This window comes from Sebastes fasciatus, chromosome 19 (genome assembly GCF_043250625.1).
Source record: "Sebastes fasciatus isolate fSebFas1 chromosome 19, fSebFas1.pri, whole genome shotgun sequence".
Taxonomy (NCBI): domain Eukaryota; kingdom Metazoa; phylum Chordata; class Actinopteri; order Perciformes; family Sebastidae; genus Sebastes; species Sebastes fasciatus.
In genome coordinates, this window is record NC_133813.1 from 23,214,853 (window position 1) to 23,275,800 (window position 60,948).

At 41.5% G+C, this 60,948-nt stretch overlaps 5 protein-coding genes across 9 annotated transcripts in view; 2 read left to right on the top strand and 3 right to left on the bottom strand.

Moving 5' to 3' along the window:
• pax8 (paired box 8) overlaps positions 1–7,750 on the top strand; it is a 15,115-nt gene extending 7,365 nt beyond the window's left edge. For all 4 annotated transcript variants that reach the window (XM_074617856.1, XM_074617857.1, XM_074617858.1 and 1 more), the window contains 6 exons: positions 912–1,087; positions 1,306–1,426; positions 1,658–1,897; positions 3,107–3,208; positions 4,230–4,316; positions 6,835–7,750. In XM_074617856.1, the coding sequence (XP_074473957.1) occupies positions 912–1,087; positions 1,306–1,426; positions 1,658–1,897; positions 3,107–3,208; positions 4,230–4,316; positions 6,835–6,905 (797 nt within the window). In that variant the 3' untranslated portion in view covers positions 6,906–7,750. The remainder of the gene's footprint in view (positions 1–911; positions 1,088–1,305; positions 1,427–1,657; positions 1,898–3,106; positions 3,209–4,229; positions 4,317–6,834) is intronic.
• Positions 7,751–17,654: 9,904 nt separating this feature from the next.
• Positions 17,655–29,466, bottom strand: LOC141757058 (uncharacterized). Its single transcript, XM_074617222.1, has 16 exons — positions 29,284–29,466; positions 28,187–28,872; positions 27,774–27,855; positions 27,245–27,572; positions 26,145–27,122; positions 24,369–24,449; positions 24,138–24,250; positions 23,996–24,054; positions 23,786–23,875; positions 23,657–23,700; positions 23,381–23,553; positions 20,681–20,751; positions 20,445–20,587; positions 20,204–20,348; positions 18,535–18,681; positions 17,655–18,450 (listed from the first exon to the last, which is right to left on the bottom strand). Exons 2-16 carry the CDS (start codon positions 28,685–28,687, stop codon positions 18,169–18,171), a joined length of 3,237 nt encoding a protein of 1,078 aa, XP_074473323.1. The 5' UTR covers positions 28,688–28,872; positions 29,284–29,466; the 3' UTR covers positions 17,655–18,168.
• A 5,128-nt stretch (positions 29,467–34,594) lies between these two features.
• On the top strand, positions 34,595–40,132 carry LOC141757269 (uncharacterized). Its single transcript, XM_074617648.1, has 2 exons — positions 34,595–34,943; positions 36,898–40,132. The coding sequence occupies exons 1-2, from the start codon at positions 34,745–34,747 to the stop codon at positions 38,508–38,510; spliced, it is 1,812 nt and encodes a 603-aa protein (XP_074473749.1). The 5' UTR covers positions 34,595–34,744; the 3' UTR covers positions 38,511–40,132.
• Positions 40,133–40,852: 720 nt separating this feature from the next.
• On the bottom strand, positions 40,853–42,011 carry hcar2 (hydroxycarboxylic acid receptor 2-). The gene has a single exon (XM_074617649.1). The coding sequence runs from the start codon at positions 41,925–41,927 to the stop codon at positions 40,992–40,994; it is 936 nt and encodes a 311-aa protein (XP_074473750.1). The 5' UTR covers positions 41,928–42,011; the 3' UTR covers positions 40,853–40,991.
• Positions 42,012–47,367: 5,356 nt separating this feature from the next.
• sapcd2 (suppressor APC domain containing 2) lies at positions 47,368–60,582 on the bottom strand. 2 transcript variants are annotated; one of them, XM_074618568.1, is made up of 6 exons: positions 59,626–60,582; positions 55,369–55,502; positions 50,615–50,761; positions 49,495–49,596; positions 48,971–49,078; positions 47,368–48,866 (listed from the first exon to the last, which is right to left on the bottom strand). In XM_074618568.1, exons 1-6 carry the CDS (start codon positions 60,383–60,385, stop codon positions 48,738–48,740), a joined length of 1,380 nt encoding a protein of 459 aa, XP_074474669.1. In that variant the 5' UTR covers positions 60,386–60,582; the 3' UTR covers positions 47,368–48,737. The 2 variants fall into 2 exon arrangements, with proteins under 2 accessions (XP_074474669.1, XP_074474668.1); XM_074618567.1 differs by having other exon boundaries at positions 48,971–49,081; positions 59,626–60,581.
• Between the last annotated feature and the right edge of the window lie 366 nt (positions 60,583–60,948).

The following is a 60,948-nucleotide window of genomic DNA, read 5'->3' on the forward strand; positions in this document are numbered from 1 at the left end:
AATTAGAGCAAATGAAGGAGACACCACACCATTGGCATCATTGTGAAAGATGGAAGAGTTAGTTTTCTGCTAGTTTTTGGAGCAACATACTGGAGTAATTTCCAAATACAAACACTTACAATCGGCAACTTTTATAGATTAAAGTTGCTATCGATAACATTGATAACATTCTTCCTCCCCCGTTCCATTGCATTTACTTCACAACAAGTCGTTGCCAGGCAATTACCATCAATTTCAGCCATGTTTCCAAACTAACTGACGACCCACTGATACAACGTGATACAAACGTCGTTTTACTATTGGCTAAGGCTTGTTAGAAGTGGGAACCAAATGAATCCAATGATTAATTCACAATCATAATTTTTTTCAAAGAAAGCCATACTTTTATTTGGCATCTTTCTAAATGCTGTGTGGATGTAAGTCATTCACTCTCAAATATCATGTCTCAAAAAGCTGAAAAACACAAATTACTCTTCAGATTGCTTTATTTAATAACTTATTTGACCTTTCTTTACCTGAAATTCATTAAGAACAAGTTTTTCTGTCACAAGGGAGAACGGGGCAAAGAAAGAGGCACCAAACAAAGAGCGATGAAGTGTTTAATAAAGATTCAGTTAAATCAAATTCAAAATACTTCGTCCGTCCCTTAAAGGGCAATTTGAGGCGTGCTCGTATTGCAAGCATAAAAAAACAACACAATTTATTCACAACCTTTCTTCTATATTGTCCTCTTATGGTTTAATGGTTGAGAGTCATTTTAGCATTTTAACATTTGAATAATGAATAGTTTGAGCACAGATTTCTTTGTACTTTTATATAATTTGCCTGAGGAATTTTAGATCCCACAAATGTGGGAATGAAACAAAATTAGTGCACATGTAAACATCTTTTTCACACCATCTTCTTCTCAGGTGATCAGGAGAGTTGTCGGCACAGCGTGGACTCTCAGGGCAGCGGAGGCGTCCCGAGGAAACAGATGAGAGTGGATCACTTCTCCGCAGCCTCGCAACATCTGGACTGTGGGTTCGATCGTCACCACTATCCCCCGGACTCATTCGGCTCCGCCTCCAGCAGCAAGACGGAGCAGGTAAAAAGAAGTCTCACGTTCAATAAACACAAGTTTATAAGGAATTAATGCCTTAAATGCAACTATACTTTTCTTATTTTCTTTCCGTTTCATTTGGAACCGTTTATTGAAAAATGCAATTCTGCCTTTGTTTTTTTACCTGCACACATGCATATTTGCTGCTTCTCATGCATAAGCACACTTTACATCAATAGCTAATCCCTGTTCATCATCCCCAGACTTTGTACCCGCTGTCCCTCATCAATGGCAGCCTAGACGAGGCCAAGACCAGCCTCTCAACATCCAGCTCCGCCATTGGACGGAATCTGACGGCGCACCAGGGCTACGCCATGGTGACTGGTGAGACTCTTAATGTTAGACGATGACCTTTGACCCGCGCCAAGCACACGCTGACTCTTCCCATCAGCATGTTGCACAACCAGCGTCCTGAAGCCGCTCACTCTTTGTTTTGTTTTTGACATTTCACTCTTAAGTTTGTCTCGTGTTCACCATTCGTTTTCATTTTCTCACCCGCCTGCACGCTGGCTGTCACCATATCCACCACCACCACCACCTCCACCACCACCTCAGAGCCCCTACAGCCCCTGCCGCTCTGTCTAAAACAGGAAATGTCCCCAGAAGTGACCAGCACGAGCCCCTCCCCAAACATGGCGGCGTCCAACATGGCGTTCGTTGAGCTGCAGGCGCTGCAGAAGCCCATTTCTGTCAGCAGCAGCTGCAGCCACTCCAACCATTTCCCCAACGCCTTCAACTCATTCTCCCATCATGCACCGGTGTACGGGCAGTTCAGCAGTCAGTCTATCATCTCAGGTAATGCAGGCATCCATCTCATTCATGTTCACACTCATTTGTGCAGTATAACTTCTCGCAGGGGGCAATTAGTGTATGTTTATTTTCATTATTGATTAAAGATAGGGTTGGTAATCTTAAGAAACTAGCAAGAGTACACTAGATTTTAAGAATTATCCAACCCAAAAACCGAGCACAGTGTTGCCAACTCTTTTCCAATGAAAGTAGCTAGCAGCACTAGCTCCAAAGTCGTTAAATCTGGCAAGTAAATCGCCAGTTGGATGGGTTTTTACAGTCCTGTGACAACCCCAGCAACTGTATTTTCTTTTCATTTGATTTATTGATTTATTGATTTATTGATTTATATACAATATATGAGATATATACAATATATATATAACAAATATTACAAAATGGTTTTTGAAGAAGATTACCAACTCTAGATTTAATCTGCCGTTTATGTGATTCCAATTAATAGTTTGGTCTATAGATTGTCAGAAAATAGTGAAAAACACTGAACGGTTTGTAAAACCCTTCCTCTTCAAATGTCTTGTTTTGTTTAGAACTCCAAATCACTCAATTTACTATCAGACAAGACAAAGAAAACCAGCAAATTTTGGGCATTTTTCCTTAAAGAAATAACTTAAAGGCAGGGCGGGTGATTTTGAGCAAGTAGCAAGTAGCAAGGAGTATCCCACACATCCAAGTAGCTGAAGCCAGTTCATTTTTGGCATTTTTCCTTAAAAAAAAGAAACTTAAATGACAACGTGATCCGATGAGAGGACAGAGGGTGTCGTATCCTGAACAGATTTTAAAGCCCCCTGAGGCAAATTTGTGATATGTGATTTTGGGCTATACAAATAAAATTGACCTGACTTGACTTGAATCAACCGTTTCAAATTATCCTGTCGCTGTATATGGTGCCTTCAAATGGGGTTGTGTTTACCTTGTTAACGACAAGAGTCCATATGAACGCCGCCTCTTGTGGTATTCACGTAAGTGGAACGTTTCTGAAAGCTCCGAGGTCTCAAGTTGTGACGTGCATAAAATGTTAATACATTTTTATTTTAGTGGTGTATTTTGTTTTAACGCACGATTTAACCACTTGAACGCCAAGCATATCGTGTACACGACTTCCCACGTTGTAAACACAAGCTCACGAGTTTCATTTGAAGGCACCATAATAGTAACATAACCTGATGTTAAAGGTGTGTGTTTTGGTGTTTTTAGGGCGTGACATGGTGAGCTCCACCCTGCCGGGTTACCCACCTCACATCCCCTCCGCTGCCCAGTCAGGGTACTCCTCCTCGGCCATCACGGGCATGGTAGCAGGTAATGGATTTTTCTTTTAAAGCTTGTTTTTTTTACCCACAATTCAGGAAAATTAGGTGGAAAATAAAAAGCACCAAATTTGTCAGACGGGCGGGAAGAGACGGAGTAAAGAGAGAGAGAGGCTTGTAGATTAACAGGAAGACAGGCTCAGTCAATGAGTAGTCTTGCCAGGGTGGTGAACTGTGTGTGTGTGTGTGTGTGTGTGTGTGTGTGTGTGTGTGTGTGTGTGTGTGTGCGGGTGCACGTGGGCCCAGGGGGTATACAGGGAACAGGCTGGGGGTTCCACCCTGCTGCCCACACCCCCCACCCAGACACCTCTGACCACACATCACCATGGGAACCAGGGGGCCCAGGAGGGAGACGCAGGGTGGGCGGAGGGGGTGTAAAGTCTGGGTATGAGCGAAGAGGAGGAGGTCTTTGTGGTGTGTGTGTGTGTGTGTGTGTACGTCAGGATGCCTGCATACGACCAGAGCGTAGTGTGTGTGTGTGTGATGTGCCTTTTTTATTTGAAGTCTGCCCTCCGAAGCGCGAAATGAGAGGGTCTGATTTATTATTTTTCTGGTGGGCTCGCTGTGAGGAAGCGTTGATACACAATTACTGAGTGAAAGGGGGGGGTTAGGACAGGAGGAGGAGGAGCAGGTGGAGGAGGTGGATGGGGGGTGTAGGGATTCATTCCACCCAACATAATTACCAATTAGATATTAAAAAAGAAAGAAAGAGGCTAAAGCAGGAAGTGTAGGACGGAGAGGAGGAGCGATGCGAGGGGCCGAGCGTTGAGGAGAGAGGGCGTAGCTGCATGCACCACTGGGTCGAGGGATTTCACCCTCAGCCATCCACCTGCACCACAGATTAATGGTTTACAGGCTGCACTAACTGTTGGTGAATTATGAGCTAAGCCTGAGCAGACGCTGGCACACACACACACACACACACAACCCAACGGCGACATCTTAGCTTTGCCTTTTAATAACGATCTTTGTTTTATCTGCTGTTTGATGAAGTTTTGTTTCCTGTCTCGCAGCAGGAACAGACTACTCGGGTCAGACCTACAGCCATTCACCCTACACCTACAGCGAAGCCTGGAGGTTCACCAACTCCAGCATACTGGGTGAGTGAGGACACACTGGGAGTACTGGTTTACAACCTCATGCCACCCTGCACACTACCTCTGAATATATTTACTTTAAGATAATCATTCTGACCTCCACAATAAAAGACGAACTATATTATACCAGTGAATTCAACTCATAAAACTCACTTCTACTGACTTTGTGATTCACAAACATTCCATCATAACTAGAATTTAAATAAACGGCCGCAGGAAAGAGGAGAGACTCACCAGGAAGTGGTGTGCAAATGGCCTCCTCTTACAAAAAAAGAATTATACTTCAAGTTCATTTTACAAAATAAACTTAAGTATAGTTCAAGTATATTCCCAAGTATACTTTATGTAATAAGTATACTAATATCAATTTACTAATAGTACTACTACTTCAATACATCTTGGGACTCTAATTGGCTTACTTTTCAGTTTATAAAAGTATACTTTTAAGTATACTTTAAATGTAAGAGTAGTAAACTTTTGAGTACACAACTAGTTTACATCCAAGTTGTATTTTGTACTGCAACTATAATATGAACGTATAGGCATACTGTTTACTAGTTATATACTTGTAGCACACTTTTTAGATTATGAAAGTACACTTAAAAGTATAATCTCAGTAAACAGTAATAGATACTACTGCAAGTATACTTGTAAGTTTTATTTAAGATAACTTATAGTACTTAGCCAAATATACTTATACTTTTCAGTATAAGCCAAGTATATTTAAGTATCATTTTGTTAAGTATATCTCTGATAAGTACATAACAAGCATACTTGAATACACTTATTTTTTGTACAGGTCAGTCACATGTCATATAAAACTATTAGGTACATTACTAACTAGGATTTACTTAAGGCTTATTATTCCAATTTTTTGTTATTTTTCACTTTGGAAACCTCTTTTGCAGCATAAAACGTTGCAGGTCAACCAACAGAAAATAAAACTAAAAAGCCCAAAATAAACAAAGAAAGGAGTCATTTACCAAATTTACAATCAGATACTCAATTTAAGTTCCCTTTACAGATTATTCCAGAAATATGAGGGCATTCTTTCCCATCCCATATATCACATTCACACACTGTTTCATGTACATTTATTATGTTCTTGACGTTGGGGACACATAGCAGCAACGGTTCAACAAGCCCATGGTTCAGTTTGAATTGCGTTTTTGGGGTTTTGTTTCGGTTTAGTTTGCACATACGGAAGAGGGATAACAATCATTTCTGTGTTTGAACTCCAAAATATATAAATAGATGATTGATAGTTATGAATTTTACAGTATTTCTATATAATATGAAGCCAAAACATATATAATAAGGCAAGAAATAAGGCAGACTACTTAATGATCAAGTAGGCCTACAGTATATTCAGATAATTGCCTCTTCTATGTCTCCGGCAACTCAGCAAATAATTAGCAGGCCTGCAACGGTTCAAGGTTCTTTATTTGTCATATGTCAATTCCAGCAAAGCCATTGGCAATGAAAATCTTTGGTCTCAGGTTCCTTCAACAATGCCCTTAAAATATGTAGATATAAAAGGGGAAATCACACAAGTAAAAGCAAAATGATAATCTCAGGCATGAAATAGTGCAGCTAAAATAAATATCAACATAAGTAAATATAAAATAGTATAAATGTAAATTTGTAATTTAGTTGAAGACAATATTTCAGATGGAAAAACTGAATGTAAACAGTATGTAGTGTGGATATGCATGGTGAAAAGTAATATATGTACACAGAAGTGTAGACAGGAATGTAGTATGTAATAATGAGAAGTAATAAAATATAGTATACACAGAGGTGTAGACAGGAATGTAGTATGTAATAATGAGAAGTAATACAATATAATATACACAGAGGTGTAGACAGGAATGTAGTATGTAATAATGAGAAGTAATACAATATAATATACACAGAGGTGTAGACAGGAATGTAGTATGTAAAAATGAGAAGTACTAGGATATAATACACAGAGGTGTAGACAGGAATGTCGTAGGTATTTGATAGTGGTACAACGGTTAGACAAGCTTACGGTTCGGTTTGTACAGTCATTGAATGGTTTGGTTTTGCATCCCTACACAGCAGATATGTGTCTTTTAGTCTGAGATAGTGATGGTAAGATCAACTTGATGTCACTAGCAGAGATATGGGGATACAATTAAAAACTGGGGTTCAAAATCATACAAACAAAAATGGAAGGCAAGTCAAAAAAAGAGATGGTTTATAACCCTGTTTTTGCTCTCAGACATCAGACTGGTGTACACGAGCCTATAGAAGCTTGTTTTCCGAAGCGCAATCAACCTGGTTAGAAAAGGAAAGTCCTGCATTTCTCTTTGATTATTTCTTAAGAGTCATGAGAGGGTTTAAGACTCAATCCACTCGCAGGACAAACAGTCCAAAAGCAGCTCAGACTTTCAACCATCTGCTGTAAAACCTCAGATAAGATGGATAAAGAAAGTCTGATCCACTATCACCAACACCTCCCAGCTCTGAAGGCCTCCATCTGTGTCTCCCCCCACAGGTTCACCCTATTACTACAGCACGGCCTCCCGCACCGCTCCACCGTCTTCAGCCGCCTACGACCACCTCTAGTACCCCCCCACTGACTCCACCCGGACCAGGACTGGAGGACTCATCATCAGCTTGATTACGGACCAAGGCATGAAAGTCAAAACTGGATGTGAACTTGAGACTTTACACTTTTTTTTTTTACCACACCTACTCATGTGTTATTTATTTGTCATTACTGATACCGTTGCCCAGGGTGACTCATGCACGTTTACACATTGCTAAAACTCCTGTTTCCAGAGCCTGACGTCTCACATTAAGGTGCATACTTTCAGTATGGAGCTCTTTAACGCTGTTTGGGCCAAAGACCTTTCTTTTCCTTGCACATCTGCAACGTGACACCACTGCTCCAGTGATATGCAACCCCTTTCTACTGAACTATGCCTGCTTTTGTTTACAATTCTTTCTGTCCTATCATCACAAATTGATTACTTTTTCTTGATCTGCTTGCAAATTAATTTCTATGACTTGTTTTCACTGTAAATTCAGAGCATTTTTCCTGTAGTGAAAAGGGTGACACATTCAATCACAATTACAACAAAATGCCCACATATGCCCCTCAAAGACAATTAATGTATTTGTCTAGCAATATGTACATATTGTAAATGATTAATTACTGAATGGGGAAGTGATGCAATTTGACTCAGAGAAGATGATGAGGGAGGGGGATGATGGTGATTTGGCTACAAAAACCAACAAGGCTTGAAATACATTTGTTTTGCTTCAGATAAATTTAGTTTGTTGTCATGCTGATGTTCTGATGTTTGGTAAGAACTGTGACTATTTTTTCTTATACTGTTATTAATATTATTGCAAATGTAAATAATGAATTTCTAAAGAATTATTTTAATTAAAGCATGACAAATTTACTGTTGTTTTTACTGTTGTCTTTTTTTAAAGGGTGTCTTTGATTTTTTCCAAACTATAAGATAATAACATTATTATTAATATAAATTATGTGTTCTGTAATTAATATTTAAGTGTGGAGCTAACAGTACTAATATTTTGATATGTTACTTATCTCACAACAAGGCAGCTGAGGTTGTTTAGTGTGCTCTAGTTTATTATTATTATTATTATTATTATTATTATTATTATTATTAATAAGAGTATTTGATTTTAGATATCTACTTTTATTATTATTATTATTTATTATTATTATTATTATTATTATTAATAAGAGTATTTGATTTTAGATATCTGCTTTTATTATTATTATTATTTATTTTTATTATTATTATTATTATTATCTTTATTTTTTAAGAGCATTTGATTTTAAATATCTGCCTATATTATTGTAATTATTATTATTATTAAGAGCATTTGATTTTAAATATCTGCTTTTATTATTATTATTATTATTATTATTATTATTATGAGTGGTAATAATAGTAATAATGGTAGTAATAATAATAATAGTTGTAGTAATAATAATAATAATGGTAGCCTCGTATTTACACTCTAAAAGTCATCTGAAATGCTGCATATCTTTTTTTGCAGCTCTCAGCGTTTTAAAAGGACGAAAGCAGCGATCCTGAAAACACGCGCATCTGTTTAATTTCTTTTTTTATTTTCTGCATCATGTAGTTTTATTTGCAATTATTTCGTCCCTCTTTGCGGCCTCATAATTGCGGCGCGTTAACGACGCCACGGTTCGACGGTGCCGCGGCCCACCTGGTGCCGCCGCCGCCGCGTGGGACGGCGCGAGGATGATGGAGAGGAGAGAGAGAGAGGCCGCGCGCGCGCTCCATCATCGAGAACCTGCAGCACGTGAGGCTGGGTGTTTAGGCTCGCACTCGGTAATAACTGTACATATTATAACGATTGCAATGATACCAGGGAGTGTGTTATCACATATTATGAGTCTTATTTATTGTTATTGTCAAAAATCAAATGAAATACATGAAAATAACGATGAGAATGAATGTGCAGGGAGATAAAATGAACCCAAAACGGTTTATTTACTCCACCTAAATAATATAAAACAGTATTCACACTGTCAAAGACATATACCTGTATAGGCTATATATGTTTTAGAATAAAATAGTTTATTAGTAATATGTAATGTGACTATAATATAGTGCAGGAAGTGTAGGATGGAGAATAGTGGATAAACATTCTTGCCACAAAGACCATTATGTTGCTGTTAAGCACACAGCCTTCCTCAGCAGATGCATTTTTTTATGACATTGTAGATATGTGATGTATTAATAATAAAACTAATATATATGTTATAATAAATGTAGACAGATTATATAAAACATACTTATATAAGTGAAAATATACAGATGTTTTAGCCTGCTGTAGATGTAATCTTTAACATGATCAATTTATTCTTTTGGTAAACCTTTTTCTCCTTGGTATAGTTGTTTAATTTTTCTATATTTTTCCAAATATTTACCAACATAACACATACTGTATATTATTTACCAATATATGACTAACATAAAGACAAATGTTAATTTACTTTACTATCTGTTTGTTTTTAGTTATGTTTTCTTTTTGTCTACAAATACTTATTGGGTAACCATTTTTGACCTGCTAAAAAATCTCATTTTTTTGTTTTATGAGTTTTGTTTTTCAACCTTTTTAAATTAAACTATATCCAGAAACTTTCCATCAGTGAGGAAACAAATGTGCGCTTGAACTTGCTCCAGTTTCAGTGCCGTTTGGTCTCATTAGACCACTGCAACCTCTGCAGTAACTCTTCTGTTTGGTTCATGGCCTAATTCATCATTAAAGAAACCCTCAAACCTAATTACATAACTCTTGAATGACGGGTTTTGTCTGACTTCTGAGACAATCACTTAAAGTCCTCAATATCAGTTCAGTCGGAGCGGTATATCCGTCTGCTGATGAAGATCAGCCCTGACAATCTTTCTGTTTACAGTATGCCCTCCTCTTTCTCTCCTACCTCCCCTTTACTCACATCTCACCGTTTCCCTGACTCATCTCTTTACACCCCTCTCTTTGTATCCGCACTACTGTACACACCCTGTAAACTTTAAACAATAGCTGCACTTCATCCCATTGTTGTCCAGAAGTGGCCTGGCCCACTCCAGTCCAGACAGCCCATCAACTGACTGGACACTCATTCTTTCCAGTCCCCTGCTCAGGCATGCAGAAACACACACACACACACACATCCATATATACGCTCATACATACAGAGGAGCTTTCAAGTTGATGCGCCTCGCAGGGACGAGGTAAACCTTTCCACCCAACCAAATTCCTCCGTCAGCTGATGGCCGGCCAGAGGAATAACAGCAGTTAAACATTAACAGTCCCGCTGCCAAAAGAGTACAAAACAAAACATTACACTGCTGCACACAAGCCACAGCAGAAATAACTCCTCGCTGTCTCTCTCTGGGCCTATTAGCGAGGAGGATTCGGGCCACAGTGCTTCTGGTAATGAGCCCGGCAGCACAATACAGGCACCGGGCCGGAACAGCTGAGGGCAGACAAAGCTGGCAGGACGGGGCGACTGGGACTTACTACATTTAACACAGAGCCATACTAACACTGTGTCCATGTGTGTGTGTGTGTGTGTGTGTGATGGAGAAGGCATGTGTCCCATCACCATTATGGGGACAAACTCAAAGACAGAATGGGGGCCCCTGGAGAAATTGCTGCCAAAAAGGCAGCAGAGGAGTGTGTGGCAATCAGTGGGATGACGGGTCGGGGTTGTCCTGCGCCAGTCATCTGGAAAGTTCTCCACTTATCTCCGGGCCGGAGACACTGGGCCAACCAATTCAGCCCGGCAAATAAGTATTATGTAGGCTGACAGAAATTGTCCGTCCAAATGAGCTGCAGAACACGCTGTTGTTTTAAACTTTGAATGGCAGCGCTGCTGTGTGGGGGCCTCGCCCGGCTCAGGCTTCTTTGTGGCCCCTCCAGAAAACCCAGATTGTGTGAGTGAACCCATCACCTTGTTTGTTAATTGTTTTGGACGAAGCCCGGCTGATTATTCTGAACCCCTTTGTCGTCTTTGAGTATTTCGCTGCCCTTTACAGTGAGTGTGAGACTCTTATTCTGTGGTGTTGACTTTGCCAATACCAGCTTCTCATTCTCTTTTGGTTTCATACACTTAAGAAACATTGGTGGACTCAAGCTGTCTTATGGGCAGGGGTGAAAAAAATATAAGGGGCACCAGCGCACAGAAAGTTTTCTGGCATAGGGCAGCCTATGGCACTGCATCATGTTTTCTCCATTTTAATGTCACCAATTTAGTGCCCTGCATCATGTTTTCTCTGCTGGAAGGACACACTAGAGGGCATTTAATCATACTTTCTCCACCAGAAGGTCACCCTAGAGGGCACTTAATAATGTTTTCTCTTCTGGAAGGGCACCCTAGAGGGCACTTCATCATGTTTTCTCCACTGGAAGGGCACCCTAGAGGGCACTTCATCATGTTTTCTCCACTGGAAGGGCACCCTAGCGGGGTATTCAAGAGCAATTTGCTCCAAGTTGCATCCAACAATTTTTGCGACTTTCCAATAACCGACAATCTCATGATGTGTGCAGGTGTGCATGAGCATGTAGGCAACATTTTTACCTTTAACTCTCTCAAGCTCTCTTTATTCATTTTTCACACTTCAAACTACTTCCGTCACTTCTCTTACATACATGCACATACAAAAAGCCATAAACGTAAACATAAAAGTACAGTTGGGGCTGAAGGGAATGTTGTTAGTTTTGCAGATATTTGGTCATAAAACAAACAACAAAGCATTGGACTAGATGAAAAGTTAAGGGATCAAAGAGTTGTTACAATTCATCCTCAAGTGGACATGAATATCTGCACCAAGTTTCTTGGCAATCCAAAAGAGTCTAACCAAACAAGGTCCAACTTTCCAGCTTTCAATCACATCTTGCAACCTTCCTCATTGGAAAATCTTCAAGCTGTGGTTGAAAGCTCGCACAGCAGCTGGATTCTTGCGATGTCACAAGATCACCCGAGAATCGCGGGATCACATATCACAGGAAAATCCATCTTGTCAGGCTTCAGGTAATGGTTTGTGTTCGGCAAGCCAGACAACGGACCAATTGGCATCTTGTGAGGAGCTACTGGCAACTATGGGCGTGGCTTAGTTGTGTGAGAGGAGACACAGAGAGGCGACTGTTTGTTCTAAACAACAATGGCGGCTCCTGGAGAGGCCGGCATGGATGCTGCGATAGCATCAGTTATATCAGATCCTGAGAGTATTTCTGTATTGATAGAAGAGCAAAGAACAGCACTGAAGGCTTTTCTCAATGAAAAATATGTTTTTGCTCTTCTCCCGACTGGCTTCAGCAAGAGTTTGATTGACAGATGGTTCATCCAATCACCTGCCATGTATTTTTTTAAATGCCTGCCCTTTTCCAAACAGTTTCCAATGATGGCTTCTCAGATGGTTCTGTGTAACAAACCATCTGGCGGGTCAGGTTAGTTGAAAGCATCGCTAACACTCAACCTTGTTTTTTTGTTTCTGAGGACAAAAATGAACCTCCAAGCTAAACAATCAATAGCTGTCAAGACATATATCCTCTGGGAACCATGAATGACTGAAGAAAAGTTTGTGTCGATGCATCCAGTAAATGTTGAGTTATTTTACTGGGTAACATTTAACCTGTTGGTGGTGTTAAATTAAAAGTCATATGATAAAGTAACTCATTAGGATTCATCCTCTGGGGACCACAAATGTCTGTACAAAACTTCATGGTAATCCGTCAAACAGTTAGTCTGGACCAATGTGGTGGACCGACCGACCAAATGTTGAGACATTTTGGCCTGAAAAAAAGGCCTCCGAACACCTGAGCGGACTTCAAATGACAACGCCTTCCTCAAATTTCAAGAAGCTATCCAATCTCCTCCACCTTTAACCATAATGCACCTGGAACAAATGTGCCAGTCAAACAGAGCAAAGTGGTCAAACAGAGGGTGTTCCTGTGTGGGAGCAGGCGGAGGGAGGAAACACAGGTGCCCTGTGTGTCCGACCGGCCTATTAAACAACACACAGGCCCTGAAGGCAGGAAGCTGCTATTGACTGGAAGACATCAAGAAAAACGCACCTTTCAAAGCACACACACACATTCAAACAGTACACACACACACACACACACACACACACACACACACACACACACACACACACATACATGGAGGTGGATAAAATCTGCCAGGTATCAGGTACTACCCCGAGGGAGAGGGTTGACCTGAGGAGGCCGGGGTTGAGTCAAACACACAGCTCATTCAACATCACGATAATGCTGTTTTATCCTTGAAAGATTATTAATCAGAGGGAGAATAAATGCAAATATTCATAGATTTGGATTATTCCTGTTTGAGTTGAGAGATGAAATGAGATAAGATAGACTTCACAAGCATTCTTGCTGTGCTCTATACGTCGCATTAACCCATGGAGCGGTATGTTTGTCCTGCATCTTAAAAGCCACCGAGTCTGTGCCTGAGGAGTGTTTTCAGAGGCAGGAGTGTGTGTGTGTGTGTGTGTGTGTGTGTGTGTGTGTGTGTGGAAGAGGAGAGGGCAAAAAGAGGTCATGCATTTAAATGCCCTTAAGCAAGGCACTTGCTTTAAGTCTCTCAATGAGAGGCTCCTTTACTACAAAAAGCCAGCGTTTGTAAAAGGGCTCTGATGAAATCTAAAGAGTGATTCATGTTTGGGTCTGATAGGCAAATAAAATGAAAATGTCTGGCCACAAGAGAAGCTATACTAATGAGTGCAGACTGCGGGGGGAAGATGTTTTTCTTCAGTGCCTCCCATTTCTTTCAAATCAAGTTACAGCAATAAAAGAATATCACTTCCCCATGGAGATTACAAGGATAGCCAAGTAGACTTTACTATATACTTGTCAGTAATGGCCAAGTATACTTAGACTTTTCTGTATACTCGTCAGTATGAGCCAAGAATACTTAGACTTTTCTGTATACTCGTCAGTATGTGCCAAGTATACTTAGACTTTACTATGTACTTGTCAGTATGAGCCAAGTATACTTAGACTTTACTACTTGTCAGTATGAGCCAAGTATACTTAGACTTTACTATGTACTTGTCAGTATGAGCCAAGTATACTCCGACTTTTCTGTATACTCATCAGTATGAGCCAAGTATACTTATGTATACTTTTGTTAAGTATATCTCTGATAAGTACATAAAAAGTCATCTGAAAGTATACTCTCTTATTTTAAATTTAACAGAAGTATACTAATAGCACATCTGGATAAACTACTTTTTGGTAAGGGTATATTGTTTGTACAAAAAAGTACAGATGTGTGGTAGAAGTGGACGCTTGGAGAGAATAAGAAGAAGAGTCTGAGTGGAAAAACAAAACTCCTGAAAGGACCGCAGAGAGGCTTCGAGGGCCCTGGACGGAGAAATCACAACAGCAGCAGTCAAGAGCGGAGGATGGAGGCGGGGTTGGGGGGGGTTAGGACACCAAGAGGGAGACAAAAAAAGCTTTTTTTTCAATAGCCAGAGTGGGAGAAATCAAGTGTTAGTGTGGATACGAGATAAAAAGTAACAAGTAGAGCGTGCGAGGCGTCGGCGGCAGATGGAGAATGAGCGTCAGGAGGAGCATTGAGGGCAGGGGGAAAAAATGAATGAGTGTTTACAGTAGAGTTTATGTTTGCTGGCTGTGTTTGCAGGTGCTTATAGTTACGGAGCATTTCAGAGCCATTGTGGATGTTGAGCAATGTTCAAAGCGACGTTGTGTGTTGAGGGGAGGAGGGTGACCTTACGTGTCTTTTTTTTTTTGGACAAGCTCCTAATGATCACAACTTGAGCTCTTGCCTTTTTAATTACCCACCCAGGCCTGACTGAGTCGCACAAAGCTCGAGCATGGAGTGGCGCAGATGGAACAAAAACAGGCCAATTCCTTGGGAAGGGTGCCCTCTGAACCCAGCGGCTAATGCAGCCCCTGCTGCTCCAGCCGGTCATTATTGTTGCTGGAGAGGAGGAGAGAGATGGCACTCCAAAACAAGGCCACCACCGCCGCTGAAGTCATGCTCCGCAGGCCATGTGAGGAGAAGCTTTTGGTGGAGAGCGCCGGTGTGACGCCAGCACCTCCAGCACAGATTGTGTCCCAGAATGCAACGCATTATTAAACATTTCAGTTTGATTCCGAAGAACAAGAGGCGCTAATGGCTGCTGCCTCTCGCTGTAGCATTTCGTCACAGGCCCGAGAGCATGTAGGTTAGCCGAGGTGGCGTCGCCTTTCAGTGTCGCCCCCCCTCCCCTCAAGGTGCTGTGAGTGACGGCCCCGGGCTCCTGTCACTCATGTGGCCCATCAGTCAGCCTCATCTGCAGAATCTGACTTTATCTTAATGAGCTGTTGTTATTCCTGTGAATGAATGGAGACGGCTGCCATTCATAGAACCAGAAGATGAGCTTTATCACGTTAACTAAGCAGCGCAGATGATCAGTCAGAGTTTCTCACCTGATGTCTGTCAGGAGGGGAATAAATCTGAACAAGGAGCTTCGGCTTTAATGAAACGTCCGGTGCCTTGATCCAATTCGGACACCCAAACACTCCCTGTCTGTATTGTCTGTGTTCTTCATTGCGTTTCCTATTGTCACATCACATTCCAGTGTGTGTGTGTGTGTGTGTGTGTGTGTGTGTGTGTGTGTGTGTGTGTGTGTGTTTGGAGGTGGGGAGGGAGGGAGGGAGGAGGGGGGTTAACTCCAGACATCCTGCTCTTATTGTTGACCGCCCCAGGTCGACTGCTGCTCAACATGTCAGGCTGAAAGAGAACAAAATGGGGCCCGTGCCACTGAGAGCGATCACACACACACACACACACACACACACACACACACACACACACACACACACACACACACACACACACACACACACACACACACACAGTCATGTTTCCATCACTTTAGAGGACATTATATGGACTTTAGTGCTGTCAATCAATTCAAATATTTAATCCCGATTAATCACATGATTGTCCATAGTTAATTGCGATTAATTGCAAATTAATCAGGCATTATTTTTTTTTAACTGTTCAAAATTGACCTTAAAGGGAGATTTACCTACCATTTATCTAATACTCTTGCCACAAACATGGGAGTGGGCAAATATGCTGCTTTATGCAAATGTATGTATATATTTATTATTGGAAATCAATTAACAACACAAAACACTGACAAGAAACCCTCACAGGTACTGCATTTAGCATAAAATATATGCTCAAATCATAACATGGCAAACTGCAGCCCAACAGGCAACAACAGCTGTCAGTGTGTCAGTGTGCTGACTTGACTATGAATTGCCCCAAACTGCATGTGATTATCATAAAGTGAGCATGTCCGTAAAGGGGAGACTCGTGGGTACCCAGAGAACCCATTTTCATTCACATATCTTGAGGTTGGAGGTCAAGGGACCCCTTTGAAAATGGCCATGTCACTTCTTCGTCGCCAAAATCTAGCGTAACTTTAGAACGTTATTTAACCTCCTTGGCGACAAGCTAGTATGACATGATATCAATGGATTCCTCAGGTTTTTCTAGTTTCATATGATGCCAGTATCTTCACTCCACGTGTTATTATCGCATTAACTTTGACAACCCTAATGGACTTACATTTATCCCTGGAGAACCTTACACTAACCTTAAACCACGTCTTCACCCTAAAATGTAATGATTTAAACCAAGGGGACGAGGCGAGTCCTCAAAATGTGACTGTGTAAACATATTTATGTCCCACTTATGTCTCCCATATATCTTTGTGCAGTGAACATCTTTGTACAGTTAATATCTTTGTGTCATATATATGTTAAAGATATTCACTGTACAAAGATATATGACACAAATATGAATATATCTTTGTACAGTGAATATATATATATATATATATAATATAATATAAGTATATAATTTACAATATATTATATAAGTATATAAGTATATATTTACAGAGATATATGACACAAAGTGAATATGTTTGTGTCATATATCTTTGTGTCACAACATAAGTAATACACACACACACACACACACACACATGAACACAATCCCAGGTCTGCTCCATCTTCTGTCTTTTCTGGTAATTGAGGAGACATGTAACAAGAATCATTCAAATTTATACCTGAAGTATTTGGAAATAGTAACTGTTATCACACTTAATTAATTTTTACTTTTACATCATTGTTTTTATGTATTATTATGTTACTGTTTTATTGGTCTTATACATTGGTACATTTTGCCCCTGATGACCTCTGTCTTTAACACCTGTGTTATTGTTTCTATTTATTTATCTTATCTTTCTTGTAAGGGACTTTGAGCTACATTTTATGTATGAAAGGTGCTGTATAATTAAAGTTTATTGTTGTTATTATTACATTATTACTTTTCTAGGAAACTCTAGACCAATGGGATTCATATTTTAAAAGCCTTCTTCCTCTTTGAGCTCAGTTTCACACACAAAAAACACAATATATTTTGAGAGTAAATTTTCTCAAAATGTTAATAAGGTTCTCAACCAGGGATGAAACACACACAGCAACCTTTTGACTGTTTGGATAATAAAGCTGATGTTGAAAATTTGTGAAAAATGTAACAAAAACAGATTACTGAAAGGTTGACGATGTTACAAACAAAAGATGTTTCTAAAAATCTTAAAATGTTCTTAGTCTTCCTTTGTTGAAAATGTATCTGTATCTGACATTACAGCTCAGAAAACCCGTAATTGTGGAGCAAATTTCTACTATTTGTCTTGTATCTAAATTAAAGTTAAGTGTTGACATCCATAAATAGTCTCGACCACTGAATGATGAATGGAAGTACCATTTTATTTTTCCCCAAAGAGAAAAAAAATACATGACATTTTGAAAATGAACCCTTCATTTGAAAACAATATGTAACGGCGACAACATATTATACATAATATTAAAAACGATAAAAGTGCAAATAGGCTTCTTTAAAAAAAAAAACAGCACATCCTGTCCCTCTCCATTCACTCAGAGTTGCGCTGTACTGCAGCACCCTCTAGTGGTTTACATTTTAAAGGCACATTTTTGCCAAAGTAAAAATAACAAATGAAAGCAAATTTGTACCAAAGTTAACACAACTAAACTAAATAAATTAGGTCCAGACATTTTGAGGCACTCAGCAAATTAATCAGGTTCCTGCTTTCTATCCTGAGAGAGATCGAGGGTTTGGGATTCCTGAGGTTTCATTTTGTAAAAGTGCACAAGATAAAAAATGCAGAAAAACTCTAAAACAAAACTTGCTGAGGTCTCAGATGTGACTCTGGTGTTTCCCATTCAGTTCATAAAACGCCTCTCAGACCTCTTTATGCCACCGAGGAATGATGGTCCTGCGATATGTCCGTCTCTCTGAGATGTTGCGTCTGACTTTGATCACCGTCGGAGGAGCCATCTCCAGGTCCAGAGACGGGCTGGAGTGGGACTTTTTCAGCCCGCCTTCATCATAATCTTCATCCCCCAGAGAGTCTGCAGACACTGCTTTATCAAACAGGCTCAGGTCTGCGACGCTCAACCTGCCCGTCGTCTTCACGCTCTTCCAGGCCTCCAGCCCCTGGATGTAGATCTCATAGCGACACATCTGCGGGGTTTGAACAACATGGTCACTTGTGGGGCTTTTTACACTCCTATACACTCACTCACTCACTCACAGCGCTGTCATTACCTCGTGCTGCAGGTACTCCGCTCTGACACGATGCTCCTCCAGCTCCTTGGCTTTGGCTTTTTTGCCCTCTGGCAGGTTTTCGTGCAGGTACGACAAGTCCGCCGTGAAGGACTCCAGCATTCCTGCATAAGACTGCAGCTGACGTTCCTGCACAGGGAGAGGAGAGCGGGATAGATAAAAGACTTCATGCAAATTTATTTTAAGCAAATCCTTCTGAGGAACAAACAATTCGCGGGAATCAGGTGTGTATCTTATGACTCATGTCTGTATTGGCTGTTATCAAAGTGGAAATAATACTGCATTTGGGGGAAGGGATAATCCAAACGTGAGGCATGACAGTTTGATTTTAAAGTGAGACTTTAATCCCTTTTCGACCGCAGGAACTTTTCCCCCAAAACTAGGAACCTTTTGAGGAACTCAATGCGTTTCGACCGCAGGGACCAGGATCTAAATTAAGTTCCAGGGACATTTTCCGCTGACTTTTTACGCCCCCAAAAAGGCCCTGTTAGGGGGGTAGTACAGGAACTTTCCAGATGAAGTTTGCAGGGATGACTGTCGCTGTTTGGTGAAACACACACACAGCACCGCTGCCAACGGCTTCAACTCATGTACTGCCTTCATTCATAAAACAAACGATTTTGGACCATTGTAGAACAAGGGGAGAGCCTTTCTCTTTGTTTGATAAGATTGAAAGGTAAAGTCAGGCTCTGCTGTCTGCTTAAGAAAAAGAGAGAGAGAACGTGCGAGTTAGCTGACAAGTGGTAGAAGAGTCAGACAGCGCAGCGTGACGGCGCTGGGAATGTCATGTTGCTTTTTCATACGTCAGCTAATCTTATCTTCGCAGGTCTTTAGACCGCTATGGTAATGCAGACAACAATGGGCAGAAGGAACCTTTAAGTTCCTTGAAAAGAAGTCCCGGGACTAAAATTACCAGGATCTTCTTGGTGGAAACAGGGCTTATGTAACCTTTGAAAGAAGAAGTTACGCTTTCTTTCTTTCTTTCTTTCTTCGTGAGCAATTAAAATGCACCTTTGCTCAATTCACTACACTCTGGTTTTCCTGCTACAGCCTTATTTGGTCTGTTATGACCAGAGGCTTATGGAGCATAATGTTAGCTTATGTTGCTATATAACAGACAATAGTTTTAGCATTTATGATTAGTAATTAGTAATTGTTACATGTGGCCACACGCTAAATTGACACGGTCTCACTTTAATAGGACAAACGAGATTGTTCAAAAATACATATATCTGATATTGGAGAGAAAAGCAAATGGAAACAATTGCGATTTTAGGAAATGAATGGCTGTATATGTATATTATGTAATTGTTTGTAATGTAACGTGTGAATTGAGACTTTTGGAGTTGAAGTTGGATCGTGTAACAAGTATTTTGAGACTCACTAGGGCAAAGCAGGAGCTAGATTCATAACACAAGTCATAACAGAGGTTCAGTAAGAGTTTTGTACCATGAACAACAAGCATTTTTGGAGCAGTTCATATAAAGTGGTGGCGTGGCATACATAGATAAAAGTCACAGTAGAACTGGGATTGCTAGAATCTTCTATCTAGGTGACATTTTCATCTATAATACTGAGCCATAACATTTAAAAATACTTAAAAATATTAAAATTACTTGTAATCATAAGAAAGAGGCGTATGAGTGCGTACCAGAGTGTGAGCAGACTGCGAGCAGGGGAGGATCGGTCGGCAGAATCTCCTCTGAGAGCCGACGGCGGCGGGGAACGGAGGCGAGGAGTGAAGAGCCGAAACCAGGTTGATGCGGCTGATCCATGAATACATCTCCACTTTGGATCTGAGAGGAAGACAAACAGACACACATTGACTGTTCGTCTCTTTGAAACAAACACACGCACACACATACACATATAAACACAGTGCTGTGACTTACGAGGCCTGAAAGAGGAAAACCCTCCAGTCGGCCGTCTGCAAACGGAAGACGTGTGGCTTCTTGGTGTAGTCGGCCGCCTGCTCGGCCAGAGAGTGATGCACGCTCACCACGTCCTCGTCAGTCGGCTGGTCCCTCCTATCATCCTGACACACACACACAAAGACACTAAATTGATTATACTGCATGGAAACATTTGAGTGCTATTGAGAATCCGATTGGATAAGTGAGTTCCTGACCTTCTGTAAGTAAAGGACCATTCCCCTCAGCACGCCGTAGAAAGTCTTCCAGCTTCTCCTCCCCCACGGAGCTGCCACACAGAAACATTCAGCAGGTGCATGAAGATTTGTAAGTATTGATATAAAAGCCCTCCATGATGAAGGCTACATGTTACAAATGAGAACTTAACATCTCCTGAGCGCCAAGAAAGTAATCTTTTCTAACCACCCTATACACAAAAGTCGCCCATCCACTGCTGTGATGGCAAGTGGACAAGAGAGGGGAGATATGAGCAGTTTAAGATTAGGGGCCAGGGTCGAGTCAATGAAACTACCTGAATCCAAAACGCAGGGAGGTTGTGTTTGTTACATCTCAACTGACAGAAAGGCGTGGTTATTTAGACTCGGCGGAACCTCCCCATGTTCTGACGAGTCTACTCGTCTCCCTACAACTCTCTTTTCTGCATTACTCGGCACGTACCGATACATCAGACCGGCACATATGGGTACTTTGCAAAAAGTCAAGGCCCCGCCCCCTTTTTGGGGAAAGGAAACCGAAGATCCCAGAGACTTCAATGCAGTTTGACGTGTGTTTGGGTTGTAATTTTGACAAATTCGTATGCATTCATATAAATAAGTCTGGATTCGGCTATTAGTGCATTTTACAACTAATTCACAACCTAATGATTTAAATAAGGGCTATTCAAGTGTTCATACTGGTGAGTTGATTTTCCTAAAAATAAATTATCCACTGATTTACAGGCATCTCTTTCCCAATGTAGGTCTATGGGAAAAAATCTTTTTGGGCCCGATAGCATCACGTGACAGACATGGAAGTTGTAGGTGTCAACATTTTGGGTTCATGGACTGCAATAAGGCTGTGGGGCGGAACTGGTGGTGCTTGGTGGACTATATGGTTTGGTGTTTGGAGTTAAGGGTTTCTGTCAACGGGCAAGTATTTCTCTTAACATGTTGTCATGAGAAGCCGGTTGTTCAGCGATGAGCACGGAGCATCTGCTCATGGAAGCCTAACAGGACGGTGCTAGTTGTGTGTTAAGCTCTGAAGCTTGGTGGTCGATGGTGGACAGGTCCGCTGTGTCCGACTCATTCTGTCAGGGTAACGGGGAGTGGGGCGCAATTCTGGACCAGGGGAATTTTAAAGTTAGCCCCAGAAGGGTAACCACAAAAACTGCAAGTGACTTAAGGGGAGAAGGGAAACACCAAATAAAAATGAGCCTAAAAAAGGAAGGCTCCCTACCCTTACTAAGATATTTCGATTAGTGGACTCAGATAGTAAACTAAAACACCACTGCCGAGCAGCTCACTAAAGTTGACTAAAGAAAAAAACAATAGCAGCAATGCCAGGTCAATGTGAGAAGCCAGGCCACACAGACCCGCCCCTCTCTCGCAGACTAAGCTCAAAGAGCAAACCGAAAACGGTGAGAAATTCAAGCAGATAGTTTCACGTGGTAACTTCCACTTCTTCTCTACATAGCTATATCAACAGAATGACGCTCTAATGAGACAGTGAGTCAGCATCTGAACACTGAAACCAGGGGTAGATATAGGCTTCCACAGCTGATCGTCATCAGGGAAAATTAGGCTCCCACAGCTGCCCCTCCTCAGAGATAATTAACAAAACCAGCCCGGTGAGTGGCAAGTGCCCTTCACATAAATGGTGATTAATAAAAAAAAAAAAATTAAATTTAAATAAAACAAATATAAAAGCGACCAGTAAGTAAAATAATATAAAATATAAATTAAAACAAAAACAAAATGGAAAAAAAAATTAAGAATTTAAATTAAAAAGGCAAAAATGTCTATGAAATATCTTTAATATATGTAATAATTTTGCCCGGTAAAGCTAGCGTTTCCCTTTAAAATGAACATTTGGGTAAAATCATGACTGTTTTTTTGGATGATACATTCTTGATGTTTTCTGTAACCAGCTGCCCTTATTTTCACAACCCAGTTGCAACACAGACACTTTATATTTCAGACACCGTAGCAAAGCCAAACATCAGAAATCCTCAGTTCACCGTAGTGTTATGTTCTTCAACACCCCACACCACCAAACCCCATCTGACATGTTAGTATTGAATTTTTTAAAGGGATAGTTTGGGTGTTTTGAAGTGGGGTTGTATGAGGTACTTACCCATTGTAGGTGTATTACATACAGTAGATGACGGTCGGCACGCCCCCCAGCTTGGAGAAACAGACAGGAGCATTGGAACAAAGCAATACAATGCTGTGGATGTGGACGGCAGAAAAAGTTATTTTAGCCACCTAAAAGAAAGGCTCATGTTTATGTTTTTGACAGTTCAGTTCCCCTCCGGAAAGGAGAAGGAAAGGGCTGTCTGATGGCAAGATAAAGCGGTCAAAATATTCTAAATATAGCGTACACTTAAACGGATATTGATTTCTTTTAGGTGAGCCTTTCTTTTAGGTGGCTAAAATATGTTTTTCTGCCGTCCCCGTCCACAGCACTGTGTTGCTTTACTCCGGTGTCGGTACTCCCGTCTGTTTCTCGATGCTGGGGGGCGTGCCGATCATCTACTGTAAGTAATACACCTACTATGGATAAGTACCTCATACAATCCCACTTCAAAACACCCAAACTGTCCCTTTAATGTCAAATTAACTAAATCATGGATTGTGCCTTTAAATCCTGACAATCCTCAAAGGAAAAATAAACCAGACGGACTTTTGTGTCTCACTCACTGCGTTTGCCGTCAATGTCGGCGTGCAGCTTTCTCTGGACAAATCCCTGTTTGACCACAGCGGCCGTTTTGTCATGAGGAACGTCCTGGAAGGGGTTGGCTTTTGAACGCTGCGGCGCATCTTCTGCTGCATCTTCGTCCACCAACACGGAGCTCTTCAACTCCTCATCGTCACTTTAACATGCAAAGACAGATTGTTACTGTACATGTTAGTTTATATAGCTGAAGAACAGATGATGTTTTAAGACATATCTTTTATTTATATCAATGCCCTTACACAGCCCACTGTAGCGGCTCACTCTTTATGGAGTTGTAAAGACTCTGCAATGTAGATGGAGAGGAAAAGGGTTAAATCCTTTTCACCAACAATGAATTGACTTTGCATTTTGAAAATAAAATCAGTTACTTTCAAGAGATCCTTGCTGAAGTTTCCTTCTTCATTCATCCCATCGAGGTTGGACACAAATTTGGACGAGGACATGGATTTTCCTACATTCTGTCAAAACACACAGTACACGTGCGATTGACTTAAATGCTTCACAGAGATCATCTAGATAACACAGCGTCATGTCAGAACAAAAACTTAAGGAGTAAACAGTGATGTAATGTTTCCTACCTGTCCGTGCAAGTCAGTGTTGAGAAGCATCAAAGCACACGTGAGAGCCAAAACTGACTCTGAGGATGTAAAAAAAGAGGGAGAATGACACATTGATCTGTCACATGTGAGTTCTTTGAGCAGAAAACACCTGAAGGCTCACCTGAGGAGGTGAAGGAGTCGGGGTTGCACTCGTGGAAGCGGCAGGCGAAATGCTGCAGCACACGCTCCCTCTCCTGGGTCTCTCCTATCAGTATCACCACTTTCAGAAAAGATCTGAGAGAGAGAGAGAGAAACCGCAAGGCAATAAAAACATTTACAAGACGTTATACGAGCGAGTTTTGTGAGAGATGTCAGTACATGAAAATCTAAGCTCCGCCTCCATAATGCTCACCTCAGGGCATGATCCAGAGTTTGTTCGGTGAAGTCAAAGTGTTTGAGGTATTCTTCCCCGACTGCACGACTGAAGTCATTACTAAACAGAGACAAAACACATTCTGTGTCAGTGTTATGACCACTTTGTTTCTTAGAAATTATATAATCCATTTTATATTAATCTGGACATTTTTCTGGGTCAGAAGAGAAAACAACTAAAGTATCATTAACTCATTATCTTGACAACATTTTTGGGGATGATTATTGGCGACATTTAATCTAAACTGGAAGAAGCAAAGAAGGATGATGTGGTGTGGTGAAAAAAAATTAAAAAAAAGATGGCTCCTTGAATATGATAGCCGATCATATAGAGGAACTCAATGTTCATTTAACTCAAATCAAACTGACAAAAAGGTCCAGAAAACGATACAAACGATTCGGCTGTTATCAGGCCATTAAATGTGTGTTATCGCTAGCTATAAACATCATAGATGTGGGTCACTACGTTGTAACAGTGAATGCAAAACTTAAAAGCAACCAGTTCTAACGAGGGCTGTCAATCAATTAATATATTTAATCATGATTAATCGCATGATTGTCCATAGTTAATTGTAATTAATCACACATTTTGTATCTGATCAAAATGTACCTTAAAGGATGATTTGTCAAGTATTTAATACTCTTACCAACATGGGAGTGGGCAAATATGCTGCTTTATGCAAATGTATGTATATATTTATTATTGGAAATCAATTAACACAAAACAATGACAAATATTGTCCAGAAACCTAGAAAGCTAGTATGACATGTTTGGTACCAATGGATTCCTTAGGTTTTTCTAGTTTCACCAGTATCCTCACTCTTGCTTTAAAACTGAGCCAGCTACAACCTCTGCAATATCGATAGCGTTAATGCGTTAAAGAAATGAATGGCACTAAAACGAATTTGCATTAACACGTCATTATCGCCTTAACTTTGACAGACCTGGTTTAGGGAAAAGCATCGTATTTTGGCTTATAAATACCTACATTTCAAAAGTGACAGTGAAACTTAAGGCTTGCGAACACAAAGACAACTACACGTTGTTTGTTTCACACGGGATGCGAGCCCATCTCCTGGGTCAAAGCCCTGTGTTACTATGATCGCTAGAAGTCGCTGTTATCTTCTTTTAGTCCTTTCTGTAATCCACCATGTGAATTGATGATAAAACCTACTATTGGTTGTAGCAGGCCCCTACTGACCCACATCTATGCAGCTTATAACCACTTTAATGACCTGATAATAGTCTAATCTGTGACCTGTCACCAGGACAAGACTATATTTTAGCTAAATCTCAATATTATATATAACCAGATAACATGTGCAACGAGAGACTGCTTTTCAACATTAGTGTTAAGTTACTCTTTAAAGGGCTATTCCAGCAATTTAGGCAGGCAGCAGAGGTTGAGTTATAAAGATTTATTTGTTCCTAGTATGAATCAAACTCAAAAATACTGGTTCCTACACTTCCCATAATGCAACTCAATAGCATCTTTTGCTAGACTCTCTATGTTTGGTAAATGCCAAAATCTGTTAACCTCTACACCCCCCAGTTTGTAACACAGGCTTTCTGTTATTAACTGGTAGGCGAGATGACCCCTGATGACATCACCAGGGGTTATTTTCTCTCACTTTAAAAAGCTCTGCCAAAGCCACATAAGACATTACACATCTACTTTAACAGACTGAGCAGCAGAAAAGCCAGTTGTGGGTTTAGCTTCAGTTATAAAGAAAGAAAGAAACAATATGTGCTTACTCTTTGTCTAAGTGCTTCACCACGTCCACACGTTGGATCCCATCCAACTTAAACAGCCGCTCAGCGAGGCGGCGGGCCATCTCTCTGTTCACCTCGTCTCCATTCATATGAGGTACTGCTGTCTCGGGGGATTTGGGTGGCTCTCCATTTGCGACAACTGTTTGCACGGATCCGTCCCCGGCACCTCCCACTTCTTCACCCTGATGTGACGTCTCAGCCTGTTTGTCCACCTGATTGAGCTCGGCCTCTGCTGTCTGCTGTGTGACCTCGGTCTCAGGAGACAGATGCTCTGTTACTCCTGACTCATTTGTCTCAGAGAGCGTTGGCTGAGACAAGTCGGCCGTTTGCAGCGTCTGCTCATTCTGCTCCGGTGGCTCCGTCTGTTCTTGCTGCTCCGCCACTCCGGGGTCTTCAGCTTCAACACAAACTGTCTGAGTAGACTCCTCTGGCGGGTCTGCATGTTCAGGTTGGGTTGACTCTTCTGTTAGTTCCATCTCTGGTGACTGTTCCAGATGTTGTCCTAACTGGTCTTGTGACACCTCTGCTTGGATCTGCTCGGACTCTTCGGGCATCTCGAGCTGCTCGGACTCGGCGTGTTCAGGCTGCGGTGACGGCTCTGTGTCCTGTGACGTTGTTTGGTCACAATCTCCTTGCTCTAAACAACTCGTCTCCTTCAGTTTTTGAATCAGCTCTAGTATGTCTGGTGAGTTTTCTATCCTCTCTGCATCATCTGCCGCCTGTACCAATGGTTCAACGCTGTCGTCCGCAGCCTCTGACTGTTCGGGGTCCACGATCTGATCTACGTCTTTGCACATTTCTGGCGCTGCAGTCTCACCTGTGGGATCTTCATGTAACCGTTCTAGTAACTCTGTGTCCTCTTCAGTCCCCAAAAGCTCTGCCTGCTGCAGATCAATTAGCTTATCTGGGTTTACGGCCGGTCCAGTGTCGTCAGCTTGTAGTGGCTCTGCAGGAAGCTCCCTACAAAGTGTGGATGAAATATGCATTGCAGTTAATGTTATAATAATACTGTGACATGATTAACATAACTGTTAATACATACTTCCTGTTCCCATTTCTTAAGTTAAGTCCATGATACTCACACATCACTCGGACAACTGACAGCTTTTGCCTCTTCACTTTCTTCAGCACAGGACACGTTTATCTGCTCCTCCTCTTCTCCCTCGCCTTCCTCCCCGTTCCCAGCACCGTTCGCTGAGGTTTGCTCTTCCTCGGAGTCTTCCTGTCCAGTCAGCAGAACGCCGGGCTCCTCCTGTTCCTCTTCTAGTTTTAAATTGACAAAACTGTACGCTTCATCTCCTGAGACTTCAATCTCTTCAAAAATATTGATTAAGTCAGTTACAGTTTGACCTGTATCTGACGTTGCTGAGTGACCCTCCTCTTCTTCTGAGTCTGTACTCAGTGGGATTTCTGGAAGATTATTGAAGAAGAAAGGGAACATCACAGTTTTGCAGTTAAACCAGAACTATTTTCTAATAAAAAAATGAGCAGGCCACAAGCATTTATAATTACACAAACTCCAGAAACCACAAACTCTCAAACTGAGCAACAAATGGAAAAACATTTGCTATTTAACAATGAATTAAAGTTGTCTCTCCGTGTGATACATACCGTTATTACTGTCTAACAGCTCATGTGTGGGATCTTCCCTTTCCTGTGTCGGCGGCTCTTGCACATCTGCAGCATCACATGGCTGGAAATTGCAACACAGGCCATCGATCATGAGAATGAGTTGGGTGAGAAAGCGTGTGATAGCCGGCAGTCTCATGAGTAAGAAGCTGCGCTCTGAGCCTCATCTGACCAACATTACGTCCACTCTATTCCTCCCACCTCTGCTCAAACTACTACAGTAACCCAAACACGTGTCTGTAAAGAGATAAAGACTGAGGTGGTGAGGCCAGAGTCAAGTCAGTGCTCAGTGAAGGAAGAGTTAATGACACAGGAAACCTTAAGGTCTATATGCACACAGAAAATAGACAAAATTCGAAATAATTGTACAACATCTCCTCACATACAGTACGTACCTCTGAGCCGCTTCCTATCCATTGTAGATTTGAGTTGAGAAGCTGTGAATCAAACTCATCTTCTTCCCCTCTGCCCTCCGGTTTGAAAAGCTCTGCATTAATGTCTTGGTGAAGTGACGGGGAAGTGGTGTCTAGGCTCGTCACGCCGCCGGATTCCAGCTCATTGGCCGAGCTGCTGTCAGTCATCAGTGAAGGTTTCTCTCCAGAGGGGTCGGGCATGTCCCACTGCACTGTGGCGAAGGACAGCGGAGCACTGGTACATGTCATCGGCCATATTTCCTGCTCCCATGGCTCTAACTCCTCAGGAGTCTTTCGTCCTGCCTTCGGGGAGAGTTGATCCGTCCCGTGTTCGGGGTTTATCTGCACCTCTGTGTCGCCCCACACAATGGTCTCCGGCTCTCCATTGGTGTACTGGTGGTCTATAGAGGCCCATGACTCTTGTTGAGGCTGCTGAAGGACTGGAACATCTGGCAGAGAGCAGCACACGTTTTCCTCCTCCATTAGCGTGTATCTCAGTCACTTCCGTTGTTAAGGCGTTTGTGGGTTTTTGGTGAAAGATGCTGTCGCTGTAAATGTCTCGCTACAAAATGTCTTCTTCTGCCGTGTCAAGGATGATCATTTTGTTAGATCCCAAAAATGTCTAATCCTTAAGCATGTTACAACTTCCAATGGTGCCATTCACACATCTGTAACAAGAGAAAAAAAGACATTCATGTTCAGAGATATTTTATCCCCATCTGAAGCAGCATGAGAAATTCTTCCCTCGAATTTTGGGAGCCGTAATATCGTGTAACAACAAATACAAAACTGTTCTGATAAACTGAAAAAAACAAAAACTTGTTGGGTGACCTCAAGGAGGAACATCTGATTAGCTGAGAGACAAAAAGGCCATTCATAAGACTCTACGATAGTTGGTTGTAGACAATAATGATGATTCATAGGTTGTCGTTTGGTTCTATATTTCTTTTCCTATTAATCTGTGAGAATTAGTGCATTTAAAACTACTGAGGACTTTTTAAATTACACAACACTCTGAGCAAAAACAAAACTGAAATAATTACAGCCCCTGATAGCACAAACATATTCCAAACACTCACCACTTGTATGACAACATAATCCAAGCAGGAGAAGGTTTTTGTCTGGATTTTTAGCCGCTCATTTGTCACTTGTTTTTAACTTCTCGTGTGACACTGCAGGTGTGCAGTGCAACATACTTTCAGTGAAATGTCACAAAAGCACGCTTGTACTTCCTGACCACAGACACAGAAAAATCAGCCGAGCAAGTGAGCGAGAGAGATAGAGGTGTGCATTATGAAAGAGGCAGAGGGTGGGGTTGAGGGGCGAGCATTTTTCTGGGTGAGCAGTTTAACTGCCTGCGTCCTGTGTTTATCGTTTTATCGCCACGCCGCACGGTGAGTCTGGGCAAAGGATAAAACCTTGAGATGGTCCAAATTTGGACTACGTGTTGTCAACACAAGCCAAGGCCAGCTGCAGAACATCACCAACAACACATCCTCTGTGTTTGTACTGGTGATGAACACAGTTATCTTATTCTCTTCTGCCTACTTTAAGCTCTGATTCATCATCTATCTCTGCCTCTCTGTCATACATTTTAATTTCTATACTTCTCTGTCTATCTTCATTATTCTACTCACGTCATGCAACCAACATCCGGAACAGACCTTGACCACATTTCCTGTGTGGGTGCTCACTTCTCAGTTCCTGTCAGGGTGCAACAAGTGCTGCACTATGTGTACAAGGGAGTTAACGGAGATTAACAAAGAGGATCATCTGTTAAGTAAATAAAACTGTGTTCCCAAGTGAGAATCTGACAGCAAAATAATTTGGACCATGATGATATTACACAGTACTGATTACAATCGCTTGCTGCTCCTTCATAATATTTTGTGTTTCACATGATAACACAGTTAATCCTCCGTGTGTGATGTTATCTTTGGCAGCCCTGTTGATGATAAAAAACTGTTGAAGAAATGCTCCGATGACTGCGGAGATGTCTACAGATAAACCCTTTTTCACGTTCATCAAATAGAAAACAAAAATAAATGTGGATACTTTCAGCCAATCGTTACTCAAACAAAACTGCAGTATGCCCTAAGTGGAGAATACCAGGAGAAGTTGTGTACAATGCACGCATGGGAAGTTTATACAGCACAGCCCCCGGCTTGAGAGGATGGTTAACATGATATTAAAGGAGAAGTAAAAATATAAAAAGCATGACAGAGAGGATAAAATAAAAAAGGAACAAAGCTGCACTGAGTAAAGGGAAAGTTGTGAAATGACGTATAAATGCAGCCCCTATGTATAATAAAATTTGTCTAAAGAGGATAAACACTTCCTGTGTCATTCATTACCATCAGTGAACATGGCACAGTTATGAATCCAAACATTTTCAAACCTCGAAGAGCTAACAAATCTCATCAGTTATGATCTTTTCAAATGAAGCATGACTTACCCCCTCCAGGCTCTTTATAACAACATCATAAGATCAGCCAGCTTGTGAGGTTTTAAGTCCTGTGGGAGGGAAAGACACGCCGCTGTGTTATACTGGGTTTATGCCGCTGTCACAGTGCTGCACCTTCACTGACATATCCACTCAGCATACAAATAGACCTCAGTTGATTATGTCTGAACCTGCTGCGCACAACAAACAAGCCTCACATCCGCTCTCTTTAAGCCCGAGCAGCCTTTTAGTCTGTGGTGTCGCATAACGATGCACGCAAGTCCTAGTCTGGACCAGGTCTTCCTTCTTCGTCTTCATGCTTCCTGTCCATTTTGGATAGGTCAAGATCAGACTTCTATCTCACTCTGTCTTTTTTTCCTCTCCCAGCAGGTATGGCTGTGGAAAAAAAAGGGAGAATTTGAGTGGCAACAAAGAGGAAGAGCGAAAAAAAGGCCCATTGTGATTGGCAGATGAGTAAAGAGCTCAGAGACACCTGAGAGGCCTCGGTTCACGCCCACTACCCTGAGGGCATGCAAGCACACACATACAGGCCAGGTGAGGAGTGTGGCTCAGCTTCATTCCTACAAATGACACCTAGGAATGAGGTTGTAAAACCAGAAGGTATCAAGAGGCATTTGCTATGCCTCTTAATTGATGTAATGTTACAGGCTTGGTGGCTGTGGGCAGAAAAGCCTGTTGAACACAGACATGAGTTGTTGTTTTTAGGCTTACCAATAATAACAATACTCAAATAGACTGCATATTTCTTTTTTTAGACTTTTTCTTATTATAGTTATTTTATTGCCTTTAGCTGAGTAACACATTTGCCTTTATTTAATTGATGTAACCACATGATAGTAATGAAATAATAATGTAATGCTATTTAATGTAATAATAAAAATATTTTTATCATTACTGAGTGTTTGCATTAGCATTACTGAGTGTTTGCATAATTAGCTATCATTGCTCACATGATTAACGTTAGCAATTGCAAAAGCATTATAAGCTTTATTAGTAGTATCATTTATGATGAGTATCATCAGCATTCTTAGCTAACTAATTAGCATTTTCATTAAAATTATTAGAACTCTTGTTTGTTGCAGTTAAAGGTCCCATATAGTGCTCATTTTCAGGTTCATACTTGTAATTTGTGTTTCTAATAGAACATGTTTACACGCTGTAATGTTAAAAAAAAACTTTATTTTCCTCTTACCGTCTGCCTGAATATACCTGTATTCACCCTCTGTCTGAAACGCTCCGTTTTAGTGCATTTCAACGGAATTGCAATGGAATTGCGTTGCTAGGCAACAGTTTGGGTCCATGTTTACTTCCTGTCAGCTGATGTCATTCACATACACTGCAACAGGAAATAAACTGGGACACATTTAGAATGTTTACGTTTAAAACCGTGTAATGGTCTAAACATTGTCTATTTGTGACATCACAAATGGACAGAAATCCTAACGGCTTGTTTCAAAAGCACAATTTCTGAATACGGCCTGTGTGTATTTCTCCATATATTGAGCGTTTTGATAGTTTAACAGTTTTTATATAACACTTAAACCTGCTTTATAATATAAAAGACATGAAAATCTCACTTTTTACATTATGGGACCTTTAAGTTAGTTAGCTTTAAGCTAACGTTATAGCATACTAACGAGCACATTAGCTAAGAGAAGCCTAGTTAACCCAAGTTAGTAATATTATATTATATATAATTGACTTTACATGGTTAGCATGGTCTATCAGCTATACTCTTGATGTAGGTAACAGGCTAATCTAGGTAAACAGTGTCATTAGCATGATTAGCATTCAGATAAGACATTAGCATTACCCAGCATGTATGTGAGCATCCTTGCAGTAGTGGTGAGTTAGCTGCTGGCTAGTGGTAGCTGATCTAGTAGTGGCACTAGTAGTATTAGTAGTAGTGATCTAGTAGTGCTGCTGTAGTTTTGCAGTTCTTGTTATTGAAACACACTGTATCACCGTGGTCATTTGTGTAACACAGTATGACAGTAACGTCAGCTAGTTAGGGCCACTCCCCTCCACACCAGCAGGGGCGCTGCAGACCTGTAAGCGAAACAACAACCAGCTTCTCCTCTCAGCCTCACTTTAGTGCAGGGGTGTCAAACATACGGCCCGTGGGCCAGAACCGGCCCACCAAAGGGTCCAATCAGGCCCACTGGATGACTTTGCAAAGTGTAAAAATTGCAGAGAAGTCATTAATTACAATTTTCTAATAACATGCACTGCTTTTCCTATTTGGGGGTCGCGCTGTCCTGATAGCGCCCAAGCTACGTGACACAACACTGTCAAGCTACTGTTCATGCAGGAGCCGCCAGTGGAAAATATCTTTGTCAAAAAAGGAAAGAAATGGACACAGATTGTCAGATTTTCCAAGAAATTGGACCAGATCCTGTGTCTTTACAGAGGTCAATGGGAAGCCAGTGTGCTTGGTGTGTTCACAGCACCTTTCAGTGCTCAAGTTCTATAATATTTGGGGCCACTATCAGACTCATGGCAGATAATACAAGAACTTAGCAGGAAAACTGAAAAGATAAAAGGTCAGCGAGACATCTCATCATCTCTTTTGTAAATGGATTATTCATTAATTGTGAACATTTTCAGAATGTACCTCTTTTCACTAACAGGAAGGGAACATTTGGAAGTGTTGTTATTTATAGGTTACTATGCAATGGTTTTACTGGTCCGGCCCACTTGAGATCAAATTGGACTGTACGTTGCCCCTGAACTAAAATGAGTTTGACACCCCCGCTATAGTGGCTTTGTAATAAACCGGAAACTTTTAAACATGTTCTTATAGAGTGCAACAAATATGACAAAGAAAGAAGGGAATTGCTATCAGGAGTAGATGATGGAAATATTACAATGTGGAATCTGCTAGGAAAGACATCTAAGAAAGTACACAATCTTCTAATTAAGCAGGAGGAATAATGGAGAGAATTTAAAGGGACTGCTTGTAAGAATCAGAAATGCTTGTTAACAGCGACACCTGTGGCCGTTAAGTCAACGAAAGTCAGCATCGGGCTTGAGCTTGCTCGCTCTACATAGACTTGAACGAGCATCGCTCAAAACAGTGAGGCGACACACGTCAGCTAAAACCACAATATCACTCTATATTTCAGCTGCTTGGCAGTAATGTTAGCTGACCAGATGAAGGTCTCTCCATGAATCACTGCTGATCCTAGTGTTGGCTTTTCCTGCCTCAGCCTCCCAACCGCAGAGGGAATAGGGGAGACACTGGCACCCGGTCGGAGACGATGACGTTTCTCGCTGCGGAGCCCCGTCACTTCACAAGACACGGGAAACCTCTGTTGGTCTGGAGGAGCTGCACCATTTATTTATACACAAACGTCCACTTTACATTCACTAGATATTGTCAGAGCTACGAAGTCTTCTGCAGTGTGTAGTGTGCGCGCAGGCACGTGAGGTGGAGCGACCTGAGTGCAGGCAGGCAGGCAGAGGAGCAGCGGAGCAGAGACTCCGGCCCTGGAGACCAAAGCTACGGTCTCCCCCGCGTTCTTCGACCGCGGCCAACACTGTTTTTCAAGACAGGCTTCACTAGATAGAACTTTGCGGTTTTGGTGCTTCCGTGTAGTTTGAGTTGGAGTCTGAGTCTGAACAGCATAGCCACATGCGAGTGCGCATATGCGAGCGTGCATGGGACACCGACCCGGGTGATTTATCAGTGTAAGAAGTTACAAACAGTCCTTTAATTATTAGTATTATTATTATTGTTATTATTATTATTATTATTATTATTAATACTAATTTTTATTTAATTGTTTTTCCTTTTTTTATTTATTTTATTTTTTCCTGCCAATCTACTGCTCCACACTCCAGTCCAGTAGGTTGCGGTAATGCATCTATAAGCTGGTTTGCCAATCGCCAATAAACACCAAAGAAAAAGAAAGAAGCGTCATTTTCGTGCGACTGCCTCTGCTTTGTTTGTTCCGCACACCTCAGCAGCAGCAGAGTCGCACACACCCACTTCTTTATTTCAGATACTTCTTTAAACCGTGAACAAAACATCTGGCTGAGTTGTCCTCAGCTGCAGCCCGCTGGGTCTGTCTACCATGGCCACGTCTAGTGATCTGAAGGTCTTCCTGGAGTCCTCCCTGAACGAGATCTTTAGAGCCACAGTGAGCGACATCATCGACTCAGTGGACCGGACCCTGTCCGAGTACCAGGGCACCATACACAGGATCGAGTCCGAGAACGAGGGCCTGAAGCGGCTGCTGCTAGCTCAGAAGAGCCCCGAGGCTGCTGCACAAGGTACAGGCTGTCTACTCTCGGTAAATAACGGAGGTTGTCTGTGTTTATCTCGACAGCAGGCAGTGTAGCTTCATGCCTTTTGTTCGAGCATCCTCTGCATTGTCAGCTAATTGTACCTGTGCGTTTAACGTTACCTAGGCAACAAATTAAAGGCTGCAATACGACAGGATGAGAGGAGACAAGTAAACAATGCAGGTGTTACACCGAAATGTGTCCGCAGAGAGCCAGCAACACATGAGGTCACCATTTCTGACGGCTGTCCTCAGAAAAATGTGACCCCCACTGTACCTATCTTTTAAGATAAGATAAGATGAACCTTTATTAATCCCCGGAGGGAAATTCAGGTGTCAAAGCAGCAACATCAGCAAACAGAGTGAAACACAGGAGAGGTAAAGGTATAGAAAAATTATAAAAACAATAATAGAGATATAAAAGATACAGAGTTCATGGGTGAACATAGTGTGTGCTGTCCGTCAATAAATAAATGTAATATGTACATATGTAATATGTACCTTTCTTTAAGAGTTTTGTGAATATATCTTTAAATTAAACATATTTAAATACATTTATGTTTTTAAACAATTGAGTTTTGTGTGTTTTCTGTCACATTTGCCTCTGAAGAAGAAGAAGAAGTAGAAGAATGGTACTTTATTGATCCCCAGAGGGGAAATTACATTTTTTCACACACAGGCCTGAAATACACACATGCACAAACAGGACCTATAGACATGCATTAATGGAGAGATGTCAGAGCGAGCTCCTGACAGGCGCCCCCGCAGTTGAGAGTTTGGTGCCTTGCTCAAGGATCACAGTGTAATACAGTACTAAATTACACTGTAATACAATACTGTCACACTACCTGCCCATACTAATGATGGCAGCACAACACAGGCAATTCTACAATACACAGTAAACTACTATCTGTGAACATGAAGATGTAAATAGGAATCACATTTTATTTTATTTACTGCATTATCTAGAACCGTGTGCACCAAATTGCGTAGAGTTTGAACCTTAATAACAGCTACTGCAATTAATATGTGTTTACCTACCCCTACCAGTGTGACTACAGTAAAAACATAAACACCACTGCCTTAGTATTATTACAACAGATATTATCTTGATAATGTTCCAGACTTTTTTTTTTACACATTGCAATAAATAATCTGTTTAGTTCAGCCTTAATAATACACATTTGTTTACAATGATAACTCAACAGGTTAAAGCTGCACTAATCTATGTCTCAATATTAAAATTGCATCAAGTGACTGTAATGTCAAAGGGGTCACTCGCTGTGACAAAGCGCTATGCAGCATTTTAGTGTCTTTCAGGTCATTGTTTTTGTTTTCTGGACGGCAACATTACTCCTTTTTTCCTGTTTTAATAGACAGCTATTTCAGCAAAAGGAAAGCTCTGATAAATCCGCTGTCCAACACCAAACAACAGACAGGCAAATTTACAAATTTTCATTGTTTTTTTATTAAATATTAATTTGTAGGGCTTTTATTGCCTTTATTGGAGCAGCTGGAGAGTGACAGAAAAGGGGGGAGAGATGGGGGATGACATGCAACAGGGCCGCAAGTTGGAATCGAACCCAGACCGCTGCCAAGGACTACATGGGGAGCAGAGCACACTCTATCGGTTGAGCTGGAGGTCGCCCCGACAGACAGGCAAAGTTAGCAGCCAGCTTGTGAACATAGTGGAGCATTTAGCAGATAATTCTTTCAGGAGGTAGAGACAAAAATAGCAATTTTGTCATTTGTCATGTAATCAATAACTCAGAAAATGAATTGATGCAGGTTTAAATTATAAGTCACTTAAGTTTGTTCAGGCTGTTTTGTTGCTTCCACCGTGTCATTCAGTTCTTTCCCTAGTTTATCGTTCTACTGACAGCTAATCAAACACTTTAGCTATAATGAATGACTCTATGTGACTTTTTTTTTTTTTTTTACAGATATTCATGAACAAGATGCCACTGAAAAGTTTTCAGAGTGGAACAATCGGCCCATTAACTCCACCCAGGGCCTGTTCACGATGTCCATACGCAGCAGTGACAAGAAGAGCTTCAGGAGGAAGCAAAAGGACAAGATGAGGGAGAGCGCATCCTCTTCCTCCTTTTTACTGCAACCTGATCACATGGTAGAAACACCATGTGTGAACACAGCAGAGGTAGGTGCATCCACCCAAAACATGATATCTGTAAAAACAGAGCCTGGCCTGGATGAAAGTGGTGCTATTGACCTCTCCCAGCCTTCGTCCCTCCTCAATCTGACAATGAGGCCGATAAAAAATGAAAGCGCGGAAGTTAGTTTCGACGATGCATATGCCACTCTGCCGCCATCTACAGGCCTCGAACAAGACCCCAGAGGCAGCGACGGTGAAGTTAAGGTCACCATTGTTTCTGACACTTACATGCAGGATGGACAGTTCATTAAGACGGAGGAAGAGGAGCAGAATGGGGTGTTGCAGTATGACAATGACGGTTTCACTAAGCCTGAGTTGAGCTATTACCCTGAGGCGGCTGCAAGCAGACAGGTTGTGGAGCCAGAAGTAGTGGCGAATGAAGAAAACGCTGCTGTTGCCGCAGATGCATTTGTGGAGGTTCCCAACAACTTTCTGCGCTGCCCCACCTGTCCCAAAACATTCAGTCGAGCAGCTTCGCTCAACATCCACATCAAGACGCACAGCGCCGAAAAGGCCCACAGCTGCAGCTACTGCGGCAAACGCTTCGGCCGGTCCGATCTCCTCAAGTCCCACAAGCGCACGCACACAGGAGAGAGACCCTACAGCTGCAACCTCTGCAGTAAAACGTACGCCCATCCCAGTCAGCTCCGGATACACAAACGCGTCCACACCGGAGAGAAGCCGTATTCCTGCTCGCACTGCGGGAAGCGCTTCAACGAGCACAACCAGCTCAAAGTCCACTTGCGGACTCACACCGGGGAGAGGCCTTACAGCTGCCAGGAGTGCGGCAAAACTTTCAGCAACGCGGGCAACCTGCGCATACACGAGAGGATCCACACCGGCGAGAAGCCGTACTGCTGCGCTCAGTGCGGGAAACGGTTCAACGGCTTGGGCGACCTCAAAACACACTACAGGATTCACACTGGTGAGAGGCCCTACAGCTGCGAGCTGTGTAAGAAGACCTTCAGCCAGGCGGGCCATCTCACCATACACATGCGGATGCACACGGGAGAAAGGCCGTACAGCTGCAACGAGTGCGGCAAGAAGTTCACGGTGGCCAGCAGCCTCAAACTGCACCAGAGGACTCACACCGGAGAGAAGGAGTACATCTGCTCGTTCTGCAGCAAGAGCTTCAGCAGGTCGGGTCACCTGAAGAGACACGAGCTGGTCCACACCAAAGAGAAGATCTATCTCTGCAGCCAGTGTGGGAAGACCTACACGGACCAGTCGTCCCTTAAGAAGCACCTGAAGATGCACGCGGCCAAGGAGCAGAAGGATCAGAGCGAGGGAAGGACTAGCGACGCCGAAACAAGCCGACCTTCAGCCTCGGAGACGCTTTCAGACACTGTTAAAAATCAGAACCAAATTCTTGGAGATGAGTAATGTAAAAGCTGAAAATGTGTGCTGTATGTGATTAAAATAATCTTAAATCAAGGCCAACTTACTAGCTTGTTCAGAAACGCATCTCACGGCCTACATCAGCAGAGTATTACCAGCCCGTTCTCATCCCAGGGCATCAAATACCAACGCTTTGTCAACGGCCATCGGCGTGCGTTACCGACGCACAGGGCACCCTTTAGCGCCGGTATGAGACGTTCATCAAAGTTGTGTAATAAGTTTCACTTTCATGTTATAATCGTCTGTTCCTTCGTGTCCCATGTTCACAATGTTCAGTTTAATTTTCGCTTTACAAACGTAGTAGTTTTAAGCTCAACCATTTAGTTTTTTCCCAAACCTAACTAAGTGGTTTTCTAACGTGACGCCAAGAGGCGTGACAAAGCGGCAGCATGTGACGAGTGAGATGAGAACGTGTTGGTAATACAGCTAAAAACTGTATTTTGTCTAATAAGCGTTAAATCTGTTACTCACACTGGAATTCCTGGATCGTATTTCACCGTCTCTCTGGTACCTTAAACAACATGACCAACGCAGCCCTACTGTGCTGTGTTAGTACAGGGTTGCTGTTGTGTGCTGTGGTTGAAAGCTCCGGGAAAAAAAAAGCTATAAAGTGGAGTGAGTTAATATTTTTGTCTAACTGCTGTTCCCCGAGGTCAAGAACAAACTCTCACCCTCCAAACTGTATGTGATGTTTGTGGTACAGTGCAATACACTGTTGTCTAATCTTTGCTGTGATTTAGTAGATCCAAATGTTTAGCAATACCTTCTGATTATTTAATTTGGATCGATAAACTCTTAATATTCCTCTCGTAGTCTTCTCTCTCACAACGTAGTGTAAAGAGACAGATGATGGGACTCTAAAAGATCAGTTGTTCTTTGAAACATGCTGTATGTTACCAAACTGTTGGTAATTTGAAATGCTTTAAAAGAAAAGTTATTGAATGCAATGTCTTGTCAGATTGGCAGGATGGTTTCAACCACCCTGCTCCAGGGTCCAGGTTTCTGCTCTGTGGTCGTGACCTTTGACCTCCTTGAAAATATAATTTTCCCACAGGGGGTCAGTAAATAATATAACAATATGATTGTTTTAGAATATTAAGATGCTTCTACACACATGTGTACACTTTGTAGTAGCCAGAGAGTTAGAACTGCACCAGTGACTAAAGGTGAAGATCATTAATATATTGCTGTATATAGCTTTAACTATACAGTCAGCAGTCTGATCCATTGAACTGACACGAATGTATTTGTGTAATCATGTTACTGACCATAATGTTCCTGCAAATGTTCAGTATTGATTGACCAGCTTTCAATAGTAAATGAATAATTGTTTTGTAAGCCACGCTGACGTCAAACAGCTTCTAGAGGATTTGTTCTAGGTTGTCCACTGTTCTACCAGGAAACACGTCTCGTACCATGATTCATGTCCTACTGACACACACACGTGAGTAAAATGTCATGTTTATGATGATAGGGCTACTGTTTGTTGTGGCAACTGGTTGATATACCTGCACAGCAATGTATATTAAAGTGCTGCTAGGGCTTTATTGTGACTTACAATAATTTGTGTGATTTGTGTCTAAATTAAAGAGAAAAGTTAACCAAAAGATTTTTTGTACGTCTGATTTATACTTTATAGGTATATTTTATTTGAAATGAAACACAGTGTGCGAGAAAAAAAGCTTTATATGTTCCCTAAAGTACAAATACATTCAAATACATTCTGTGAGGTCTTTATATATTTAGTGCAACCAGAAAAGCAAATACAACATAGTATATAGATGAGTGCCCGTGCATAATGCAGTGGTTCCCAGCGTTTGTTCGTAGAAGTATTTATAGCGTGTTTAACCACCTCACACACGTGCACAAAGGTGGTTTCTTGCTACATAGGACACTTTTCGGCTGTCAATTGTTTCAGCATTATTACTGCTCGTAGATACGGTTTGTTATTTTACTAGTAAGGTAGTGGGGCTTTGACAGATGACAATGCTATATGTGATTGTTAGTTCACTCTACAGCATTCTGAAACAGATGCAAGACTAGCTGACAGAGTGTGGAGTGACGATTCAATAGACAATGGAGATGAACAGAATTTCATATATGGTGCACAAAACATTGAAAAAATAATCTTTAACAATTTCCTGGTTTAATTATCCACAGAAGACACTGTCACTTGTTTTCATGGGGGACTATTTAGGGGGATTAATTTAATGGTTGACAACTAATCAATTAATTGTTGCAGCTCTATTTTTTAGAAATCTGCAAACCTAAACAAATGCTATTTTAATTTTTCCTCAGAACAGGCAACACTTTCATCTTTGGGGCCCTCCCTGGGAACCACTACACAATACATCTTTTTAATAATTAGCATTTCCAACATCGGAACAAACAAGAACATAATATATTCTCCTATATTTCACAACAACAGAACATTCATATATTTATATAAACAACCAACATGTATCTCTATGGGGTTTGTGTCGTGCTCCTCTTGCAGCAGTTGAGCTTTTCCTTGGACAGGTAGAGCATCGGTTGAATGCTGCTGCTGAAGTCCATCAAGCCGAATGCGACGTAGTGAATGTAGCAGCGAAACACGTCCGGAGAGAAGTAGTGCTGGAAGGGGAACAGAGCGACAGGCGGGAAGTAGTTGAACACTATGATGGCAAGGATGATGAGGACCATCTTGAAGGCTCTCTTCTTCACAGGATGCATCTCGTCTCTGCCGGGCCCAGACTGCCTCAGCGCCCAGAGGATCGCGATGTTGCAGAACACCATGAAGGCGAACGCCGCGAGGATCATCGCCGTGAAGACCTTCTCGAAGTTGACGATGTTGCCCACGCACTTAGCGGCGGCGTAGGCCAGGGTGATCAGCCAGGCTATGATTGCCAGGACCGCCCTGTGGTGACGGTCCTTGAGCTCGGTGAAGGTGATGGGGTGGACCACGGCCATGTAGCGGTCCAGGCAGATGCAGGAGAGGAAGAGAGGCGAGGAGTCTTTGATGCCGTAGAAAAAGCGCAGCACGTACCAGGTGCTGCTGGTGGTGAGGAAGACTATGTTGGCCAGCTCAAGGGGAGGGATGAGACAGAAGATTGCGTCTAAAATGGCCAGTTGAAAGATGAAGATATCTGAGGTGGAGGAGTCCCCCTTGTTCTTGCGGATGAGCCACAGCACCATGAGGTTGGCCGGAATGCCCAGGAACATGTTGATGAACTGCAGGCCAAGGTACCAAATGATAACAGCAGGCATGTCTTTGCAACGCTCGTACACCGTCCTCTCACTGTCGGTGTAGTTGAGGGGTATGTGGGAGACGAAGTGCATCGAGGAGTTGATGTAGAAAACCTCCATGACGGCTGGATCAGAGGACACCAGCCAGAGAAACAAAGACCTGTTAGATAAACACATGTCAGGTTCAGCTGTTAGAAACAATAGACATAGTATTAAAACACTGAGTTAGCTATGAGATAAAGGTCAATAAAGATAATCCAATGGTCCATTATCAAGCATGCAAATATGGTTGTGTATGGTATCTCTACTGGGGTTGTGTATGGTATCTCTACTAGAGTTGTGTATGGGCAAGAATCTGGCGATACGATACGTATCATGATAAATGGGTGACGATTAAATATATCGCTATATTTTGCGATACTGTAAGAAAGGCAATATATTTCAATTATTTTAATCTAATTTTAGGAAAACTTGCATAAATAACACCACCATATGCATAAAATCGGAGTAATCTTTCTGTGTAAACTATTAATTAAAAATTAATATTTGTAATATTTATTTACACTTCTAATCTGTACATTACTTCAATATGTGTAATGTGTTTTTGAAATGCTCTAAAGGAAGTGACACAGTTGCTAAACTTGGCTGTTCAACCTGAGTGAAATGAATTTGATGATTTTACGCATCTCTCAATGTACTTACACAGAATAGAATTAACAGCTAGTGACAAGGACAACAAAGCTGGACACATAATGGTGAGGAATAGGCAGGACTGTTATTTACAAGAGTTGTGAAAAAGTAGGTGTATATATAAATATTACATAAACACTAATGACAGACAATAAAATAAGAATAAAATAATAAAATAAATTACAACATCTATATACAAGTCAAGTGATCTGATAAAATACTGTACAAAAGCACCAGTCATTTAATATTATTACATACACTGATTCACTGCAGTTTTACAGTTGAAATTTGATTACCAGCACTAACTAACTTCTGTGTGAACTGTGTGACTTGTCGGTCTTATCAGGAATCACACTTTGTTTTTTACAAATGTACTTCCCCTAAATACCCTCTGTAAAATAAACTTCATCACTCATCGAGCAAAACATATTAATGACACTGTAGACCACAGTAAAACAATAAAATAATAAATGAAGTCTGAGGCATGCTCACTTAGAAAAAGTAATAAAGAAAAATGCATATTTTAGCAGCTAATGCACAGGGTCAAAAAGAAAAAACATTTAATACTGTGGTATCAAACTATATTTAAGTCTGCATCAAAAAGCTTTATTTTCCGTTGGAGCAAAAGTTGTAACATAAAGAAAAAAATAGCTTTCACTCATGTTGTACTTTTTTTCCCCGTAATAATTTATTGGAATTAACATCAAGTGTACAGATACATACAAATAAAGCACAAATGTGAATGATTGTCCCTCCATATTATGGTGTTTTTCCCACCCAATCCTCACCCATTGCCGATGCAAAAACGATAAAGAACAAAAAACAAAATGAACTTTAAAAAAAGTGGGGGAAAAAGACAGAAAAGAAAAGAAGATAAAAATAAATAAATTTAAATAATAATAAATAAAGTACACTCAGGTAGTACTTGGACTTGAAAAAACAAACTACCACACACAACGTGGACTCATGCAATTATAAAATGTAATTTCTTTTCCATGTAGTTTTGATTGTTAAGTGAAGCCTCTTACCTTTAGTCGTCTAATGAACTGATCTACCCTCAGCTATCTTTGTCTCTCTGTCACACTCTGACTCTACAGACTCCTCAAACCACTTCCTTTTCACACACTCATTCACAGCCGCACAATGACATGGCAGCATGTCGAATGTGGCTTTATGAATTGTTTGCATTTCTTCCTACATGTTTCCACCATGTCAACAGGCGGCTCATTCCATTATCTCTGTATCTAAGGGTGACATGTAAATGTGCAACCTGACTATAATGAAGGCCTTGTCTCCTACAGAACATACTATCTAAGTATGCAAAATATTGCCACTGTAAAAGACTCAAGACGTTTATGTAACAATGGCATTATTTGAATTTAGAGGTCAGGAGTTAAAATGACTCACCTGTTCAACAGGATACTGCAGCACCTTCCTAAAGTGACTGGTGTCCCCACTCTCCTCCACCTAATCCTTGTGTGACTCCGTCTGTCCCAGTGCCCCCACCTCAAAAGGAATAACGGAAAACATCTTTTGGAAAATGACCCAACACTGCAGGGATCCTGATCATCCAATCACAGCACTGAGACCAGGGAGTGGAAGCCGAGGACCTCCCTCTGGATGCCAAAATGTCTTGTTTGGCCCCAGTGTACATCCATCACACATTTCAAATTAAGAAATAAAATATAACAAGGATGAAGATGAATTACATGAAAGTGTGAAGGTGAATTTGTGGGGGAGAAAGCAGTGAAATATAAAAACAGGTTTGTGTGGAAGACGTGTTGTGGCAAGCCATCATCCATTCACTCCGATTGGCAATGATGCAACGAACCAATGGTGCCTGACGGAAAATCGGCAGTAAACAACTGATGCAACAGTCCAGAAAATCACTTCTGATTCAATTCAGTGTAACAATGTGTAATATGTTACGTGAGGCAGACATTGTTTTGAGGTGTGATGTCCGTCGGCGGGGTTGGGCTGCACCCAACCTGCAGAACAAGGACGCGTGTCTCTGCTGAGAACTACAGATCACCTCACACTTCGCGCTCACAGTACAGTATGTATTTAATCTGAGTCTTAGCTTGTTCAATGCATCTATAGAAAGTTCTGTTTTTGAGGCTTATTGAATGACCTCACAGGTGACCTTTGACCTTTTACTCCTATTTGATTAGACAGTAAAAAGCAGTGAAGAAGTATTCAGAACTTTTACTTAAGAGTAGCAATACCACAGTGCAGGAATACTCTGTTACACGTAAACGTCATGTATTCAACATTTTACCTAAGGTAAAAGTATTTAAATCAAAATATACTTAAGGTAACATAAGTGCAAGTACTCCTTTTACAGAATGGCCCATTTCAGAATAATGTATTGTGTTTTATTATTGGTTTATATATATATAGAAGTACAATTTTGAGGTACTTGTACTTTACTTGAGTATTTCCATTTTCTACTACTTTATACTTCCTCTCCAATACATCTCAGAGAGAAACATTGTACTTTTTACTGCACTACATTTATCTGACAGCTTTAGTTACTTACAGATTTACATTTTGTATTAATAATCTGAATCAACAAATAAATTATGATATATTTTTTGTAGATTAAGCTGCCCGGCAGTTAAGTATTTACAATTTGCCACACCAATACCAGCTGCAATATTAATGTGATGCATCAATAATTATAATCCAATAATGTGATATGTATTCTGCATAATAATAAGTACTTTTACTTTTGATACTTGAAGTATATTTTTGATTCTAATACTTTTGTACTTTTACTCAAGTAAGATTTGAATGCAGGACTTTTACTTGAGTATTTCTACACATTACTTAACTTAAGTAAAGGTTCTGAGTACTTCTTCCACAACTGGTAGCTTGTGAATTCCCCCCTGGGATCAATAAATTCTTATTGATATAATAATATCATAATTTACTTGTTCATTATATTTTCTATTGTTAATCTGAATCTGGAAAGTAACGTGCAACTCAAGTTATTATATTAATGGAGCCTAGAGGAGTAAAAAGTACAATATTTCCCTATGAACGGACTTGTAAAGTAGCAGAAAATGGCAATACTCAAGTAAAGTACCTCAAAATTGTACTTAAGTACAGTACTTCATTAAGATCACCAATCAATGTTAACATAGTCAGTATATTATACTATATAATCATGTTACAATAAAGGCCTCTTGACTATCTTCTTGTTCAGTGTACTGCAGGTTATGTTGTGTGTTGTGGTGTTACGGTGTGTTGTTCTGTGTGTGTGTTTCAGGCTGTTTGAACAGCTTGACGATCCGACTGATGAAACTGGACCCAGATCTGTTTACCTTTGAGTGTCTGTCTGTCTGTGAACTTGTTTGTACTGGTGTTAGCAGGTTCACAGGAGAAGACGTGTCTCCGTCCTTTAAGAGAGAAGATTCTCAAAGGTTTGTTAAATTTTGCATCAGAGCAGAAACACACACACACACACACACACACACACACACACACACACAGCAGCAAAAAGCTGCTTTTGTTCAAACAGGCCCATTTCAGAGATCATTGGAGCTTCCTGAACTTGTAATTTCACATCCCAGTTGAACATATTTGCAGATTAGAGTTATGCATTTATTATTATTTTTAAATCACAAATAGTAGCACAAAGATTGTTTGCACCGTTAGCTGCCACGTTGAGAGCTGTTGCGAGGCAATAGAAATGCTCCCAATCCCGTATTTAACACCTTTAAATTGTGATGTCACACAATTATCTTGTATGTACACATCTTAAAAGTCAGATTTAATGTATATGTGTATGTATGTGTAGGCCTTATACAGTATATGTATGAGGGCTTTAAATATGTCGAACTGCAAATCACATGTTAATCGCTGTAATGAAAAAGCTGGCAACCAACATGCATGCAGTAGACTTATAATGATACAGTATATAATAGAGGTTTATTTATGAAAAATCTTTAAAGCTGTAGGATAAATGTTTATATCATTCTTGGCAGCACCCGTCTATGATTCACTGCACCAACTGTGCAGGTTTCCAGTTGAACTCCTCATTAAAACGGAGCCGAGCTAATCACATCTGAGGGCGAAGTGGAAATGTGCTGCATGAATTACATCAGATCATTCTCCCTATCTAGGGACATTTCCTTAATTCATGACAGGAACTCATAACAGAACGAAGCAGAGCAGACCATCCTGGATATTCACGAAGTCTTTATTTATGGAAAGTTAAGTTTTTTCTTTCTTTTAAAACAGCTCTTGAATTGAAATCCAAAGGGAGACACTGTATGCTCGCGTGTGGCTACACTGTACAGACAAGACTCCAACACAAACTACACGAAAGCACCAAAACCACAAAGTTATATCTAGTGAAGCCCGTCTTGCAAAACAGTGTTGGCCGCGGTCTCCAGGGCCCACGTGCATGCGCGCACACTCCACACTGCGGAAGACTTCGTAGCTCTGAGAATATCTAGTAAATGTAGTTGACGTTTGTGCAGAAATAACTGCTGCAGCTCCTCCAGACCAACAGAGGTTTTCCATGTCTTGTGAAGTGACGTTATCGTCTCTGACCGGGTGCCGGTGTCTCCCTCCGGCCGCGGTCGGGAGGCTGAAGCAGGAAAAGCCAACACTAGGATCAGCATTGATTCATGGAGAGACCTTCGTCTGGTCAGCTAACATTACTGCCAAGCAGGTGAAATATAGTGATATTGTGGTTTTAGCTGACGTGTGTCGCCTCACTGTTTTGAGCGATTCTCGTTCATGTCTATTTAGAGCGAGCAAGCGCGAGCCCGACGCTGACTTTCGTTGACTTAACGGACACAGGTGTCGCTGTTAACAAGCATTTCTGATTCTTACAAACAGTCCCTTTAAATATAAGTGTGTGGCTATTGTATTGCAGCCTTGTAAAGATCACAAAAACAGTCAACAGTCAGCAATGTTTGGTCATATTTATTATTTTACATTTTATCTGAATTTCTCAATAGAAAGCAGAAGGAAAAGAGTTTCACTCACACATAATGTAGTTTGAGCAGCAAGAAAACATACAATCAAACAAGTGGGAAACAGACATCAACAATGTGTTATGTGCAGACAATCCCAGCAGTACCGTATTATAAAACTACTATGTTTTTTATTATTCTACCGCCACCCACTAAACTAAATATTTCTCTTGTAAACTTTGTGGATGGCTGAGTGTTTTTACAGTTTTAGTCTAAAGCCTTACGAGGACAAAACGTTTTTTTTTTCATCTGTGCTAATCTCCAGGTTTCAAACAGAAATCTCTTCAGAAGATAAATATTTTAGAGCTGAAAAATATGACCCCATGCAAAGAATCCACTGTAAAGACTTACACTGGATGTATAGCACTAGATAGCCAAAGTGATTTTCTTTTGTTTCTGACTCCGACATCAGAAAATCTCCCAACCACATTCACCGTCTGCCATGTTTGTCCTCCTCAGCTCTCTCCCTACGTGCAAACTTCCAAACTTCTCTCGTCCGTCTCCGTCTCTACAGCTCGTCGGCTGTCCCTCTCATCTCTTTTTTTCAAAACATCTCAAAAATTCATAAAAGATCTTAACATTAAACATGCTACCATAATATAAAAAAAACTGTTCTTTTCAGTAATTCCTGTCTCTTGGTGTTTTGAAATGAAACACTCTAAAACCCAGAAAGCCAATGTCAGGTAAACATATTATTCATTTACATTAAAAAGAAAGGAAGGAAATACTGAAAGACATCTTATTATCATTTAGATAAAACTAACAAAAATGTAATTGATAGGTAACTGCAAGCAGATGCAGCTGATTTGTTTTCATATTAAACTGTAAGAATATGGCATTTTATTCCAACAGAAACCATCCCCCCCACTAAGTTAAAGTTTTTTATGTTGCCTGTTGAGCAGCAGGAGTGAAGTCTTTTGGGAGTGGGCGTGGAGATTTTGTAGATGCTGTAATCCAGCAAGAAATGGAGTGATGGGATCTCTTGAGACCCGACTGGTTTCTTGATAGTGTTCCAGTCTTTTCAGTTGAGTGTTTATGCAGGAAACGTAAAAAGTTAGCAACTCTCGGGTCAAGTAATTTTCCTCGGCGCGTTCACATCTAGGTAGTGCATGGTTTGGTTTGGGGGTGGAGTGGTCACATGCTGCACTCGAGGGTGTTTTCATGGCTACAAAGGTGCATCACTGCTACAAGTGTGGGTAAACAACAGTCAGCTTACAGTCTTTTTAAAAGTTTGCTCCAGACCAGCGTCACGATGATGACTCCCAGCTGAAGCGTGGTGCTACGGTGTTGGGTTGGAGTGTAATTGTTTTCAGATGAAGGTGGAGTCCATGGTGCTGGTGTCCTGCGCGCTGCGGGCTCGAGCCTCGAAAAGCTGTTTTATCAAGGCAGACTTCTCCTGCTCCAGCTGGGCGATCCGCTCGCTCCTCTCCGTCACCTCCTTTTAAATGAAAAGAAGGGAAATAAATGAAGTGAAAACACAACAGCACTGAGTGGTAACTATTAGTGATTTCTGTCTGTTAATGTATGTAGACTGTGTCAAACCTGTGTGAGAAGTCGGTTCTGGTCCTTCAGTCTCTGGATGGCTTGTGGAGGAGCTGGACCCGGAGGCTGGGGGTTAGCTGCTGTCTGACCAGCGCTGGAAGGAAATGACTGCTGGGAAACAAGAAGGAACCCATGTTAAAGGGAAAGTGTCATAATTAGGGCTGTCAAATCAATTAAAATATTTAATCGCGATTAATGGCAAGATTGTCCATAGTTAATCACGATTAATTGCAAATTAATCGCACATTTTGTATCTGTTCAAAATGTACCTTAAAGAGAGATTCATCAAGTATTTAATACTCTTATCAACATGGGAGTAAATATGCTTGCTTTATGCAAATGTATGTATATATTTATTATTGGAAATCAATGTATAGATACAAAATGTGTGATTAACTATGGACAATCATGCGATTAATTGCAATTAAATATTTTAATCGATTGACAGCACTAATTGCGAGATATTGAGAAATACTTGACAATCACATAAACATGCAAAAGTGAATAGGGCAGGCAACACTCACCATCCCAGAGCAGGAAATAAGGTCATTAAGGCAGCGGTTGACTTCTTGTAATTTGGGTATTAGAACATTCATGCGACTCTGGTTGGCTTCTGTGAAGAAATCCTGAGAGGAAACAACATAAAAAGACAATTAGTATGAAACTCAAGAAAGCAGTGACAGGTCTGAAAAATGTCATGACAAGGAGGGATGATGACATCAAACCGAGGACAAGCTTTGGTAAAAGGAGGTTGATTTAAAATAGTAAAGAAGGAGGATACTCTGAGGAAGACCTCGGTCAATATATTCTTCTGCAACTGCCAGTTCATACTAGAGGCAAAACCATGACAGATTACTCAGGCTACTGTGGGAAGAAAAATGCTTGCCTCTTCTTTTACCACAAGGTACTCTACCCTGTTTGACTGCTGGACATGAATTAAAAAAAAGCAGAAGAAATAAGGCCTTTATTTTTCATTCTGTAGGACAGACACTAAAATCTGATACCTAGTGTTTATGTTTATTAATCTCTTCCAACTGATTTATAGTTAATTTTTTATGTTATAAACGTTTGTTAATGTTTTATTTGGAAATATAAAAAGACCAAGTTCAAAAAATATAAATCTTTATTATATATGTGCGGGAAATATCTTCTCATGATGAGATATTTTATATTTTTGTCCATTTATCCACATCAATAAAAAAAAAAAGAATAATCCCAAAACAGGTTGCATTTCCAATACATTTAAGTTAAGTTTTGGACTAGGGCAGCATCTAACGCTTACTTTCATTGTTGATTAATCTGTTGATTATTTTCTCTTTTAATCGATTAGTTGTTTGGTTTATAAAATGTTATAAAATGGTGAAAAATATCAATCAATGTTTCCATAAACCCCAAGATGACGTCCTCAGATGTCATGTTTTGTCCAACTCAAAGACTTACTGTAATAGAGGAGTAAAGTAACCAGAAAATATTCACATTTAAGAAAATGTGAAACAGAAATTTTACTTTATTTCCCCCCCAAACAACGTACTCACACCGATTAATTTGATTATTATCAAAAAGACGATTAGTTTAATAGTTGACAACTAATCAATTCATCGATTAATCACTGCAGCTCTATCTTAGACCAGTGTTTGAACTGACCGTGCAGTGGGAGTTCTGGCCGACCTGCCGCTGTCTCTCTGTGACATTGTGGATTTGGCCCTGGTACCAGTCGCGGGCCCGCTCCACCACCTCCAGGCCTGCCAGCAGGGAGTCCTTCTCCTGCTCCAGCTCTTTCATTTGCTTCAACTGTGAGAGTTGAAAGTTAAAAAAGGAGGGTGTGTTGTTGGGGAGTGAAGAGGAGGGGGGACAGGAGAGGGGTGGAAGAGAAAAATACGATTAAGAACAGACAAAAACAAACCTGAAGTCACTTTCTTTGCAGATCTGACGTAGAGACAGAAAACATTTAATTTTCATATTTCCATCATTAAGAGAGCTTTCAGATCGATGCCAAAATTAAATGTAATTATTGATTTTTGGCTGCCAGCATGGTAGACAAACTCCCATCTTTTCACAAGGGGCATCTGCAGCTTTTGTGCTGGCGGAGACAATGGCGCCGTACCAATTGTGCCGGACTCTCTCCCGTCCTGAACAATGTTTAGAGGAGCAATCAGCCCGGCGTCATGGCAACCGTGCAGCAACCTAAGAATGGGGTAAACAGCACTTCAACTATGGCCACCCCAGTGTGTGAAAGAGAAAGAGAGAGATGTGTGTGTGTGTGTGTGTGTGTGTGTGTGTGTGTGTGTGTGTGTGTGTGTGTGTGTGTGTATGTGTGTGTGTGTGTACTCCAGCAAGGCTGCATTGAGTTGTGCTGACCAGGCTGTCCATGCGGCACGCTGCCACAGTCCAGGCCTCATTGCTGGCATTCAGCCACCTGTGTGTGTCATCTTTCTATCCAGCCATCCCTCCATCCCTGCGTCCCCCTGTGTAGCTCAGTACATTCCTCTGATCATCGCTCATCGGTGCCGTTTAAAACACACGCCCACGCTTGCTCGTATGCAGGGAGACACATGTTGCGAAAGTAAACTAAAACAGGACAAGGGCTTCAAGAGTCTACAATCAAATCCTGTTTAACATATTTGTGCTCTTTCCCAACAAGCCTGAAGCGAGAGCGCACATAGAGGAAGAGAGGAGGGGGGTCGGAGGGTCCGTGTCTAGAATGAAGCATGATCCAGTGTCAGGCTGCATGAATGTGCAATAGGAAAACCCGCTGTTTAAATAAAAGAGGGAAAGAAAAAATACACACAGAGAGAGGGAGCAGAGCAGCAAAAGGCTGAAAAGGTTATGGAAAAGTCTGTGCATGTATGTTTGTGTGCCGGCTGAATGAGCAGGCATGAATACACACAGCAACGCACAATAACATGACACCCGTTGCACGAGCTGCTGAGCTAAAAACACAAAGACGGACATGACGGCCTTTCAAACTGCATCTACAAAGCAACATGAAACAGTGTGAAGCTCTAAAATACAACAGCAGATCAGAGGCAATACACAAGTCCAAAAGTCCCTGAAACAATGATGGTTTAGGGCTGAAACTAACAACCGTTTACATGCATTCATCTGTCCACTATGTTTAGATTAATTGTTAATAACAATTAATCAATAGAGAGAAAAGCAGCAAATCACACATGAATCTGTCAATCAACTGATCAACTTCTTTCAGCACTATCCAAAACCTGAAGCTCTACAATACCACAACAAGACCCAACGTCCATGAAAGAGGAAAATATTTCATGATTGATCTGTCAGTCACTTTTTTGATTAATTAGTTAATTAATCGTTAAATTCATGAAATGTTAGAAAAACACAGAAAAATGTCCATCAACTTCTTGCTTGTTTTGGCAAACAGTTCATAAGTCAAAGATATGGAGAGCTGCAACAATTAATCAATTAGTTGTCAACTATTAAATTAATCAACAACTATTTTGATAATTGATTAATAAGTAATTTTTTAAGAATAAAAAGGTACAAATTCTCTGATTCCAGCTTCTTAAATGTGAATATTTTCTGGTTTCTTAACTCCTCTATGACGATAATCTTTGAGTTGTGGACAAAACAAGACATTTGAGGACGTCTTCTTGGGCTTTGGGAGACACTGATCGCCATTTTTCACCATTTTCTGACATTTTATAGACCAAACAACTAACTGCCTAATCGAGAAAATAATCGACAGATTAATCAACAATGAAAATAATCGTTAGTTACAGCCGTAAAGATATTCAACTTAAAATGATATAACAGAAAAAGTAGTAAATCCTCACATTAGAGCACATAATTGGCATTTTAGCTTCATAAACTACTTGAAACATTGTTGTTGATCAAATTCTGGCAATCTACTAAAAAAATGACTCGACTAATCCTGTCAGCACTAGTTCAAACCCTAAAGCTCGACAATACTACAGCAGGTTAGAGCCCCAAAGACCCTAAAACTAGCCAAAATAAATAGTTTATCCTGTCCAACATACACTTAATTCCCCCAATTATATTTGTCTCAACTGTCACAATTAAATAGCAAAACAACCTGATGCACGTCTTCAAATCCTGACTCATTACATAACCATCTCCAAGACAACTTTGATTTCCTCTACAACCGTTTCTCCCTGTCCTTCTCCGTCTCTCCCTCTACTCACCCAGAGGAAAAAGTGCAGGGCCTTGCTGCTGTAGAGGCTACTGCTGAGGGGGATGAAGACGGTAGTGTAGGCGGTAGTGTAGGCAGCCAGCACAGCCGTCCAGGCTGGGTCGGGCCGGCCGAGCGAGTCCTCTACTTCTACCAGGCCCCTGGGCCCGACCCGGCTCACTACCATCAGGGCAGCAGCGGGCCAAGTCGGCCTGGGTGGGAGGGCCGGAGGGAAGGGGGAGGAGGAGGAGGAGCAGGAGGAGGAGAGGGGCAGGGAGGGAGGGAGAAGGAGGGGAGCCGGTCAGTCAGCCTCTCCAGACACAGAGGCCAAAGGGGGGAAAAGAGACGGAAGACGGCAACACAAAACAGGGAGAGAAAGAGGGAGAGGAGGCGAGCTAGAGAGAGCGAGGAATGGTTTAGGCAGGGGGAGAGACGGAGAGTGAAGGGAGAGCTCTGACTGGAGGGTGGGAGGGGCAGAGTGAGGGAGGCAGCAGGCAGCAGGCAGCAGGCAGCAGGCAGCAGGCAGCAGGCAGCGAGAGGGGAGGGGAGGGGAATGTGGGGGCCAATAGAGAGTGAAATGCCTTGACTAGAAAACCTTGTCCTGGAATTTATCATGCTTCTACTGTTTACTTTTCCATGTAAATAATATATTTTCTGACAAATATGTTAAAAGCCTCAATATCTATTATATCCAATCACACTGCTGTCTCTCTTTGACTACTGATCCTCTACTTTTTTTTACCCAACTCAACACTAGAGTGATGATAGTATACCAAAGAAAAATAATTTAAAACGTGTCATGTGTCACACTTTCCACCCACTGGGGAATGTTCAGCTGATCACTCTGAAAAATCTCCCCTGTAACATCTTCCTTTGTTACTTACTACATCTTCATTCAGTGGTTGTCACATTTGATCAGTTTTAGGAACTGGTGCAAAGTTACTGGACACATGTCTTTATTAGGGCTGCAATCGATATGCCAGTCTAAGAAATGAGAAATCACAATTTCACAGAATCAAGGGTGACATTCAAATTGTGAGTTTTGTTCGACCAACAGTCCAATAGCCAAAGATATCCAATTTACCATTGTATAAGTCAAAGAAAAGCAGCAAATCCTTACATTTGAGAGGCTGGAAGCAGCCATTTCAACTATTAATCAATTACAATCACTCTGTTGGCAAAAACATAAGACCAACCATCACCTCCCTCATTTGACTGAAGACTGAGTTCATTCTAATACAGTGGAAAGAAATTATGATCTATAGCATAGTAATAGATCCCACTAATTAGGGCCAACCCGAATGCTTCGAAGCTTCGACCGTTGCCACGTTGATCGACATCCAAATCAGTATTCGAATGCTTTGTTTGTTGTTTTGTTTATATACAAGTATGCAATAATAAAGTATAAATCCCCAAATATCCCATGAAATAAGGAATAAGGACTAAAATGAAAAAAATAAGGAAATGAATGAAAAAATGATTAATATTGTGGGATTATTATCTAATAATTATTATTAGTTATTCTTAGATGGATAATGTTGTTTGTTGTGTGTAGAGGTGCGTGTGTATACAGCCTTCTGCGATGCGCTGCGCCGCAAAGCTTCGAATACCTTCAAATATTTCTCTCCGAAGCTTCAATGGCAAAAAAAATGGTATTCGGGACAGCCCCACCGCTAACTGTTGCCATACTTGAAATGTGTTTGTTCTGTAATGTAAACCAAAAGTGAAAAGACGTGTTTCCATCTGCAGTACAGTCTTTTGTATTAAAATCAGCCCCACATCGCTCTGAGTTTGGTTTCTTATCATCAATGTATGAGCTTCACCGAGTTTCTCCAACAGACGCATGATGTTTACATAACTAACTAGTGATGTGCAGGTTTATTAAGTTTGCAGGTTTTCAAATGAAGTGATGTTTTATAAGAAGCAGGTTTGAAATAGTTGGTGCAGCAGCTGTCTAGTAACAAACATCAGGGTCCTTTGCAGGTAAATTCATAGAAACTGGGTGGATCCACAGCAGACTCGTGCGTCACTAATGTCGACGCTTAACCTGGTATGCTGTTTAACCAGTTATTAATGATAAACTGTACAGTATGTATGTACAGCAATGACATTCGGAGATGATTCTAACTGAAACAGGAGGAAGACGATGAAACCAGGCAAGGCCCCTTTATAAAAAAACAACCTTTAAGACACTTTGTAAAGACTGTTTGTGTGTGCGTAGGCTTGTGTGTGTACCAACCATTCCATAATCCACCCCGTTGGATATGGTATGCCGCCTCTGGTCTTCCCGACTCCGCCCATGTCGCCTGGAGCCGCCAGTGAATCCTGTTGCTGATTCGCTCTGAGATCTTGGTAAACCTGATTTCACAACACCTAGACGAATGTGAAACACACAGATTTAATCAATTTCAACACTGTAGTCGGGTGTGCACTCTGTAATTACTGCAGTTTTACTGGTTGCCTGCTGAACATAACTGTAATAATACACGTTGTACAATCTTTTGTGAAAACCTTTGAAAAATGTGACTCACTCTAATCATTTAGGCAGTTAAGAATGTACAACTTTACTAGTTAAGACATGTCAAGACATGTCAAGACATTTAGTTTTAAAGACAGTTTTAAGACAGTTTAAAATCTTAAAATAAGCGTATTGTATTGGATTCTTGGTAATTTTTCAGTCATGCATTAAATTTCACATAGCAAAATACCTCAACATGTGTAGACAGACAGTAATGAAGAAGACCAAGAAAACTACAGACAAAACATTCATTTGGCCCGATAATGTATTTGAGTTGCCAGTGTACACCACAGGAGGGAGCTGCACTCTGCAAATGTGTCTTTAGACACTGAACTCAATCATGGTCCCTTGTCTGATTACTTTACCGAGGATGAGTTCAATGGAGTAGACAGAAATATGTGAAATATCTGAGCTTAAACACATCTCAACAACACAGGACATCCTCCTTGAATTAAGAAACCTAAAGCCTTTGACTATCAGTGAATAGTAAATACCACTTTCTGATTTTTTTGTCAGGGTTTCCCAAAAGGTTAGGATATTTGCTTTGTTGTGATCAAGAGAAAATCACAGCGTCAGACTTCTAGCAAACCCCATCTGCCAGGAAAGATCATATAAAGCTCCAAAGCAGCTACTAAATAGACCTCATGTTGAGTTTGTTTTGTCAGCTGCTGTTTCCAAGCTCAAGAACGAACTTTGAAACTCAACTCCGTTGTTCCGAAGATAACATAGAAAAAGATTTCTCTGCCCCTTCAACTCTCATTCAATCTCTGCCCCTTTGTGTGTTGAGTTTGTACGTTTTTCCGTGTGTTTTTTGAGAGTTTCCTCAGATCACATCACAGCTCCAAATTGTGAGTCAACTTGGCAAAGCATTTCTGTGCTATTTTTTTCTGTGGTATTTCCCACATATCAAAGGAGGTATTATATCATCACGCTGCTTTACCAAAACCATGAGAAAGTGAAGGAGAGTGCAGGACTTTGTGGTGATGTCCAGGGTGTTGGGGAGGATTTCACCACTGCCGTGATTCAGTGAGCCCTGGCCGGTCTGCTGTAATCTGGCCTAATCCAACAGGGTTTGGCTGCATGTGAGAGTTTACCGCACCGGGCACTGCTGGTCTGCTGGCGAACAACGAAAGAGTCGGCGGACATAATATTACACACATATGTGATATTTGAATACACCAATATGCTACCAGTCTCCGCTCCTATAGGAAAGATTTCCACAAGATTTTAGAAACTGGCTGCAGGGATTTGCTCCCATTCAGCCACAAGAGCAACTGATGTTGGGCGATTCTTCCCAAAGGTGTTGGATGGGGGGCAGGCTCAAGTTTTACCACACCATGGATCCAGCTTTGTGCACAAGGACACGGTCATTGTATATTTTAGCATTACAAAGGATCCTATGCATGTTTTTACACGTATTAACGTTTTTTTATTTCCAATGTGTGAACAGGTTGTAACCTAACCTAAAAAAATGAGACCTACCGCGACTTTCTGGGTTTCTTCCATCAGCCTGTAGCTTTTAATGTGAAGAATGCAGGACGTTTTTTTCTGGGAAAATCCAACGGATGTGACGTCATGAACGCTTGCAAGTGCCTTTACTCTCTTCAGCTCTGCTTCAGGGCTAACAGTGTGCAGCGATAGCTAACGTTTGGTTAGAAATGGAGTCTGCTAACGCCAACAAATGACCAGCCCCCACCACAGCTCAGATTCCAACACAAACTCCACGGAAGCACTAAAAAACAAAGTTATATCTAGTGAAGCCCGTCTTATAAAACAGGAATGTGACCGACGTCGGGCGAAAACTAGGATCAACATCGACTGGTCCTTCGATACGTGGAGGGACCTTCGTTTGGTAAACTAACATTACTGCCAAGCATGTGAAACATATAGTGATATTGTGGTTTTAGCTGGCTAATGTTGCTAAACGTTAATCAACATGATGCCTGTCAATCACGTTCAGTCTCGTCCGATGCTCGCTCGGGTCTACGTAGTGCAAGCACAAGCGTAGGCAACAGGACGCTGGCTGTCTTGGACTTAACGACCACAGGTGTCACTGTTAACAAGCAATTTCTGATTCTTCCATAGAGTCCCTTTAAGATAAGAAAAACAAAAGTACACAACAGTATGTGAACTTTTGGCCATATGGTGTATCTGTCTATCTATCTATCTATCTATCTATCTATCTGAACAAAACCACTGTTCTAGTGTAATGCAAGTGGTGTAAGCGGTGAAAGCCCCAAGGGCTCGACAGAGAGAGTGTGCGAGAGTGTCACTCTTATAGCTCCAGACAGGCCTGGCTATACAGAGATCAGGCAAACTCGGACAGACCCTGGTTGAGTGTGTGTGTGTGTGTGTGTGTGTGTGTGTGTGTGTGTGTGTGTGAAATAACTCTCGTATGATTGTGCTAGAAAGAACAAAAGTGAGTTTGTATGAGAGCGAGAGCCTGTATGTATGAACAAGATAATGAGCAGGCCAACTGGGAAGTTCTCAGCAGCAGCTCCTCCAACCTACATCTGGCTCAGCAGGGAGAAACTGAACAAATGAACATGGATACAACTGACCATCACCCGCTCCCTAATCAGAGGGGCCATGGCAGGGATGACCGTGCTCTCGCCACAAGGCAAACCCTCAAGATAGATAAATTTCTTCAGGGAATTTCTAACACGACCTTTGACCTGACCTGGGGTTAACAACGGCAATTATTCAACTAGTCACCCCTCGTTGCAGCAGAGGCCATTAAACAGGGCCTGTTTAAGCTGTGACATAATACCGATACTTGAGAAGTATGTTGTCAAAACCCAACAATAACTGTTGTTGACCCCAATGAGATTCAGGAAAGACTAACCATTTTTACCTTGGTAGGGCTCCCGCTGGATGACAAATACTGACATGCAAATGCAAGCAGACATTGTGCACTTGTGTGAACCACACGGATCACTGCATCCAATTTAATTATAAAATGAGATCGAAGCCGGCAGGACTGCAGTGGACATTATCAACTCCGTTACGCACGCAATCAAATGGCTTTTGCTCATGTGAATTCAGTCTCAAGTGTATTCTGTTCTGGTGGGTATTCATGCATGAAGTACTTCTTTCTAACTCACCCTCAGGCACATTTTTTGGTGTCAAGATAAGAGTTTGTCTTTGTCTTTTATAAGTCTGCAGCAAGTTGAAACTGACTTAAAAACATGAATAGAGGTTGAATTATACATTATTACGGTGAGATGGGAGTGAAATGCAGAAGCAACATGCAGCATGCAGCATGAATCTTTTGGTAGTGCAGATGTGTTTTCTTTTTTTATATCATTGTAAATTGAATATATTTGACTTTTGGACAGTTGGTCAGACAAAACAAGCACTTTATACACCTCATCTTGGGCTTTTGTGATACATTTTTCCCTATTTCCTAATATTTTACGAGCTAAACATTAATATAAAAGAATAACCAACAGATAAAAAACTATCACTGCATCCTTTAAGAGAGCAACCAAATTTAGTTTAATTCAGCGACAAACCTGTACTCATGTTTAGTTTTTACATGTGTGTTAAATGTGTGCTTTATTGTATTTTTTTCCCCCTGTACTCATTCCTGCTTTAATCTCTTATTCTCACAAAAAGCCCTTCTAGGGACAGGTGTTGCAAATTAGCATCCTATCTATAAGCACTATGATGCTGGCATCAGATAGCTGTTTTTAAGTTGTCTATGTACATTGTATTGGTCCCTATTAAATAAACCATGAATGAATGAATTACAAATGGATTAAAAGGGGGTGGAAGTAGTGGGATGCAGCAACATTTTGCTTGATATGTTTATCAATTTGTATTTATGAGTGTGTGTTGATGTTATCTGCACTTTGACAGACAGGGGTTTAACTTTTTATTGACATGACCCCTCTATGAACTCTGTGAACTGTCCCCAAACCCCTCACACACGCACAGACATCATCATTATTACAGGCTTACTTTCCTGGTACTTACTTGGTCTCTGGAGCTGTGGTGACTCCAGAGCGAGCGACTCAATGGACCTGACCTGGCTCTGCTGAAGCTGTGTGGGTTTGGTTATGGCATGGCCCGGCTCGGCCCGGTAACACCCGACACTCTGCTCCAAGCTCCGCCCGGACCTCTCGAAGCCCGCGCTGAACCGCACCGCTCCACACGCTGGATACCCGGGCCCCTCCTCCGGCCCTCTGACCCCCCGGCTCTGCAGCGAGGACGCCCGGTTCCGGTGCGGCTGATGCGTGTTGGTCCCGTTGCTCGGCCCCAGCGGACGGACCTTGTTCTCAACCCGAGTACCGACGCTGCATGTGGACAGCGGGGCTGGTTGTGGGTGCACCGCCGCCTGCTGGGCCTTGAAGTGTGCGCTGTGCTCCGGGTTGAGCATGGAGTACCGCAGCCCCGCCACGAACCGCTCAAAGGTGAGGCAGCCATGCGGCGGAGTGACCCTCCGGAGGCAGCCCAGCACGCCGCCCGGCAGCTCCCGGGTGTCCGCCCCCTGCCAGCGGCTCTCGATCTCCGATATATGCACGTAGCCTCGGCCACCATCATCCAGGATGTCAAACAGGGTCCTCAGGCTGAGCAGGAAGGCTTTAGGCAGCCCATCTGTTGAATACTCCGCCTCTTTTGGCTGCATTTTAACACTTTTAAAGCTCTCCGCTTTGCCCTGAAACACTTCTTTTCTTGGTCGGCCGTAAATCACCGACGTTCCGTTCAACTTGTGCTCGGTCGCTATTAAAGCCATTATCTTTAACACACCAAAACTAGTTTATAACTTTATATAAACACACAGCCGAGCATACAGAGTAATAACACGCTTACTGAGCGGCTAAGTACATATCTTAATAAAGATATTATGCATAAATATGTCCTATATTCTCCCGTTTTGCCGGTGTACCGTCCCGTCGCCGCTCCGCCGCTGTGTGGTCCACACTTTCCATTCCCAGCGAGGACCGCCCTTCAAACGAGCGGACCGGGTCTCAGCCATTGGCCGAGGAGTGAACGAGCTGGGCGCTGATTGGTTCAGGCTGGAGGTAGGCTCCAGTTTGAGTTGTGCTTTTGTTATTACTAATGCTGCAGAGACGTTATTCATAAAGCCTTAGCATGGATATGATCCCCCCCTCCACTCCTCCACTGCACATAATCACAAAGAGCTGGATAAGCTATCACCTTACAGCCCCCCACACACACACACACACAGACATAATAATGGGGAACAGAGTCCCTTTGTTTCACATAGACCTAAATAACATTCATTTCAAAATGTATTTCTTACATGTAGAATACAAAAAAATAAAAATGATTTAG

Coding starts and splice junctions, on each gene's coding strand:
- sapcd2 (XM_074618567.1), bottom strand. CDS start 60,385: ATGGCTTTAATAGCGACCGAGCACAAGTTGAACGGAACGTCGGTGATT. Junction 50,762..55,368: donor ACGGGGTGGATTATGGAATG/GTTGGTACACAC, acceptor CAACTCTCACAG/TTGAAGCAAATGAAAGAGCT. Junction 48,867..48,970: donor AGAACCGACTTCTCACACAG/GTTTGACACAGT, acceptor TTCATTTAAAAG/GAGGTGACGGAGAGGAGCGA.
- LOC141757269 (XM_074617648.1), top strand. CDS start 34,745: ATGGCCACGTCTAGTGATCTGAAGGTCTTCCTGGAGTCCTCCCTGAAC. Junction 34,944..36,897: donor CCCCGAGGCTGCTGCACAAG/GTACAGGCTGTC, acceptor TTTTTTTTACAG/ATATTCATGAACAAGATGCC.
- hcar2 (XM_074617649.1), bottom strand. CDS start 41,927: ATGTGTTTATCTAACAGGTCTTTGTTTCTCTGGCTGGTGTCCTCTGAT.
- LOC141757058 (XM_074617222.1), bottom strand. CDS start 28,687: ATGGAGGAGGAAAACGTGTGCTGCTCTCTGCCAGATGTTCCAGTCCTT. Junction 24,450..26,144: donor GTGAAGCACTTAGACAAAGA/GTAAGCACATAT, acceptor GTCTCTGTTTAG/TAATGACTTCAGTCGTGCAG. Junction 20,752..23,380: donor CGACATTGACGGCAAACGCA/GTGAGTGAGACA, acceptor TCTGTGTGGCAG/CTCCGTGGGGGAGGAGAAGC.